At 39.4% G+C, this 72,089-nt stretch overlaps 1 protein-coding gene and 1 long non-coding RNA gene across 4 annotated transcripts; one reads left to right on the top strand and one right to left on the bottom strand.

Annotated features, from left to right (window-relative positions):
- Window positions 1–29,700: 29,700 nt before the first annotated feature.
- LOC116419192 lies at window positions 29,701–58,956 on the bottom strand. Its single transcript, XR_004229439.1, has 3 exons — window positions 58,615–58,956; window positions 43,980–44,272; window positions 29,701–30,087 (listed from the first exon to the last, which is right to left on the bottom strand). It is a non-coding gene; the product is annotated as an uncharacterized LOC116419192 (long non-coding RNA).
- A 48-nt stretch (window positions 58,957–59,004) lies between these two features.
- On the top strand, window positions 59,005–65,342 carry LOC100919090 (homeobox protein Hox-A1). Of its 3 annotated transcripts, none has more exons than XM_031937734.1 (3): window positions 59,005–59,509; window positions 62,847–63,204; window positions 64,913–65,342. In XM_031937734.1, the coding sequence occupies exons 1-2, from the start codon at window positions 59,095–59,097 to the stop codon at window positions 63,170–63,172; spliced, it is 741 nt and encodes a 246-aa protein (XP_031793594.1). In that variant the 5' UTR covers window positions 59,005–59,094; the 3' UTR covers window positions 63,173–63,204; window positions 64,913–65,342. The 3 variants fall into 3 exon arrangements, with proteins under 3 accessions (XP_031793594.1, XP_031793593.1, XP_023361159.1); XM_031937733.1 differs by having other exon boundaries at window positions 64,571–65,341; XM_023505391.2 differs by having other exon boundaries at window positions 62,847–65,341.
- The last annotated feature ends 6,747 nt before the right edge of the window (window positions 65,343–72,089 follow it).

Genomic DNA, 72,089 nt, shown 5'->3' with positions numbered 1-72,089 from the left:
AAAACAGGGACTTATGGGAAAAGGAATAGAATGAAGAACAAAAAGAATGTAAGAGGGAGATAAGAAGAGAGGAAAAGGAGATTAGACACAGAGGCAGATGGAAAAAGAAAAAGATGGAACATGAGAAGGAGTTGCAGAATCCGAATTTTAGTGCTGGGGGTGATTTTAGAGATTATTGAAATTAGTGCCTCTGTGGAATGAGCTTGGAGTCAGAGCAGATTGAGTCTGGCCCCTTGTAGCCATGTCACTTAATCTCTCTTCTCTCTAAGTTTCTCTATTTGTAAAATGGCAATAATAAAAATTTCACTACCCATCTCACAGACTTTGCAAACTCCAAAGTGCTCACTGTCAATTACTAAGGATCATTAATAATTATCTATTTCACAGATTTGGAAACTGAGGCTTCAAACTCACATAGCCAGTTAGTGGGAGACTAAAGAAGAAGGTCAAGGTCTCCTGACTTCTTATCCACTTTTCTATACTGTTTGAGAATGAAAAACAAATAACAGCTATTCAATATCAGAATCAAGATCTGCTATGTTCAAAAGCATATTCAAAATTTTCAATATTTTTTAATATACTCTTGGACACCGATCTCTTGGCCATTTGTTGAATAAATTTGCCTTATGAAGAAAACCTTGGCTTCCTGAAGATCATGGAAAATGAAGTATCTCCTTTCTTTCAAATGGTTAGGTCTCTGAAGGAACTAGATCACATTCTTGAAATTTATCCCACTTCAAAGAGTGCTTCACCTTTGTGAAATACATTAGACCTGGGTTTGAGGCTGCACAGTGCTCTTCCTACCATTCCTTAATCTTCTTTTTCTCTTCTAGAGGATAAAGACCAAAACTGAAATGGAGGAATAATAATTATTATAATGACTAGTTTTCATAAAATGTTTTAAGATTTGTAAAATGTTTTATATAAATCATCTTATTTGTTCCCCACAATCCTGGAATATAGGAGCTAACCTTATCCCCATTTTAGAGATTATAATAATAGTAATTATTATTATTCCTCATTTTGTGGGAGAGGAGACTGAGACTGAAAGAATTAGGTGACTTATCCAGGGTCACACAGTTATTACCAACTGTCAGAAGGTAAGATTTGAGCCCAGGTCTTCCTGATTCCAGATTTAATATTCTGCTACTGCAACTTGCTTTCTGTAGAAAATATTATCTTCCTGAATATGGGGAATGTGAGTATTTTGACTTCTCATTTTGTCTGAATGGTCAGATGTCTTCCTCTTTCTTTAGCTAACAAATATTAGCTATTGGATTTCATGGTCACAGAATCCTTAGGACTTACAAGGTTAATGATAAAGAAACCATTCCCTTGTCTCTGGGTAGGACTGCATCTAACTGGCTCCACCTAATTCTCAACAAAGAATTCTACAATTTTGTTTGATATCTTGCGACAGGATTTCATTTGTGAAAAGATTTCTTTGTCTCCAAACTCATTCCCATACCCATTTCTACCATGATACTCAAAATTCATTATCATAGTCAAAATGGTACATCACACGGGATCTCAAAGTTGGAAGGGACATCAGAGATTGTATGGTCCTAATATGATTTTAAGAATTCCTTCTACAGCATCCAGTTATGTGACCTTTCAGATTTTTCTTGAAGACCTCCAATTAGGGGGAAGCAGCCTATTCCTTTTTTGGACAAATATCATTGTTAGGAAATGTTTCCTTTCATCAAATCTAAATCTATTTCTCTGCAATGTTCATTCATTAACTCTGCTTCCAGATCAGGCAAGTTTAATTTCTGTCCTTCATTAGAACTTCACAAATACTTGAAGCTATCATGTATTCTTCATCCTAATCCACTCTTCTCAAGGCTAAATGTACCCAGTTCCTGAACTCAACCACACATGGCATAATCTCAAGGTCTTTCATTAATCTAGTTGTTCTGATGTGTTCTGCATTATTTTATATGTTATATAAGATGAAAGAAAGAATGAATAAACATTATTATGTGCATTTACTATGTACAAAGTATGGTGGTAAGTATAGGGGATAGAAATAGAAGTCAAACTACTGTGCCCTCATGAAGCTCACATTCTAATGGCAGAGACAATTCATATAGAAGATTTATAGCTGCAAGTCAAATGAAAAAGTCCAGTGTTCCTTTGTGCAGTGGCAAAGCAGATGATAATTTTTCTTTTATGTCATTTAAATTGATAAAAACATATCATTTTCTTTTATTTATTTATTAAAGTGTTTTATTTTCAAAACATATGCATGGATAATTTTTCAACATTATCCCTTGCAAAACCTTGGGTTCCAGTTTCCCCCCTTCTCTTACCCCCTCTCTTAGATGGCAAGTAATCCAAAATATGTTAAATATGATAGAAATATAAAACATATCATTTCCTAACATTTGACTACATCAAGGACTTGATGGAAAGAACTTTCTTTTCTGTTGAAGGAAATAAACAGAGTTAATCAAGATTGTATTAATTAGTCAGCTGTATTAGAAAGAATATTTATTAGCTATCCCAAGCAGCTGTTTGGGGAATGTTAGTTTAATAAAGAGTCCTCTCCATCAACCAAGTGTCTTGCCTTGACAAAATAACCAAAACTTGTATTTAGTTAGCAAGAATAATGAGTTAAAATGGAAGCTACTTACTCCTTCTTTTGGTAGTTTTCTCCTTAGCAATAGCCTTGGGGTGTCCTGAGGCCTATATGTTTTTCCAACATAAAATAATGTCCCAGTCTCTCTCTTCCTCTCTCCCCCCTTCTCTAAAATCTTGTGGCTTGAGATCTAAAATTCCACCTCCCCCTTTCCCTGCATTCTACTGAAATTTTTAAAAATTGAGTTGAAGGTGCACCTCCCCTTTTTTTGGTTCTTGCCCTGGGCACCAAAATTACCAGTTATAGCTCTGAAATTGTGGAGCATTTTTTCCACAAATGTGTTAGGTAACAGGGGTTTGGATTCAGGCACCCTGCTCAGGATATCTAAGGGATGATAGTGTCAGTGAGAGCAGAGGGAAAGTGAGGCATAGAAGAAAGAGTTTTGGAGAAGAAACTGCCACCCAAAAAAGGGTGTTATTGAGTCTGTTATTTATCTGGGAGATGCAACAAAGTATAATGGAAAGAAAGTATTCTTTCAAATATTATATTTGACTTGGAGACCTGAGTTCAGATCCTGCTATGATATTATCTATATGACCATAGGAAAGCTCTCTGTGCCAGTTTGCTAATCTGTGAAGTTGAGATGAAAATTCTTCTGTTACCCACCTCAGAAGGCTATTGCGAAAGAAGATTGGAAGAGAAATAGATGAAGAGTTATTAGGGTATGTGTCCAGCTCATAAAAATATACAAATGAAATGCAGAATTAGCTTATATTGAAGATTAGGTGAATATCTCCTTGGTGGGGAATGTAATCCTGAATTTGAGGATTGCTTTGGCTGTGCTGTGTGACATAAAACTAATTGCTCATCCTCTCTGGTCCAAAGACAAAATGATGTCTATCCTTTTCTCAAATCAGAGAAGATTAGCATAAGTATAAATCTAAATTGCCTAGCTCTGTATTATTGTGAATAATGATTCACAATGATATAGTACTTCAAGGAACTGTATGTCAGTCATATTAGCATGTTCAAATCCCATTGCTACAGCAGTAAATGTCTTCAATATATGCTGTCAGTGCATTTGGCGCCATAAAAAGAAGTCATTTAGGAGGAAAAGTTTTGAACCCAACTCTGTTATTTCTTCTTTTCCCTAATTTTTAAACATTTTTATTTAAAGTTTCTCTCTCTTTTCCTTCTCTCTCTTTACTCCTTGAGACAGTAAGGATTGTCTTAGATCACTATGTTGTTGAGAGTAGCTAAGTCACTCACTCACAGTTCTTCACTGAACTTTATTACTATTACTGTGCATAATGTTCCCCTAGTTCTGTTCACTTCCCTATATATCAGTTCATGTAAGTCTTTCCAGGTTTTTCTGAAATCATCCTCAAAGAAAATCATTTCTTATAGGACAAGAACATAAGAACCAAAGCCCACCATTCTATAACCATTTGCCCTAGTTTGGTTAGGAATTTCCCCCAATTGGATGTGGGAAAACTAGGACATTGATTCATTGCTGGTGGAGTTGTGAACGAATCCAACCATTTTGGAGAGTAGTTTGGAACTATGCTCAAAAAGTTATCAAACTGTGCATACCCTTTGATCCAGCAGTGTTACTACTGGGATTATATCCCAAAGAGATTATAAAGAAGGGAAAGGGACCTGTATGTGCACGAATGTTTGTGGCAGCCCTTTTTGTAGTGGCTAGAAACTGGAAACTGAATGGATGTCCATCAGTTGGAGAATGGCTGAATAAATTGTGGTATATGAAAATTATGGAATATTACTGTTCTGTAAGAAATGACCAACAGGATGATTTCAGAAAGGCCTGGAGAGACTTACACGAACTGATGCTGAGTGAAATGAGCAGGACCAGGAGATCATTATATACTTCAACTACAATACTAGATGATGACCAGTTCTGATGGATCAGGCCATCCTCAGCAACGAGATCAACCAAATCATTTCTAATGGAGCAGTAATGAACTGAACTAGCTATACCCAGAAAAAGAACTCTGGGAGATGACTAAAAACCATTACATTGAATTCCCAATCCCTATATTTATGCACACCTGCATTTTTGATTTCCTTCACAAGCTAATTGTACAATAATTCAGAGTCTGATTCTTTTTGTACAGCAAAATAACGTTTTGGTCATGTATACTTATTGTGTATCTAATTTATATTTTAATATATTTAACATCTACTGGTCATCCCTGCCATTTAGGGGAGGGGGTGGGGGGGTAAGAGGTGAAAAATTGGAACAAGAGGTTTGGCAATTGTTAATGCTGTAAAGTTACCCATGTATATATCCTGTAAATAAAAGGCTATTAAATAAAAAAAAATAAAAAAATAAAAAAAAAGGAATTTCCCCCAATTGATGGACACCCCTTTGATTTTCAATTCTTAGGTACCACAAAAAGAGCTGCTACAAGAATTTTAAACAAATAGGTCCTTTTGCTTTTTTTGGATGTCTTTGGGATAATGACTTAGCAGTGGTATTGCTGGATCAAAGGATATGAACAGTTTCATGGCAGATTTCCAAATTGAATCAATTCACAACTCCACCAACAGTACGATAATATACTAGTTTTCCCACATCCCCTTCAAAATCCAACATTACTATTTTTTGTCATATTAGTCACTCTGATAAGTGTGAGATGATATCTCAGAATTGTTTTAATTTGCATCTAACTGATCAATAGTGATTTAGAGCATTTTTTCATATTAACTATACATAGCTTTTATTTATTTGTCTGAAAACTGTCTGTTAATATTCTTTGATCATTTATCAACAGGGGAATGATTTATATTTTTGTCAAGTTGACTTGGTTCTCTACATATTTGAGAATGAGCCTTTTATCAGAGATACTTTTACAAGTATCAAATTTACAAGAATTTTTTACAAAATTCCTCCAATTTTCTGCTTTGCTTTTAATTATGGTTGCATTGGTTTTGCTTGTGTAAAAACTTTAAAATTTTATATAATTAAAATGATCTAGTTTACATTTTGTAATTCTCTCTTTATTTTCTTTAATTCTAAATTCTTCTCTTATCCACATATCTGTAAATTATTCCAACCTCTTTTAACTTGCTGCTTATGGTTATCATCCTTTCTGCATAAATCATGTAACATTTTGACCTTACCTTGATGTACATAATGAGATGTTGATTTATATCTCTTTTCTGCAACACTGTTTTCTATTTTTCCCAGTAGTTTTTATCAAATAACGAATTTTTGTTCCAAATGTTTGGAACTTTGGGTTTATCATATACTAAATTACTATGGTCATTTACTATAATATGATTTGTACCTAATCTATTCCACTGATCCACAACTCTGTTTCTTAGGGGTATGCACAGTTTGATAGCCCTTTGGGCATAGTTTCATATTGCTCTCCAAAACATTTGGATCAATTAAGAAAAAAGATTAAAAGAAAATCTATTGTTCAATTTTACACCTAAGATAGTTTTCCAAGAAATCAAAGCCCTGTTAAATACAAAGCTATGGTTGAATCTTCCAGCAGTTATTTCACTAGGAAGGATTTTTAATAGCTCTGAATGGTGTGAGCACATACCATGGAAATCTCGACAATAGGTAGTATGAAATCTGATGGTAATAGCATCTTTTTGCAACATGTTGTCCCTGTTCAACTCACTCCTGATCCAGTGGAGTTGTTCTGAGCCACAACAAGGAATGTGGTAATGGAGAGAAGGCCGAAAGGGTCTGCGATGAAATATTGTAAAGTAGAGCAGTAGTGAGCAGAACAGTTCAAATTCTGACTCTGACACATTGGGACTGTGTTACTTTAGACAAATGACTTGACTTCTCAGTGACAATAGGCAATTCTCTAAGACTATAAGTTGTATAGAGAGTCCCAATCTGAATAATAGATTTATTCTATTCTAAAAGGGCTTTCCTTGTCTGGGAGATCCCTTTGTCAATGACACCATAAGTCCAGTCTTTATCTTTAAAATATACATAGAACTTTTCTTACAACATCACTGCTAGGTAGTGCAAGAATGATTATCTTCAGGTAAAGAAAGAAGAAGCTTATGCTTTAAATTGCTTGTGTACTCTGTTCCATTGATCTACTTTCTATTTATTAATCAGTACCAGAGAATTTTGATAATTACTACCATATATTATAGTTTAAGATATATTGTTATATTTTCTTGCTTTACTTTTTATTAATTATTTTGATTTTCTTGATTTTTTTGTTCTTCCAAATGAATATCTTTTTTTCTAATTATATATATAAAATTCAGGTGGATGATATTGAATGCATAACTTAATTTAGGCTAATTGTAATTTTTATTATATTAGCCCTGTTTAGCCATGAAAAACTAAAAATTTTAAAATTATGTAAATCTGACTTTATTAATATTAAAAGTTATACATATATATAAAAAAAGAAGAAAGAAGCTTAAATAGATTAAGTAATCAACTGATATTCTAATAAAATGAAGTGATTTGCCCTGTCGTCATGAACTTAATAAGAGGCAGAAGAAGCATTCAAATTTGGAGCTCAAACCAGCACTGAATATTCCATTAGTGTTTTTAAATTCAACAGGTGATCAATAAATGTTTATTCCTAGGCTAACTTTGAGCAATTTTCTGAAGTCTTTCTATTAGAAATGTTACCTTTCTCTCATCTGTGTGTTTTTAAAGAGGCAAGATAAAGTGTGTTTATGCAAGATGCAGAGAGCAAAGATCAAACCATCCATGGGATACACTTCCTACACTGAATCAATACGTCAACCACTCCTTGACTGGAAAGAAAGAGTGTTGATATACCATGATTTCTTAAGATGGATCTAGGAAAGTAAGGTGTTTGAACAATCTCAGATTTGTCCTCCCCAACCCCAAGAGACAATCAGATCAGGAAGGCATTAAGAAGATATGTTCAAAACCTCAGGAGTTCAGAAAAGGTTCTAGATAAGAGGGAATGATGACAGGCAGAAGGCTGGAGACTTAGGGATGGGCACATTTCTCCCTCCCTGATCCAATGATGTCATCTGCATCCAAAGTGTGGAGTCTCTTGGGAGGTAAATATGACCTTTACACAGATCATAAGTGATACTGAGCTCATCCTAGTTTTCCCAACCCCATTTGATTGTGTCAAAGACTTCCAGAAGGGCTAGGAGAGCCTTGTCCAAACAGTTGTTCCATTATTGTGAAATTCTGATATCTCATTTCAATCCTTCCTTCTAAAAGGAAGTTTTTCATGGAAATATAACAGCCTCTTCAGAATAAGAACCCTCCGGGATCTTGTCTACTGTAGATTTGGTTTCAGAAGTAACTAGGTCACCCAGTAGATAGAATGATCTAATTGGAATCAGGAGGATCTGGGTTCAAATTGGGCTTCAGACACTTACTACCTGTGTTCCCCTGGGCTTTACTTCTGATACTCTCAGTTTCCTCAACTGTAAAATAGAGATTATAATAGCACTTAACTCCCAGGATTATTGTGAAGATCAAATGTAAAGTATCATGCAAACTTGGAATGCTACATATTATTTATGTAGCTATTATGATTATTTCCCCTCTCTTCCAAAATTCCTAATTCCAACTCTCATCCCCTGTCCTTTTTCTAGATTTATAGAAAAAGTCATTACTTTCTGCCAGTGACTCCTTGACATTATCCCTTACCTCCAAACTTCTCCCTAACTTTCCTCTCTTCACAACATTTGGAATAGGGCCAAATCCTGATAGTAATGTTATCCCAGCAGTCTTCTTGATCGTGTTGCTAATGGAAACCCTCAGCTGATAGGTGGGAGCAATAAATAATAATAAAGATAAATCATAATAAAAAGAAAGACTCTCTCTCCATGTATCTTTGAATAAGCTTAGCCCTTCTAGGTCCCCCTTCCAGGCTTCATTCCTCTATTCCAGATTTCTTATTTTCAGCAGTTTCCTAACATGGCCTCTATATATCTGTCAGCTTGAGCCCTACTGCACTAAACACCTGCTTAGAGTCTTTAGTAGTCATTGTATCAATCCCTTCCTCCCCATAATTCCAATTATCTTTATTTCCCATTTTCCACAAGGGAGGCCTCCTCTCACTAACAACCTCTTTGGCTCCAGGTTGTCACATTCTCCTGTACCCTTTTCTTTCACTTGTATATACTGACTTCTAACAACCAAAATATTTTCATATCATTTCTAGAGAGTATCTAGCTTTTCTTCCTCAGCAAAATGAGAGTTCTTGAAAGGCACAGATCCCCCCTACTCCCTCTTCCCTCTGGATTTTCTCTGTGAGCCCAAGACAGGGCCCTCAGTCAATGTTGACTGACTAGTAGATTGACAGATCGTGGAGCTCCTCAGACCTCCACGGTTGCTGCTGTCCCTGAGCCAGGAGGAAGCAGCTCCCCTTGCCAAAGAGATCTTGGTGGACAGTTATTGAAGCCTCTCAGCTGGGGACTCCTCTCTGGTCTTAATCTGAACTGCCCTTAAGGAAATCATAACTAGCTCTTAAAAACATGTTCTGACTCAAACCTGTGTGTGTTTGAACAGAGTTTCAGACATCTACTTAACACGAGGGGCCTCGGGGCTTTTGATTTCTACCTGCTGCTTTGCCCTCTCCCCCTGTCTGGCTGGTGTTTATCGCCCAATAAATTGTTTAAATCAGTGTCATTTCTTATAAACATTTCACTCTGAACACTACCCCCTACTCCAGAAGTTCATCCATCACCACTTGAGGGGTCTACTTGAGAAACCACGCTTTGGGGCAGGAGATATGGACCCCTTCATCTGTCCTTCCTTAAGCCAAGCCCTTCCCCCTCACCCCCACCTCCTGCCACTTTGGTCCTCTGCCTAAACTACCTTCTCAGATTTCACACCATAAGAGCTACCTCAGTGCAATGAAATGGGGCACTTAGGACTGGGGGTTATTTATAACAGGCACACTGGCAACAAGCAATGGGATAACAACCAAGAAGATGGACACTTTCTCTTTCAAAGCTCAATAAATACACATGGATTTCTTTTACTTCTTTGTGTTTCTGGCTCCTTTTTTTAATTTTCCATGCTAGCTACAGGATGAAGAGAACAGAAGGAATAGTAGGGGGTGGCTCGGATCACGATGACTTAGATGAGTCAGCTTGGGGTTGACTGTTTAGGGCTCCATCAATTTCATCTTGATATTGTACTTTCTCTCCTGTATCCCATTTTAAACCAGAAATTTCCTTTTTTGAATGAACTTTTCCCCTCTAAATTTTGTGCCCTTAGCTCTCAGCAGAGGAAAGACTCCTTTGCTATCCAGTTAAATGGAGAGCATCTTTCAGAAACAAGAATGGAAGACAAACTGAGCAGGAAAGAACTCTTGTGCTGATCAGGATTTCAGGAGAGAGTGAGATTTCAAGGAAATCTCTTTTTAAAAGAATTTTGAAAATTGATTGAGAAACACCCATTCCTTTTAGTAATTACATAATAGTGTGGAGACAAGGGAACAACTGACTTGACCTCTGAATCTGATCTAAGGCTAGCCAACATTTATATGGACTTCAAAGTTTGCAAAGAACTTTACAAATATCATTTCAATTGACCCCTCCCCCCCAGCATCTAGGAGTGTCATGGGAGGTAGGTGCTATTCTTATCCCCATTTTGCAGTTGAGGAAATTGAGGCAATCAGAGGTTAATTGTTTTCCCCAGAGTTATATAGCTAATTATTAAGGCTATATTTGAACTCAGGTCTTTCTGATTCCAGATTCAGAGCCCCATCCACTTTCCTTCCCCACTCCTCAAGGTCATCTTCATTAACCATTATTGATCAGACCAGTTTAAGGACTCTGCTGTCTTTGGGACACTGGAAGATCTCAAATTATTCAACTTTCCTACCCCTCTTTCCAGCTCCTCTAGTACTGCATAAAGGAAAAGGAATAACTAATCCCTCAGCCCATCCCAAATGTAGTGTGAAATCTAGCCACTTACACACTGGCACTGCTACCACTGACTAGTCCCATTGTATATAGTGCCCACTCCTTTAGATGGCTGGTGCATCAGAGAACCCAGGTTAGTAAGGAGGATGAGGCAGGGGATATGGTGGACCATGAGGAGAGGGATTCCTTGATCTTGAGGATCAATATTTCCTGACTTGAGCTAAAGGAGGAGAAAAAAGTTGCTAGGGGAGAATATGACTCCATAAAATAAAGGGAAATAATTGGGAGCGATATCTAATTTATCTATTGAATGCCTCCTACGTACTCTTTTATCACTTAGACGGACAGACTATAATTGGTGTGCTGAATGCCATCAATCTAAGGGCCTGGGCTTCCTGCTCATGCTACACCTATTACTGTCACATTATGACACTATAATACCAAGATCAATGACATTTTAAATGCACTCCAGTTATGGGCAATCGCTGACAATAAAAACAGTGACAAATTGATGAAATTCAGGCAGCAATGATCTGGTGTTGAAAATAAACCATAAATAATCCACTTTCCAAACTGGGAGAAGAGTTTGAGATACCAGCTTGGGGAATGGTGGGCTGGGAGAAAGGGAAGCCCCATCCTATTCCCATCACCTCAGTGGTCTTCTTCCTTGAACTTTTGGTCTTGCCCAGAAAATTCACCTTGACTTGGACCAGTTGACTTTTGCTGGAGAAAGATCGGAAATCAGAGATTGAGTTGCTCCATTATTCTCTCAGTTTAGTACTATGTGCGGCAGAGAGAATCTTTTCTTCAAAGATTCAATAAGAGAGGCCATCTTCTGGCCTATTGCTATTCAGGTAGGCTTCCTCATTGCCCATAGAGGAAGACCACTGGGGCACTGAAAAGTAGTCTGTTATCAGTATCCCAAAGAGATCATAAAAAAGGAAAAAGGACCCACATGTGCATAAATGTTTGTGGCAGCCCTTTTTGTAGTGGCAAGAAACTGGAAACTGAGTGAATGCCCATCAATTGGAGAATGGCTGAATAAGTTATGGTATATGAACGTAATAGAATGTTATTGTTTCATATGGAGTGTCAAGCAGGCTGATTTCAGAAAAGCCTGAGAAGACTTACATTAAAGGAAGCTTGTCTTATGTGGCATATTTACAGTTTTCGAGTGTGTGTGGGTGTGTGTGTGGGGATGATATCAGGGAATCTATTCTCCCAAAAGTGCCAGAGATTTCCCATTGGGTCACCTCACATGTCAGGCAGCCCAAACCTTATCCAAAAAGGAGGCAGAAAAAAACTAAACTACATACTGTGGGGAGTGGATCATATATGAGATGAGAGGGGCTAGATTAGGAGTGGACTAGAGATAATGTGAGACTAAGGCACAGATATAAAATTGGTAGAGGTAGTCCCATGCTCCATGGGCAAATTCCCTATTTAGCACCTTTCTCATCCTCTAATCATCCAGTACTCTTCCTGCTGGTCTCTGACTAGTAGGGCATACCTAGACTTGGTTTTTCTTTTTCTCTCTTCCCTTTTATCAATATGTGATTTCTCCACATCCAGCCACTCATCATAGAATTATAGGATCTAGAGCTTGATAAGATCTTAAAAGCCATGTAGACCAACTCTCTCCCTCTTTATTGATGAAGAGATGAGGACTCTGAAACATTAAACAGCTTGCCCAAGCTCATTAATGTAGTGAGCAGCAAAGCCAGGGTTTGACCTGAAGTCATCTAAATTTGAATCTATTTGGATTCAATTCTCTCCTACTGTCTTTGTTGTTCAGTTGTTTTTTAGTCATATCCAATTCTTGGTGACTCCATTTGGGGATTTTCTTGGCAATATCACTGAGTGATTTGATGTGAGGTTTACTTCTCCAGCTATTTTATAGATGAGGAAATTGAGACAAAGAGGGTTGTGACATGCCCAAGGTCACATAACCAGTAAATGTCTGAGCTTGGATTTGAACTCAATCTTCCTGGTTTTAGACACCATGCCATCTACCTCCCCTATGAATGGGTTACTGTGTTATTTCTTCAAGGTTTATGATAACATGCATGCTAGTGCATATTTCTTTCGGTGGACAATGACAACCCAGAGGAAGGATTTTCTGCTCTTTGGACCTTAGCCCAAAGAATGGGAATTTCAACTCTCAGGGTTCTGGATTAGATTTGGACAGAGGCCTGTGCTAGACTAATCTTGACTTGAACAGTCCATAGGATGATCTGACTCAGAGTGCATGGCCTGATGCTAAGTGGGTTGGTACTAACCTCCTCCCTGGTCCCTAGAAATCTTTTCTTTTGGACAATTTTCTATTTCCAGCCTCACCTGCTCTTTCAAGAAGAATGTGAAGAAGATAAGACATCTCTCAAGAAAATGAGGATTAGGGAGTAGCCAAGGTAGTCAATTTCCTAATCCCTATAACACATAACAGAAAGCTCTCTTGAAGGGCAGATGGAAGGCTCTGGAAGTCCTAAGGGTGAATAAATAATAGGGTGAATGCTAAGGCTCAGAAGTCCTTGGATTATGTAAATAGTTAAGATCACAGTGTTAGAGGAATACAGTGAAGGCAGAAAAGCTTGATTGTCTTCCATCTCCTCAGTCAGAATGGAGCTGTGGACTTCATCTCGTTCAAATGCTGTGGTGGTCCCCAGACAAGGGGAAAGTAAAGGGGATGGGATGTCAATTCCTCCTTCTGAGATGTACTAGGTTGATTTTTGGACAACCTAGGCTAGGTGAAAGGGAGAGGCAAAGGGAGTAGCTGGTCTAGATCTCAATTTCTTAAATTCCATATGGGTTCTCCTAACTGAATGTGTGTGTGTGTGTGTGTGGGTCACAAAATTTTGATTTATTATCAGTGAATGTTTGATTTGTATGCCTATTTTATATACCTTTATACCAAGGGTCATATAAACATTTTTCAGGTGAAAAGAAGTGGCAAGTAGAAAAAGTTTAAGTTATGGTATATTTGCCATATATATCATATATATATATCTCTAGGTATCAGTGTCTTCTTCCTCTAGCTAGCTGAGAGTTACAAGGGACAATTTTTAATATCACTTTTTTCTAAGTGCACAAATTCTTCACTTTCAGTGATGATTACATGTTTTACAATAAAGATTAAAAATCTCCAATGGAAAGTGACTTGTAAGGAGGGAGTAGGGGGGTGGGAGGGAAACACTTTTTAAATTAAAGGGAATTAAAAAAACAACAAACAAACAAATTAAGGGAATGCAATATTCAAATCTGGGCCAGATATATAAATGTCCCTGTCCAATAGTATTCAGACTAAGGCATAAATAGAGATAGAGATGTTTAGTTCCTCTTCCTATGCCCATACTTTCTCATCTTAAAAAAATAATGATCTTATTTTTTAATTAACAAAAATCTATTTTCCATTCTTCCCTCCTCTCCCTTTTGAAAAAAACGAGAAAACAAAACCCTTGTAATAAATAATAATAGCAAATAATAACTAGCACATATATTGATTTAAGATTTGAAAATTGTTTTGCAAAAATTCTCATTTAATCCTCACAACTCTATAAAGTAGATGCTATTATTATCTCTATTATAAAAACAAAGTAATTGCCACTGAGAGGTTATTTGCCACTGAGAGGTTATGTGACTTGCCCAGGATCATAGTGCATGAGATAGGATTTGAATTTGGGTCTTTCTGACTGAAAAGCCAGAATAATCAAAGCAATATATATTATCAGGCAAAACAAATATGCCTAGTCAAACAAAGTAAATGCCCTTATGGTCAATGTCCTCCAAAAATTTTGTCTCATTTTATATCTTGAGTCCATCATCTTTCTATCAGAACATGGGTTTTCCTTCTTTTCCTCCTGGTTTCACCATAAGATGATAGCCCCAAATTTCCATTCCAGAGGCGTTGGGGCACTTACATTGGGGTAGCTGATTGTCTTGGATCTGTTTGGGTTGGACATAGCAAATCAGTTGGCCAATAGGACCAGGTCTCAGGGTAGTGGTCAATATGTAACTCCTTTGGTTACACATCTTATATATCTGGGTGTCCTTCCTATCTTCTGGGTGTATTTGAGTTTGTGAGTTAACCCAGCACCCTATTTTGATAAACCTAAGAAAGTAACCTAGGAGTCATATTTAGTCTTGCTTCTCTGAACTCATATTCTGTGAAGGAATAGATCCTTTTGAGAAAAAGAAATTAGAAAGATTCACCACTTGCTTGGAGGACCTTCCTCCCCTTTTCTCTGGGAGTAGTAGAGAGTTGCAGAGTACTAGAGAGTCTCCTTCTGATGGAAAATGTGTTGTCATCATCAACATTATTATTATCATCACCTGGCTTGTCCTTATCTTTTTTTAAATAGGGGTCAGCTAGAAACCATTTAAGGATGTCATTCTATCATCAATGTCATCCTCCCCCTCCTCCTCCTCCTCCTCATTTTTAATGAGGTCTGTGATTGCATTGACTTAGGGAACTTTCAATGAGAAAACTTGCCCTTTCATTGCAGATTAAAGTTTGTTCTACAAATTATAGCCTTAGAGAGTTGTGTTGACCAACTAGTATGTGTCTTAAGTGCCCAGCTTAGTAAATATTTATGGATTATTTGTGAGATTTTCCTCAGGTATTCTTGACATCTAAGTCAGCTCTACAGCCACTATAAGATGGCTGTCAGATGATGACTACAGTAATAATTCACTATGCTTCAAAATATTTGTGATTGGTTGATATTTCTATGGATAGAACTTCTACCTCTTAGTAGATGGTATTTTGTGAGTCTTTGTGGTCAAAATAATCATCCCCTGATGACCAATCTTAAAATAAATTTTTTGAATAATGAGACTTGTGTCACCTCTATAACATTAGGAGCTGAAGAGTAGGACCATGATGAAGAATCATGTTGATTTTTCATAAGAATAACAATAATATTAGTAATGGAACATTTTGTGGATATGGGTATAGAGGATGTGTGTGTGTGTGTGTGTGTGTGTGTGTGTGTGTGTGTAGAATATTTTTTGTCTTTTTAAAACAAAAATCTCTCTCTGATCTCATACTTAATCTTTCTAAAACCGGGTGAGCTCTGAAGAGCATCTATTATTTGCTGCATTTTTCAGATGGAGAAATTGAAGTTCAGGGGACAGTAGTAATACATGATATAATGGAAAGATTATTATGAGGATAAAATAAGATACTATTTGTAAAAAGTGCTTAGTAGACATATAGTAGTTTGCAAATGTCTATTCGTCATAGCAATTTCAGGGTGTAAATGCTATTAAAGTCCCTATTTTATAGTTGAGGAAACTGAAGTAATCTTGTCCAGGGTCACATAGGTAGGTGTGACTCAGGTCTTCCCTCTCAATGCTGAAATGCTATTCTCTGCCTTGAACAGTAACTACTACTCTTTATTTGGATAGAAGAAATAGATGGAATCACCATTCCCTTAGATCTTGATTTTTAAATGTGGGACCCATGAACTTTAAAAAATAATATTTTGATATTTTTATTCTGAACCATGACACCAGAAATAATTAAGAACTCTTGTTTTAAATAAACCTGTGGGGTCCTGGTTAAATTTGAGGCTCCCTTATAAAGGGAAGCATTATTATTAATTACTATTTCATGTTTCAAATGATTGATGATTGTGTTAGTAGGAGTAGTGCTCCTGTTAGCAGCACTATCCTGGGTACAAGGAATAGACCAAAGGAAGGAGTTTATCCCAGGTATATGCCAGTCTGATGGGGAGAGAGGGAATGCTTATCTGGAATAGAGCTATCAACATCAGTGTTGCAGTAAAGAAAATAGGGTTCTGATGGTCAGGATAGGCTTCCTGTAGGAGTAGGAAAAACCTGGCTTAGGTAGAAATATGGGGGAAACAGAGGGATGAATTGTTCATTGGCTTGTACCTGAAAAAAAGATGAAGGGCAAGTCGTATGTAGGATTAGTGGAGGGTACTCAAGGACCCGAGCTGGGTTTGAAGTTGTAGTGAAATAATGGGTGAGGGTCACACTACGTGTATCTGAGATATGGGGAAACTTGGATAATATTTCAACATCCTTCTCAGAGTGGAGATGTGATTGGATTTGGTTGAGAATCAGTCCCTAAGATGCAATTTCGAGAGCCCCCCTCCCGTCCATCTTGTTGATGAATATGGAACTGAAGCAAAACTGGGGAGCGTGGGAGTCTGACGAGGTCTTTATGATCCTGGAATCACTTATTACATTCTCCTCCTCCTCTGCAGCAGTGGCTAATGGGCTGCGGGTGCCCACGGCACAGAGGGCAGGCAGACATGGACGAGTTGTTTGCCGGTAATGGGGAAACCCAGCAGGCCTAGCAGAAAGACAGCCAGCAAGCCTAAGAGAAACTACACAACAGGCTGAAAAGCACAAAAAAAGAGGACCAGCCAGGTATCTTTCCTGGCTATTGCCTGATAAGTTCAGTCTTTATGAACACTGAATTAAGGCCTTCTTATCTATCTGCTTGCTTCTAAGCAGGATTGTTCCTCATCTACCCCAATCTACTAGGGTTTCCTTCCCCCATCATTCTTCTAGATTCACAAAGGAAGATTCCACAGCTTCCCACATCTACCCATTCCTAGACACATTAGTCTCTCCTACTGCAGAGTGTACAATGATCCCTGTGGATCGACCAAGTAACAACTTCCCCAGAAAAAGCCTTTGCAGCCTTAAATACTATGGTTCCTGAAAAGTTTACCACCATCCCAAGCCCCACCCCACCACCCTAGTCCCCATCTTTCTCTCTTCCCTGTATCAAATAACCAAGTGCCAATTCTTCTTTCTCCCCCCTCTCCTGCTTTCCTCTCTCTTTCTCTTTTTTATCTCCCTCTTTCCTTCTTTCCCTTCTTCCATCTTTCCTTCCTACTTTCCTTCCTGTCTCTCCTCTCCTTCCCTCCCTTCCTCTCTCCTTTCTCCTTCCCTCCCCCTCTCCTTCCTCCTTCCCTTCTCTCTCCTCCCTCCCTTCCTCCCTTCCTCCCTCCCTCCCTCCTTCTCTCTCTCTCCTCTTTCTCTTTCTTTCTTTTTTCTTTCTTTCTTTCTTTCTTTCTTTCTTTCTTTCTTTCTTTCTTTCTTTCTTCCTTTCTTCCTTCCTTCCTTCCTTCCTTCCTTCCTTTCTTTCTTTCTTTCTTTCTTTCTTTCTTTCTTTCTTTCTTTCTTCCTTCCTTCCTTACTTCCTTCCTTCCTTCCTTTCTTCCTTTCTCTCTCTCTCTCTCTCTTTCTTTTTCCTGTCCTTTAAATCCTGGAATCACTGCATTATCTAGTTTGACTAGTGAAACAGAGGTGTTGTGGAGGGAATGAGGAAGGGGAGGAGGAAAAGGGGTAATTTTTTCTCCCTCTGGTTTTAATCCAACTGTAGCTGAAAAGACAGATCACCTGTTCCCTCTTATTCAAAACCTGGTTTGTCTCCAAACTATGACCCAGGGAGGTTTGGGGGAAGGGGAACAGGGAGGAGGAGGGGAAGAAACCTGAGTCAGACTGCAGAAATAGCCTCCTCACACAACATAACCCCTCTCTTCTAAGGCCACCAAGAAAGTTTAGAAACTTCCTTACTGCTCTCTGTGGCTATCTTAACTCTGCCTTCCCAATATTATAGAATCACTATTATTATAAAAGAATGGGAGTATATCCCTTGGTTAAAGTTGGGAGGCCTGCCTATTGGATGGATACTTCCACTTTGATTTTCCACAGGCATCTCAAACTTGAGAAGTCCAAAGCATCATCTTGTCTTCAAAACCCTGCCCCTCTTTCCATCAAGAGCACCAACATTCTTCCACTTACCTAGACTGCAACCTTGGAGTCATTCTCCATCCCTACTCTTCCTCACTCTGCATATCCATCAGCTACCACACTATCTTGTTCCTATATTCACCAGTATCTTTGGAATATCTTTCCTCTCTGCTAACCCATCCACCTTTGTTCCCCTCTCTCCAGCTATTGAAATAGCCTTCTAATAGGTCTCCTGCCTCAAGTCTTTTTAAGCCATCCATTTTCCCTATAGCCACCAAATTGATTTTCCTAAAGCACAGGTGTGACTCAAGTTACTCCACCATTCAACAAACCCCTGTGGCTCCCTACTATGTGTTGTCAGATAGAAACTATTTTGTTTGGCATTTCAAGTCCTTTATAAACTAGTTTCAAACTATTTTTGCAGTCTTCTTATACATTACAATGCATATATTTCAAACCAATTATAATATTGCTAACCCAAGACACACTCTGTCCTATCTTTGTACCACCTCACCTCTGCCTCTGAGAAGTATCCTAATTTCCTTCAAGGCTCAAGTACCATTTTCCACATGAAACATTTCCAGATCTCCCAGTTGTTTGTTAGTGCCTTCTTCCTCTCTTCCTCATATATACATACATAAATATATATATATATATATATATATATATATATATATATATATAAATGGATGTGTATACACACACGAGTACATACATACACACATATATAATATTCATATATATCCATATTGTGTTTCCTTGAGGTGAGAGGTTTTTGTTTACTTTTTTGTTTTGCTGTTCTTTACATTTTCTTGTCTTTCTTGTTATATTTTGTTATATTCCACTCCTCAACATAAATTCTAGGATGAGTTATTTTGGATATTTTTATCTTGGTAATCCCAGAGGCCAATACAGTGTCTTGCATAGGATAGACTCTTAATCATTGTTTGTTGAATTGAAAAACAGAACAAAACTAGCAGTAGTGGATAGAAACAGTCGATTCAAGTTTATTGGAAGAAGAGGAAGTAAGCAGTATTTATTATCTACTATGTAGCAGACATTGTGCTAAGTGCTTTACAAATATCTCCTTAGTATCTCACAACAATTCTGTGAGGTAGAGGATGTTATTTTCCTGACTTTATAGTTGAGGAAACTGAGGGTTTCTTGCCAAAGTCACACAGCTAGTAAGTCTGAGTTGTGCATTAAACTCAGTCCTCCTGATTAAATACTGTGCTTACCTAGCTGGGAAGATGTCCTCACAATTAGTGCTGTCCGAAAATGGAATGGGCCCAATTTATGGGTGATGGATTTCTCATCACTAGAATTCTTTAATCAAAAACTCTAAGACCACTTGTCAGGTAAGTTTAGAATAGGGTCAGGATTCTTTTTCATTTGGAGTCTGAACTAGATGACATTTGAAGTCCCTACTTCCCAATTGAATTTCTCTGTTTGGGTCATTCTGTGATTGTGAGCTACCATATACCCTTCCTTCCTAGGCACTGCATTATACCCCCAAGCCCTGGGCAATGTGAGAATGGGAGAATACAAAAAGCAATCTTAGTAACATGATAAAGATGGCTTGAGTCTGAATCAAGAGAACTGAGTTTAAATTCAATCTCTGGCTCATGTTCAATTAGCTGGCTTAACTGGCTATGTTCAATGCAATTCAATCAACATTTATTAAATGCCTATTATGTGCTAAGCTATATAAGTTTAAGTAAGTCACTTCCCCTTAGTATTTTCATCTCTAAAATGGGGATAATACTATTTTTATCACTTCTGTCATAGGTTGAATGAAGAAATGAAGAAAACATTGTAAGGGGTATTTAAATACTTCATTTTTATTTTGAATTTAACAAACACCAAATAGTCTTTTCTATATACATAGTAGAACAGAAAAAAGGATTGTATGTAAAATTGCAAATCTCAGTTATATACTGCTTGTTTTTCTCTCAAAATATATAATAAATTTAACTTGTAGCTTTCAAAGTTGTCCTAGTTGATTGTAACACTTTCTGGTTTTCTTCTGTTCTCTTTTGTGGATTCAAAATATATTTATATGACTTTAAATATTTTAAACTTATGTAATTTAAATTTTACATAAAATGTTTTATTTCATTTGTATTTAGAGATAGCTATATTTACAATGAGGACCTCAATGACCTCCCTTTCTTTCTTTCCTCTCTCCTTCTCTTCCTCCCTCCTTTCCTCTCCTTCCTTCCTTCCTTCCTTCCTTCCTTCCTTCCTTCTTTCCTTCTTTCCTTCCTTCCTTCCTTCCTTCCTTCCTTCCTTCCTCCCTTCCTTCTTTCTTTCTTCTCTTTTCTTCCTCCCTCTCCTTCATTACTCTATCCTTATGTCTATCTCTCTCTCCCTCCCATACCCCTACTGGAAAATCAAAAAAAGGAAGGAAAAACAAAGGCTTCATTTAGCATGGTTAAGCAGAACAGATCCCCACATTTATCTGGTCAGAAAATGTAGTATTTGGGGCATAATAGTAGGATAGAGCACCAGCCCTGAAGTCAGGAGGACCTGAGTTCAAATCTGATCTCAGACACTTAACACTTAACACTTCCAGCTTTGCAGGAGAACCTGACTTGCTATATGATATTAGGCAAGTCATTTAATCCCAACTGCCTAAATAAACAAATAAAAGACTTGGGTAATATGCTTCACCATTTTTTTTTTTGTGTGTGTGATTGTTTATTGCAGTGATCAGAGTTCTTGGATCTTGTAAAACTGCTTTTCTGTATAATTTTGTTGCCCTGTGCATTCTAAACTAAGATATTATGTGATTAAGCTAATATTAGCATCAATTTTTGGGTCCAGGTCACCTGGGTCATTTCCTGGCTTATATCTCATCCAGATCATGATTCTACCTAAATTTAAAGTTCCTGAAGAAAGAATATTCCATGCCCTCTCCTACTCATACAACCAATCATTTACCTTTGTCCTTTATTGACAACTATCTTTACATGTATTTGGAAAAATAAAATCCTATAAAAAAAACAACTTTGCCCTATATTCTTTCTGATGTCTACCTTTAATCCCCTTTGCTGCAATATGAACCCCATTTTTTTATTATCCTCGAAATATATAGAGACCAGTAATTACTCTCTTCTTTAGTTTAGAAAATCAACTTATTTCTCTCTCTTTCTCTCTGCTACCTTCTCTCATCTGGTATGATTAGTACCTTTCTATTATTTTCATATACCATTTCTCTTCTTCTCTTCTGACTCCTCATTTTCTTACTATAAGGTTCCAGGAATTCCGGGGCCAGAATGGGACTCATCCTCTGGATTATGGGGTCTATATCTCTTTATCTATCTATCTATCTAATGTATCTGTCTATGTCTATGTATCTGTATTTATGTATCTTTATATATCTATATTTGTATCTCTGTGTGACTATGTATCTATCTCTATCAACCTCACTATTCTCTTATCTGGAGATGAAAAGAGTGAATTAACCATGTTGTTATCTATGTAACTCTGCCCATGCTTCTTATCCTATTATATTTGGATATCTCAATATTGTCCTTGTTTGTCCTTCTGTTCCAAGAGGACCAAAATGACATCACAATATTGGGGTCAATGTACAGTGTGACTGTCTGTAGCTGAGTCTGGAAGGCCCTATTACAAGTTGGATACAAATTGTATCTTAGTACAACATTCTGAATTTTCTCGATTTGGAGGCGGGTACTCCCTGTTCTCCAACACGATATCTGTTCTTTCTTACTTCTGAACCTATATCAGAGACTGAATGCCCCTGCCTAGGAATTCTTTCTTTTCTCATCTGCCAACTCATATCTCTCCTCTCCTTCAAAATCTTCCTTTACAGGAAGTATTCCATCATTAAATCTGCAAGGTTCTGATCCTACTTCACAGTTCCTTTCATTTTGTTGTTGTTTAGTCATTTCAATTATTTGCAACCCTTCATGACCCCATTTGGAGTTTTCTTGGCAAAAATATGAAAGCCATTTGCCATTCCCTTCTCCAGCTCGTTTTACAAGTGAAGAAACTAAAGCTAGTCACACAGCTAGTTAGCATCTGAGGCCAGATTTGAACTCAGGAAGATGAGTCTTCCTGACTTCAAGCCTGGCCATCTATTTGATACACCACCTAGCTGCCCTGAAAATTCCTAGAGAATATTTAATTGGTATTTGTTGATAGAAATCACGGAAGAGAGTGGTGATGTTCTAATGTATTAGTTTTAGCTTTATCCGTTACTAGTAGTGTTGACTTATGATGCATTATTTAAGCTTTCCGGGTCTCAATTTCCTCATGTGTAAAATGAGACTGTTGGAGTCAAACATCTCTAAAATCTTTTTCAGTTTTCCATTCTGTAACTGTGTCCTATTTTCCCAAGTAGCTTGCATAATCCTGGGCTATTACCTCTGTGGGTCTTAGACAGCTCCCTATGATTTTTTCAGCAAAAGGTGAGTCATGAACTACTTGGATATTCTCCAGGCTCATAAAATCATATTTGTTAGATATGAGGAAAGAGACTTGAAAAATCCTTATTAATTAATATATTCAAATCTAAAGCTAGAACAAGATAACCAGCCTTGTAGTGAGCAGGAATCTGGATTCAGACACTTAAAAACATTAGCTGTGTGACTCTAGGAAAGTCATTTAACTGCTGTCTGCCTCAGTTTCCTCAATTGTAAAATGGAGACAATAGTACTCGGGGTTATTGTGAGGATCAAATGAGACAATATTTGTAAAGTGCTTAGCATAGTGTCTGGCTTATAGTATTATATAAATGTTTATTTCTTCCTCTCTCCTCATTTAAGGGGGATAGGGAAAGAATCTATGAATTCATTGGTACAGGAAATGTTGATATAAGGAAAGTCCCTCCAGTGTATCTCAGCACTTTCTTGCCAATTTATAGTCTTAGAGAATTGCCTAAAAGAAACCAATTTTTCTTTAACCTAGGATTCACCATAAGACATTTTAAAACAGCAGGACCCCTGGAGTGTCTAAGCTAGAATTCCATTTCCATTTGCTCTTTTGGGAGCACATAATTTAATGGAAACACCTCTAAGAAACCCCAAGACAAAGACCAAGGGTTATTTTTGGTTCTTGTAATTATTCTCTCAGTGCCATATACAGAACTTTGCAAACAGGCCCTTTAAAAAATTTTTTTTATCACTACCCCATTTCTTTTTATTTAAAATTTTGAATTCCAAATTCTATTCTTCTCTTCCTCATTGAGATGGCAAGCCATTAGATATAGGTTAAACATGCGCAATTATGTAAAACATTTTTGTATTAGTCATTTTTGTATAAGGAGACTTAAAAGAAACAAAATGAAAGAAAAACATGAAAATGGCACATTCCAGTCTGTATTCAATTAATATCAGTTCTTTCTCTGGAAGTGGATAGTATGCCTCATCATTAGTCCTTTGGGATTGTCTTAGATCACTGTATTGCTGAAAATTGCTGTGTACAATGTTATTCTGGTTCTATTCACTTCACTATGCATTAGTTCATGTAAGTCTTTCCAAAATTTTCTGAAATCATCTGCTTGACATTTCTTATAGCACAAAAATATTCTATTACAATACTATACCCCACCTTGTTTAGCCAACCCCTCCTTCACTGATAGGCATCCTTTTGATTTCCAGTTCTTAGTCACCACAAAAAGAAGTGCTATAAATATTTTTGTACAAATAGGTCTTTTTTTCCCCTTCTTTCTTCCTTTTTTGGATATCTTTGGGATATAGAACTAGAAGTCTTATCTGGAGATGAAAAGAGTGAGTTAACCATATTATGATCTCTGCCCATATTATGTAACTCTGCCCATGCATCCTATTTTATTTGGATATCTCAATAATTATTGTTGTTTGTCCTTCTGCTCCAAGAGGACCAAAATGACATCACAACATTGGGGTCAATGTATAGTGTGACTGACTGTAGCTGAGTTTGGAAGGCCCTTTTACAGGTTGGATACAAATTGTCAGTATAACATTCTGAATGTTGCTGGGTCAAAGGTTTGGTTGCCCTTTGGGCATAGTTCCAAATTGCTCTCCTGAATGGTGGAATCAGTTCACAAGTCCATCAACACTGCATCAGTGTCCTAGTTTTCTCACACCCCCTCCAACATCCAACATTTTCCTTTTGGGAGGGGAGTCATATTATCCAATCTGATAGGTGTGAAGTGGTACCTCAGAGTTATTTTAATTTGCATTTCTCTGATTAACAGTGATTTGGAGCATTTTTTCATATGACTATGGTAGCTTTGGTTTCTTTGTCTGAAAACTGCTTCAAACTGCCCCTTCTTTAATCCAGCATTAATTGACTGACTTGGGTTCAGCTAGAGACTGACTGGGGTAAGGAGTTTTGGATGGGGTCTCTTCTGGAAGGCCTATCTCACGAGAGAGGGAAACAAGAGTTAACTAGAGGACCTTAGAAACACAAACTCCTAATTTGATAGATGAGAAAACGGGGCTCAGAAAGTGGAAGAACCTTGCCCGGGATCACAGAATCAGTTGGTGGCAGTGCTAGTAGTTGAACTCAGGTCTCCTGTCTTCTTCCTTGTTCAGTATCCTTTGCAGCTGGTGCCATGTTGGCAGCTGGGGGTGGAGGAATCAGGGAGAGTGAGGAAAGGGAGGGGAACAAGGAGGCTGGGCCTGGGCCAGCGGTTGCTCCCAAGGGAGTCCTCAGCACAAGCTGCCGGACGTTGATCCGTCCTTCCCGCCTGACTGATGAGTCTGCCCGGCTTGCACAAGCTGTCAAGCCAGGAGCTTTGCCAAGGCAGAAACAGTGAAGCTACTGTGTGTGTGTACCCTCGGCTTCCAGCCTGGGAGTCGCCGGCCAGGGCCAGGAGAGGCAGGAGGGGGTGATGGAGAAAGCAGACGCAGTCTCGGGACCCCAAACCACAGAAGCTGGGGCCACGGGAAGAGCTTGAGTTCCCACCCCCCTCTCTTCCTCCCCAGTGGCCATAGAAATGGCAACAGACGTTGATAGTGATGGAGGAGGGGACAGATGGGAATGGGTACGCGTTGAAGGACGGTTTGGGGGTGAGTTCCATAACGTACCCCCCCACCAATTCGGCATTGCATCTCATTTGCATTCATTCATTTGCATGATGTTGGTTTAATGGTCAGATGAACGGACCACCCTCCCCGCCCCCACCCTAGCCCCTGAGTCCAGGCTTAGGAACAACCCTGTCTGCCAAAAAAGCCGGCTAGAGCTCAAAATCAGCCTCGGAATGCTTTGTGGACCCAGAAGCCGACCCAGGCCTGGCCTGGAGGCTTCCCCGAGCCGGGATCTACGTGGAAAAGGCCGATTGGGGCTGCTCTCGGGCTCCTGTCCGGTCGCCAGATCATTCCAGCCTGGTTCGGACCCTCCCCGCAGCCGCAGTCGCTTCCCCCTCAGCTTTAATTAAAACCTGCGAGATGGAGAGCCTGGCGCGGGCGGCCCCGTTTTATTTGCAGCATCTTTCATGCTGCTGACGATCGTAAAGGGCTTTAATATTGAAATATGGGCCATTTTCCCAGCTCCAGCCCTTGCCGCGAGCTCCCCACACCCCCACACCCAGCCACCTCGGGCTTGATGAAGGAGCCCCGGCAAATCCATTAATAGGAGATAATTGAAAACTCCGGGGTAATATTTAAGACAGCGGGCCCTCGCTGGTGGCGGAGGGGTTTGTCTGCATTAGGCGCGGGCACCCCAGACTCAGCTGATTCCGCCTTGCCCGCAGCTCCATCCATCATCCGGTGCTCGTGACGCCGCCGCTGCCGCCTAGGCCGGAGGCTCCAGCTCAGCTACAGCCTTCTGTCCATCAAGGGACAGCTCCTTCCCTTCGCCCTCTTCGGCTTCGGCAATCTTGGCCCTCCTATCCCTTCCACGCAAAGGCCCCGTAGGGCTGTTTCCTGCGATTCCGTAGAGGATGGGTCATCTTTTCTCAACTGAAGTGGGACGGCCTGAAGTTAGACAGTGAGCAGGACTTCCAGATACAATTCTATGGAAGTTATAGTGTCCATGTTCCTAAAAGGAATTCCCAAAGTAATTTAGATATAATCTAGGGAAGAACTGGAATGAATGAGCTGGAGTGACATTGGAGAAGAGAGCCAGGGGCTAAAATCACAGGGGAAAGAGGGGCAAGAACTTTGAGGAGACAGAGAATAAGGACCTGGAGCCTGGAGAACACTGGGAAAGAGTTTAAAAGATGTTGAGAAAACCCTGTAGGGAAAAGGGGAAAGTGGAGAATGTCTGTTTCTACCTCCAAGAAGTCACCTCTCTCCAGGACTACAGTAATAACCTCCCTCCTAATTGGTCTCTCTTACTCTTCTTCCCTCCTATCTATCCTACACAGCTGCCAAAGTGATTTTCCTGAGGCAGCGGCCTGATCATGTCTCTCCCCTGCTTAATAAACTCTAGAGGCTCCCTATTATGTCTAGGACAAATTCCTGTTTGCTTTTTGAATCTCCTCACAACCTGGCTAGCAACCTACCTTTGCAGACTGATTATACATTATTCCCTTTACACACACTTAGGGCTGAGCCAAAATGGCCTCCTTGCTGCTCCTCACCAGACATACACTGTCTGCTTTCAGTACCTTTCCCAGATTGTTTCCACACCTGGAATGCATTTCCTTCTTACCTCCACTTCCTACAACCCTTAAATTTTTTTGAAAGCTTTGCTCAAATTTTACCTTTTACATGAGGCCTTTCTTCATTCTTGCTCATCTAAGAGCTGATGCTTCCTTTCTTTCCCCTAAATGATCTTTTTAATGCATATATCCATAAATATGTTTCCTGATAGCATGTAAACTTCTGGAGAGTAGATACTGTTTCTTTTTTGCTTCTATATCCCCAACACCTCATACAGTACCTGGCACATAGTAGGCACTTAAAAAGTGACATATGAGTTGGTTTACAGAGGATTGGAGAATTTGTGTGTATTTTCCCAGAAACTGATATGTATGAATATAAAAGAGCTACTAACATACAAATGATCTATATTAAACTCCCAGATTAGAGATCCCTCTATCTCTCTTGTCTCTGTGTCTGTCTCTTCTTTCCCCCTCCAAATCTTGTATCACTTCTCTGCTTACTTCCCAGCTCTCCCTCCCAACTATCATTATTTGGTTCTGATGAGCTTAGTCTTAGTATTTGTTGTTCTTAACTCTTAGAAACTTTAGCCTGAAGCGCTGTCTGGATCTTACAAAAGGTACAGCTCAAGTATTTTGTTTAATTTTGTGGTTTTGCTTCAGATTGGGATTTCTACTATTAAGTCACTATTTGTCCCTGGCTTCCATGGAATTAAGTAACAGATATAGCAGCTGGGGAAACCTTTGACTCAAGATTTAAATTAATTTGACTCAGGAATACCTAGGTACAACTCTGAGCAAAGCAGCACTTTAGTTCCTTCCCCTTTGTCATAGAAACACTCTGGACATGAGTGACTCCATCTTGAATTTGTAACAAGCATTTTCACTTCAAGCAAGTCTATGTAAATAATTTGGGTGTAAAATCTGATAACCAGATTCTTGTGATGAGTATGCCTTCTTACCTTGACCATATGATTGTATTTTGTCAGGAAGGCCAAATCTGTTTGTCATGAATCATCTTGGAGTATGACATCAATATTTTAGGATGTTGGCATAAATGACTGGCCAATAGTTCTATCAGCTAAAAGCTGATTGATTAAATTCCCCTTAAAAGAAAGCCCAAGTTACCATTCCTGTGTTATGATAGGATGGCCTGTTGTTGTAGTGGGGACCAAGTCTGAACAGGAGTCAGGAAAGCATAACGAGGCAGTGGCCGAAGATTTGAGAAGATATCACATCATGAACACCCAGCTTTCTGGAGTCCACTGGGGATAAGCTGCATCCTGAGCAAAGATTGGACCATTTGGAATTCTTCCCATACCCACTCAGGGTGGCTGCTCATACCATCTTCATTTCCAGCTTCTTAGAGATGATAAGATTATTTGGGATGGCTTTAATGAAATGTTGTTATGGGAATTGTACATCTCAGGGAACTTGGTTGATTTCCACCAGTGATGTGGGAATCACAGTATTTTCCCCTTCTCTATTAAGTAATTGAATGAAGTAACTAACAGATTGCTTATATTTATTGAAATAAATAAAAACAATTTGACCAAAATCATTCAGTATCTTGCTTTTCCTTAGAGGGTACATTTTACATTTTGGCTGCTCTTTTTTACATAATATTTTCAGGAATTTATACTCGAGAAGAAAATAAAATAATCCCAAAATAAGATGCTTCTATCTTCCACCCTCATCAACTCCAAAAAAATTTGGCTGGTATTCTCTATCCTGGGCTATCTTTGAGCAAGGAAAGATGGGAATTTGGAGGATGTTTTCTCTAAAATTAAGGACACTTCTCTGATTTCTTCCCATCACTTTTCTTAGTCCACTGAACTGTTCAGGCTTTGAGATTTGTCAGTTGTTGGGGCTAGGGATTGGGAGGACAGAGTTTTGTGAAAAGATGCTATCTTCACTTCTCATCAGGCCAGTTATAGAAGCTGGGCATTTAGATGTGGCAGGCTTTGGGCACTTCTCTGCTCTTTTTTCAAAAAATCAAATGTCACCGCTTTTATGAAAACTTCTCTCACTACCCTCAGTAAGAAGTGATCAGAAGTGATCCATCATTGCCTTGAACGCAATTCAATAAAAACTAACATATATTAAGCACTTACTAAGTGTAGTTCACTGTGTAGAATCTGATCTTAAGGAGTTTATAATCTTATTGGGGGGGTCAAATGGTTGGGAGGAGGAAGAAGTAAAGACAAACAGGTACCTACAGACAGCTTGGTGCTTAAAGTCCTCTACAATTTTACTTCTATCTTTCTAGTCATTTTCATATTACTCTCCTTCACAAATTCTCCTGTAACAATGGACACTACTGCTGAGTCCAAGGCTTTCTTTTTCTGTCACCACCTCTATGGGACCCATGATTGTGGTCCTAGTAAGTTTAGTTTTAATTAGAGACTCCCTTTAAACTTTTTTTTTTAATTAAAGCTTTTTATTTTCAAAATATATACATGGATAATTTTTAACATTCACCCTAACAAAACCTTATGTTCTAAATTTTTCCCTCCCTTCCCTTCACCCCCTCCCCTAGATGGTAAGTGATCCAATATATGTTAAACATATGCAATTCTTCTATACATATTTCCACAAATATGCTGCACAAAAAAAATCATATAAAAAAGGAAAAAATGAGAAAGAAAACAAAATGCAAGCAAACAACAACAAAAAAAGAGTGAAAATACTATATTGTGGTCCACATTCCATTTCCGAGTCCTCTCTCTGGTGCAGATGGCTTTCTTCATCACAAGACAATTGGAAATGGCCTGAATATCTCATTGTTGATGAAAGCCATGCCTTTCAGAACTGATTAACATATAAGCCCTTAAACTCTTTCTAGCTCATTGGCATAAATTATTTAAATATTGGGTGTGGACTCATGCTTAGGTCTTTTTTTTTTATCATGCTTAGGTCTAAATAGATATAAAGATATTAAAAAAAATAATGTGACTAAGATGTGGAAGTAGTATTTATTTTCTACACACAAAAGAAATGTTAAACATATAGTACCAAAAAGTATGTATTTGAAAAAAAAATTAAAACAGAATTCAATAGCTTAACTTATATCTACTATTACATTCTCCTAGGAAGCTGGTTCTTATACCTAATCTGAATGTGAAATAAATCACAGGATTGTAAATTGTGCAGTTTCCATTTCACCTTGACTCTGTGCTATCTCTTTGAAGTCTTCTGATAAGGCAGGCTAGAAGCTTGGAGTTCCTCCTCTTGAATTGGTTGACTTTTTTCATCTAGAACTTCCCCTGCCATCACAGCAGTTTCACTCTTTGGATTTGGAACCTCTTGAATTCACAATCATCTCTGAGCTCAGACACCTATTCTGGAAAAGAAACATAAAATAGAAAACACATTTGGAACCCTGGTACAAGTTCAATTTGATTACATGATTCAAATGGGAATTTGAAGTTTACCTCCTCACTTTAGATAGTATAGTGGATAGATAGAGACCAGGCCTGAGGAGCAGGAAGACAAATATTCCTCAATTAAAATCTGGCTTCAGACACTGGCTGTGTGAACTTGGGCAAGTCATTTAACTCTTAGTTTCTTCATTGGTAAAATAAGTGGAGAAAGAAGTGACAAACCATTCCATTATCTTTGCCAAGAAAACCCCAAGTGAGTTCACGAAAAGTCAGACATGGCTGAAAACAACTGAACTGCAACAATTCTCACTTTGGAATTCAATGTTAGAGAGCAGGACTTGCCACATAGAAGAGTCTAATCAGGACTGGAAGCCATCTCTTTAACTGAAGCAGCATCCCACCCAACTGGTATGGGGGTGGAGGCTTAAGGGACTTTTCAGGGTTCACCACATCTTATCAAAACACCAGTTTAATGGCTGTCAAAAAGCAATCCTGGAATTCTATACGGAACTTTTGTCATCTCTGACTCATCCAGTGAAGAGTCACCCACTTTGTTGGCACGGAGCAGGAAAGGCAAATTTTGTGCATGTTCCATGGAATGGCCCTTAATATACTATGTATACTATTGTTTCATCCTCTCTGATTTCAAAGAAGTATTTCTCCATGCCTGGAATGTACTCCTCTTCTCTGCCTTCTCACTATCCTCAAAGCACAGCTTGGATGATACCTTCTATACCAAGCCTTCCATCTCCCCTTTTCTGATCCCTACCTCATTATTAACCCACTTTCCTTATCAAAATAACTTTCTATTTATTGATCTATGTACATGTTACAACTCCCCCTATCCCTTTCTCCCACTCTCATTCCTCTAAACAGAGCTCTGAAATCCCTGAGGGATCAGAATGGTTTCATTTTTACCTTTCTATCATCAGCACTGTGAACATATGAGTAGCAAATATGTGTTGCATTGATACAAGGTAGAGGAAGGTAATTGCAGAAAAGAGATAAAAGAAAAGTATTATGGGAAATCTGAGGAGGGAGAGGTCACTTTTATCTGCCAGCTCGAGGAGAACTTCACAAAGGAGTTTGGCCTTTTATGGTGTTGGGAAAAAACTACTGGATTTAAAGGCAGAGGAACTGAATTCAGATCTTGGCTCTTCTACTAATTATTTGTGTGAGCTTAAGCAAGTGGCTCTTTTCCTGAGGTCTCAATTTACAGAATGAGGGGACTTTCTAGTTATCAATATATTGTCTGATAGGGCAAGAAGAAGTATAGATGCCTCTGTATGTAATATCACCCTCATCTTTGAATCTCTCATAGATGGATTTGTTATTTAAAATTTATATACACCTTGGAAACTAAGGTTTCAGGGTCCAGACTGATCCTGCCACTGGACTTTACGTTCTGCAGTATCAGGACTATAAACCATATGATTGATAGTAGGGATATTTGGCCTCAAAAGCACTCACTACCACCCACATCATCTACTGTTTGACTAGGGAATCCCCTTTCAAAGAGAAACACCTCCCCCACACCCTCCCTCTTACCTATTGTCATCCATGAGCTCTTGAATCTGTCCAGCTCCCCAAAAGTCTGCCCTTTTTACCCCATTTACCTCAATATGGCAGTAATCTGGGCCTGCCCGCCCACCCTGCTGAGGTCTGCACTGTGTCCCAACTCCTGCCATGAGATGCCAAATAGCTTCCAGATGGATGACTCCTCCAGGGTGGAGGCTATGAGAAACTGTAGGATCAACCATCAGAAGAATGAGGAGAGGGCCAGCACATTCTCTTTTCCTCAACCAACTCTGGGGTGCCTATCTGGGATACAGGATCTCTAAATAATGAGTGGGCTGGGATAGATGTGGGCAATATAAAAGTAATGAGTCATGGTAGGTTGATTCCCAGCTGCTCCCAAGTCATAGAATCCTAGGTTTTCAAGCTAAGAAACTTAAAGAGATTATCTTGTCCCATACCATCACTTTACAAACGATGAAATCAATCAATTAATAACTCACTAATAAAGTCATTTTTTCTCTCCCTCTCTTGGGATTCTTTTCCTGAAACTGGAGGTTCTCAAAAGAGTTTTTTGTCTTTTCCTTTTTTTCTAATACTAAAACTTTTCCTCCCTTGACTGTGCTGAGGTTTAGTGTATGTCTGAAAATAACTCAATATAATAGAGCTCAGAGAGCTGTGCCAATTAAAATTTAACAAACTCTTATTAAACATTATCTTCTTCCCGTAGGCAAGACATTGTTAGGCGCTGTGCTGGGGATGTAAAGTTGACCAAGACCTGGTCTCTGCTCTCAAAGAGCCAACTAGGGAAGGCAATTACACAATATTTATAATGTAAATTGTAAAATAAGTGCTTGGGATAATAATGTCACAGGGTTTTTATAGGAGAAGTAGAACCTGAGCAGGCCTCTAAGCATGGATAACTGGGATGGGAAGAGGTCAATCCAAGCAGAAGGAACAGTGTGAGAAAGGTTCCCAAAGGCGGAAAGTTTGGAGCATGTACAGGGAAAGCAAGCAGTCCATGATGACTGGTATATAGAGTACATGGAGAAGAAAAATGTGAAATAAGACTGGTGCCAGACTAATAGTAATAGCAGACTTTATTGAACGCTTTATGGTTTGCAAAGTGGTTTCTTTACAACAACCTTGTGAAGTAGGTAGTATTCATAGGATCCCTGTGGATTTAAAAAAACAAAAGTCGTTTTTTTGTCAGGAGGAAGGTAGTTGGTTTGTTTATTTGTACTGACGAATTCATAGATATTCCATATATGAATGAACCTTTGCAAGTTGGAACTTTTTAGAATTATCTGGAGCATTGAGAGTTTTAGTGACTATATGACAGGGTCACACAGCAAGTATAAGTCAGAGGTAAGAGGGAAGTCAGTTTTTCTGACTCCCACAGCTGGCTCTTATCTGCTGCAAAGAGAATGAGTTGCAAGTGGTCCAACAGGCAACACATGGTCAGCACAAGTAGATATATTTCCATTGATAATCTACATTCAAGAAGTGGGGTAATCAATATCACTTAGGGCATATGTGATGTGAAAAGGAGGCAGTCTGGTCATGTGGCAAGTGCTAGGGATAAAGATGGAAAAATAGTCTAAGAGCTGGACTGGTATACATGAAATAAATGAGAAAGACTCTGGCCTGCTGGATAGTTTGTTTTTAAAAAATCTACAGGAAAACATGGGAAAAGGTGGCACAGGATGAAAAATTAAAGATAGGCTGTGATCTGCACTAATGGAAAGAATGTCTATATCATCATGGAGCCAGTTAAGCATTGAAACATACAGTTGAGATAACAGGGTTGAGAAAAAAGAACTTGTCAATGGTCATTTCCATCAAAGCTCTTATACTATGGGTCAAGATTCCATCTGGGGTTGTGTAACCAAATGTGGGGTCACAAAATTATGATTTATTATCAGTAAATGTTTGATTTGTCTACATATTTCATATATTTATATACTTGGGGCTGCATAAAAATTTCTTGAGCAAAATAGAACTAAGAGTGGAAAAATTTTGAGAAGCCCTGCTATGTTACTATCAGACACCTTAGAGGGTGGCCTATTCAGTACAGTTTAAACTCCTTAGCCTGATGTCCTCTAACACTCTTGGCTTTATTTCACAAGGCTATCTCGGTGTATTCCGCTCTTCTTAAACCAGATCATTCATTGCCACCCATAAGGTCATCTACTTGCCTATCTTTACTTATACTGTCTTTTAAGCCAGAATGTCTCCATCAAAGCCTGCATGTTGAGAAGCTACTGATAATTTCATCTGTCTTCTGGCCTCAATCCATACTTGTCCCTTTAGGTTCTGTCCAGAGCCTCCTTCTCTTCCCTAAATACTTTCTCTCTTGATGATCTCATCAGTTCTCATGGTTCAGTTTTAGGATCCCCAAATCTTTGTGCCTGGCCCTAATAACAAGTTAAACAAGAATGTCCACATACAGAGCTTTAAGGTTGACATAACTTTGCTTTCAATATCTGTGACATAGATAATAGAGGTATTATTATCTTCATTTTATAGATGAACATGAAAGAGAAAGGTGAGAAAGGTTTAGCACAGTTAAATGACTTATTCCAGGTCACAAAGTTAGTAAATTCTGCAACAAGGTGTAGTAATCATTTGTCACTTTTTAAAAATGAGGAGAAAAGCCTATGAGGATAACTTTTCCTCTCTTCTCCCTCACTTCCCCTAGACTTGGGCTGAACTCTCCCTTTCTTCTCTCTTACCCTCCTTCCTCAGGATTTATGCACAGGAAATTTGTAGACATTAAATGACACAGCAAGCAAATGTTCTTCATAATAAAGCCCTGCCATTGCCAAGTCTCTATGCCCGCTTCTCTATTCCTGCAGACAGACTGCAAGTCCCTCAGTCATAAATCCAGAGGTCACAGCTCATAACCATTAGCCAGTGATTGTGCTCATCAGGACGTCTTTATGAGACTCGGGTCACATAAATTGATTGTTCGAGGTCAGAAACATGGATCTATTCTCTGCATCAGTATTCCTGCTACCCCTGAACCTGGCAAAACCCAGTTTGCTGCCCCCATCCCCAAGCACTGATGAAAGGGGCAATTCAGTGAGGGCAATGTAGAGTTTCTCATTATGCACTTCAATAAAGAAAGAAAGAATCAGTCAATCTATCAAAGCATATATAATACTTACAGAGTACTTCTTATACAGGGAGTATTAAGTACAGTGCCAGGTACTGTGCCAAGAACTATGAATGCAAATATAAACAAAAAGAATGCCTGTCTTCAAGGAGCTTGCATTTCAATGGGGGACAATAACATATAACAGAGAATTAGAAAGCAGGAGATAGAAAATGGGAAGAGGATGGGAAGAAAGGAGCAGATACCAACAAAGCAAAAATGGCAATTAAATCCAGGAAGTCAGAGAAGAGTCTGGAGAGGAATGAAGGACTGTTGGCTCAAAATGGAGGTTCAGAAAGGAACTCACTAATGAAAGAACAAGGGTTTAGGGACAGAGGGTTCTTCCAGGGTGAGAAGCTTTCTGAAGCCTGCCAACAAAGTAAAAACAACATAGCTTCACCTCCCCCACCCAAACTTGCTTCACCTTACTTTCTCAATAGTTTGGTTGGTGGTACCACTATCTTCCAGTTCCCCAAACTTGAAATATCATGTGATCTGTGACTCTTCCCTCTCCACACCACCTATATTCTATCATTTGCCTTCTTCCACACCCTAGATCATGCCTTTAACTTGAACTATTATAAATACCTTTCTGACCAATCTCTAGTTCAAGTCTTTATTTTCTCCAATTTATTCCCCACACAGTTGCTAAACTCATTTTCCTAAAGCTTTATCATATGATCATATCATTTCTTTTCTCAGCTCCCTGTGGTCATGTTATTATTCATAGAATGGAATAGAAAAGCATTTATTAAGTGCTTACTATGAGCCAAGCATTGGGAATAGGAAGGAAAAAAAGAGACAGCTCATGTTTTCAAGGACCTCCCACTCTAGTGGAAACATCACTTATAGAAAGGTTTAGCTGCTTTTTTTGTAGTGACAAAGAATTGAAAAATGATTGGATGTAATCAATTGGGGAATAGCTGAATAAATTATGGTAAATGAAAGTAATGGAATATTATTGTACTATAAAAAATGATAAACAAAATGATTTTCAAAAGGCCTGGAAAGATTTACATGAATTGATGCTGAGGGAAACAAGCAGAACCAGGAAAACGTTGTACCCAGTAACAACAAGATTGTATGATGATCAGCTATGATAGATTGAGAAGAACCAATAAACTTTGGATGGAAAACGATTATGGAGAGTGAATATGGATCAATGCATGCTATTTTTACCTCTCGTTTTCCTTTTTTTTCTTGCAGTTTTCCTTTTTGTTCTGATTTCTCTCTCCCAACATGACTCATATGGAAATATATAAAAATAAAAATGAATGTATAGCAGCACCTGAGGATCTCCAGGGCACTGTGGAAGGACATTTGATAAAGCCTAAAAATCTTTATAGTTCAGGATAAGGGGAGATGGGAAAGCCTAGTGATGTTCCATCTTACTGGAATGTTAATAATATGATTAACCATGTTTTTTCTTTGGACAGGGGCCTTGAAGGGAGATGCACTACCACTGATCCTCAGTACTTAGTACCCTATTAATAATATAATATATGGCATCTAGTCTTAAGCTACTAAAGCTAAAGATTATGCTAAGACTTTTTGGGATACCCCATATAAAGCCTTAAACTTTACAATATAATTTCCAAAACATTCTAAGTTAAATCTCATAGCATATTCATTAAGTAGGTGTGAGAAGTATCATATACTATTTTGTGGATAAGGAAATGGATTTAGAAAGGATAAGACTGTCTCTAGTTATACAAAGTGAGAGATAAGAGGTTCAAATTCAAATGCTTCTTGGTTCTACTCTTATTTAAGGGGATTGACCTGGGAATACCTGATAGAAGAATTGAATTTCCTAAACAATCTGATAATATCATAGGGTGTAGGCCACTGGAGGAATGCAATTGATGAACACCAGATATAACTGTGACTGAAGGCCTTGCCTTCATGTGGCTAATAGAAGTGAGCTGGACCTAATCTCTTGGATAGTAATTAAGGCCTGCATCTTCCTTTTCCAACATGCAGGGATGAAAAGACATTCCTCAATCTACTGCTTGAACTGTTGTCATATTTAATATTATCTTCTCAAGTTTTAGGGTTATCTAAGAGTATATTTGTCTAATGCCTCACTAAATAATAAAATTTCAACTTATTTATCTGTCAACTAAGTTCAGAGTCTCCAATCAGTTTATCAAATATTATTGATGTAATAAGCTGGAGAAATCAACCAATTTATAAAATTCCTTAATCTCCTAGAATAACATAAATACTAAAGTTCCTAACATGAAATTTCATAACAATGAAATAAATAACATAGGAAGGAAAGAAACTTATTTACAATATTTTAACTGAGAAGAATCACAATGCCTCAAACCCTAATTATAATAGCAGATGACTTTTCTCCACTTCTGAGAATGTGGTACTACATTAGTTCATATTAAATACAATAAATAAATCTTCTTTGTAAATATTATTTTCTTCTTTATAAGAGAAAGATTAGAAGAGTTACATTAAGAAAGGAGATCTGTCCTTCCTCTTTCTCTGTCTTCTCCATCTTCTCTCTAGCTACAACAGGAAACTGCCTTCCTTTAACTTCTCTCAAGCCATCACTCTTAACATTCTCACTAAACCAAAGAGTTAAAATTGCCTTTCCACAATATTTCTTTTGACTCTTAAAGATACAGTAACAATATCTAGTAATATATACATATATATATACATATAAAATACATAGACTTTACCATAGTAACATACTAAAGATATAGTATCAACAACAACAGTTACTATGGGAGAGTTGTGTGAAACAGGAATAACAACTGCAAGAGCAAAGAAAATTTTTCTTTTCCTTCCCCAAATCAGCAATTTTGTCTTGTAACAGAATTACATGGGTAGCAAATAGAAATGGATATATCTAGTCTTAGTTGTCTCATGTTTCAAGAGCTCCTCATATTGAATTGAAGTACTAGACTTTCTAGAGTGAGATGATTTCCTCATCACCCTCTTATTGTAGAAAAAAGATCATTCCCATGGCTTGTATAACATCCTACCTGGAAAGTAAATTTAGCAAATTAGTCAATACAACTTAGTTTCTTGTTTAGCAAACACCAAATCATGTTTGCTTCTGGGGGAAGTGGTAAATCTTGGGAAAACTGTATACATGGGATTTTAGAAAAAAGGAACTCACTGGAAAAAATAGAGGGTTGCAAGTTCAAATCCTTCTGGGGGGATATCTTATAGGTTATTTTATTTTATTTTATTTTATTATAGGTTATTTTAATGCTTTATTTTTGTACTTGTGTAATGAACTCCAAGTTTTCTTTTTTTTTTTTTTTTTTTTTTTTTTTTTTTTTTTTTTTTTTTTTTTTTTTTTTTTTTTTTTTTTTTTTTTTTTTTTTTAATTTAATAGCCTTTTATTTACAGGATATATACATGGGTAACTTTACAGCATTAACAATTGCCAAACCTCTTGTTCCAATTTTTCACCTCTTACCCCCCCACCCCCTCCCCTAAATGGCAGGATGACCAGTAGATTGAACTCCAAGTTTTCAGCATTTTATGCATTTTCTGTAGGGCAAAATAAAGACTATCTTATATTCAGCAGCTATATTGTATAATTGAGTGCCTTCACAGAATTTGGGAATCCTGCCACTGATATTTGGGAAACCCTAAACATGTGATGAATTTAACTTTTGAAAATTTTTCTTATATTAATTCAAGTAGGGGCAATGAGGCAAAGGAAGAAAGATTGACCCAAGAGGTCAAGCCCCCAGGATGAAACCTATATATATGTATCCAGAGTCCTTGGTGGGGCGCCAAGCCATGGATTATATTTGTTTAATTAAATCAAATCGATTCAATGGCAATCCAAAACCACTGGGGTTTGAGATACAAAAATATATATTATTAGGTACAAACATACACAGAAGCAATAGACTCATTCATACCTCACTCTCCCTCATCAGGGAAAAAACAGATTTCTAGGCCCAACCAGTTTTATCTTAGAAATTAAATTTCTTATGGCTTCTTGAAGACTCTTCAGGCAAGCTAATCTATTCCCTGTCTGCAGTAAGTAGCTTGCTCATTTCTGCCTCCAAACTATCAGTTAGAGAAAAATGATACCATGGAAGCTAAATTCATCGGTGTGGAAGAGACAGAGCAAAGTAGCCACCAGGAAAATCCTGGCCATGGGAAAAGAATCTGGAAGGATTTCTGGTAGGAGGAGTTATAAGGAAAAGAAAGGTTTGATTTAATAGACAGGAAAGAAGGAGAAAAGAAATGCCCTATGGACAAGTTCAAGGTCTGAAAGAACACTGGAGGCAAAATTATTTTCAGATCTAAGCTCACAACGAAGTGTTCACTTTCTCTTTTTCATAGTGTCTTCCCTTTCGTGGTGCCTTTCTTATTACTCTAGCTAACTCTGGTTAGGCTAACCTGCCAGCCAATGGCTTACTCCCACCTCACAGAGTATTTCCTTTCTTCTAGTTAACTGTGAGCCCCCCTGGGAAAGTTGTCTTTTCCTTGCCATCTATATGCTCTTTCAACTTTATTTCATATTTGCACTCATGCCTATTTTACTCTTATTTTTGTCTGTAACCTCTTCCCCTAAATAATCTGCCTTTTGCCAAAACAACACCACTGGATTTGGAGGCAGCAGGATTTCCCACTGTGTGATCTTCTGGCCCTCAGATTCCTTCTATCTAAAATGAAGGAACTGGCTGAAGTAGTCTCTGAGGCCCTTCCATCTCTAAATCTACAATCATGTGATTCTAATATGTTTGCTAGCAATGAAACAACATCTTTTCCAAGGAAAAGCTTTGTGGAGACTTCCTGAACCCTGAGACTCACACACAGTCCTCTGTTTGGTGACTCTAGCACAGTCATCTGTAAAATATGTGCACTGTACAACACCCATGGACCTCCTACCTCTGCCAAAGGATCCCTTTCACATCGTGACTTTCCCCATCTTGGTTTTGATATGTCAGATTGGCATAAGAAGTTATATGGGAATTTGGAGATAGTTTTGCAGAAATTGAAGATGACACATGAAGGGCAGCAAGCAACACAGAAAAAGTTTAGAAATGCATAAAATATATGTATAGTATTGTATAATAGCAACCAATTTTTGCAAGGTACTGAAAATACCCCATAAAAGAAAAAAATTTCAGACTTCTTTTCTGGTACAAAGAGAAGGTGAAAATTTTTTACTATGATTTCCCCCATCCCCTCACCTTCTGAGATGTGGAAAGGATTATTGTACTGATAAATGTAAACCCTTCAAGGGGAGGAAATGATTCATCCTTTGGCAGATGTGGGAGTTCCATGGATGTTGTATAGTGCATATATTTTCAGCTTTCTTTGATGTACTAATCAGTTATATTGATTTTCTCCCCTCTTTCTTTCTTAGCTTAAAAAATATTATTTGTATGTATATATGTATTTAACATATATTTTAACACATTTAATATGTATTAGACTACCTGCCATCTAGAGGAGGGGAAAAGTTGGAACAGAAGGTTTTGCAAGGGTCATTGTTGAAAAATTACACATGCATATGTTTTGTAAATAAAAAGCTGTAATAAAAAATAAAAATATTATTTGTTATATGGGATGGCTCTCTGGAAGGAGAAAAGGAGGGATTCAGAGGGAAATTATAGTGATGTAAAAAACAAAAACCAAATAATTTTTAAAAATACACAATTTTTCTTCAACCTATCTTTTTCAGTCGTATTATACATTATTCCCCTTCCCACATGCTGCTGTCTACCAATCCAACTTTCTTACTGTTCCTCACACAATGAAGTCCACTCTCCCATTTTTGAGCCTTTTTACTGACTGTCCCACAAGCCCAGAATGCACTTCTTCCTCACTTCCACCTTTTAAAATCCCTTATTTTCCTCAAAACTCAATTTAAATGCCATTTCTATAGGAAGCATTTTCTGATTCCCCCTCCTCTCCAATCCAGAAGCTAATTTTCTTGTACAATTACCTTATATTTTGTATAAATGATAACCTGTGTACATATCCTTAATGGAAGGTAAGGCTCATCCAAGGAAATTCAGCTCTCTCCAGTAATTTCCAGGTTTGGATGGAATCTTTGAATGAAAGATTCAGAATATAATAAGGTCTGCAAAGTGGGAGTGGCAGAGTGTTTCCCCAATGGCTAGGGGAACCTACAGCAATGGGTCTCCCTCCTTATTCCTCAACTGTATGACTTCAGGTGCATTATTTCTTTAAGAGATACTCTTCTCTAGGAAAAGAACTGCCTGGCTCTTGCTCCTGCCAAGATTAGGTGACCATAAATCAAAGCTGGCACTCCCTTGGCATTAGCCTTGCTTTGAGCAGCCCAGATGGCAGGCACAACTTGCAGGGGCAGCCAAGAGTACTGGAGGGGAGAGATGGGCAAGAAGGAAACACCTGGGGGAAGAATGGGCACAGCCTATCTCTATATTAAATAACCAAGTGCCCCCAGGATTCCAGTGCCCAAGAAAATGCTAAGATAACCCCATCTCTATTTCATATAGAAGATATGTTCTGACCCTGATCAAAATTATAGGTTGAAAGGGACATTGAAAGGTCATCTTGCCTCTAGCTTCTTTGCCATTCTTAATAACCTCCTCTCCAGTACTACTATTTTAGGGAGGATTTTAGTCATTCTTTTCTCACAAGTAGATCCTCTCCTGATTCCTCCTCTTCCTTATCTGCCACATAGACCACTAATATGCCCTATTAGAAGGCAAGCTTACTTGTATTTGGATCCCTACAGCACAGCATAATGCTTGGCACACAGTGGGTACTTAATAAGTGCTTTCTATTGTCAAAATAGACAGGACCTCTATTTTGGCAAAGATAACCTTTGGGTATTTAGAACCAAACAAAGTAGGTTAGACAAAGGAGAATGAAGATTTAACAGGAGGTTAATTTCAAAGTGAAGGAAACGGCTTCCAAGCAAGGACTGGTGCTGGAGCCCGGCCCGGGTAGGGGGCCCCGCTTAGGGTGGGGATATCTCCGTACTCATACCTATAGCTATGCAGTGACAGCAACAATGAGACAAGTTTGATTCAAAGCAGGTTTTTATGACCAGAAACAATGCTGGGATTTTGATGTGGCTGAGATCATCTGGAGGGTAAGCGCAAAGGATTAATGTTATGCTAAGCTTGGGATACAGCCTGCTTGTAACCATCCCCCTGGAAAACGAGGTGTCTCCCAGTATCTTGATTGCTACCTATCTTCCTGATTTCCATCATTTGTGAGTCCCTGGATAAGCATTTTCCCTTCCTTAGGCCTTATCTTCCCCATCTATAAAATAAGGGGGATGGTCTAGATGGCCTCCAATGTCTCTTCCAGCTCTAAATTTATAACCAGTAATCTCCATATAGCTATGTGGTGCAGTAGGTAGAATACTGAGCCTGGAGTCAGAAAGAACTGAGTTTAAATCTATCCTCAGATAATTGCTTAGTTGTGTGACCCTGGGCAAGTCAGTTTACTTTTATTGCCTCCAAGAAACAAAAACAAAAATAACCTCTATACTAGAGTGTATATTGCTGGTTTGACAGCCCTTCTTTTTCCACAGTCCACTGCTGATCTAAGACAAAAAATTTTTCCTGTTTTTAACACCCATCTCTTTTATTCTGTCTCCTTGGATTCACTCAATTCTGGTCTTCAGGGAGAAGAATGAATTTTTCCCTTTCTCCTAAGAAAATCCCATTGTAGGGTTATGATGAAGTCACCCTATCTAGAGCTCCAAAGTACCTTGGCGATCATCTAAACCAACCCTGCATTTTACCTCTAAGGAGAATGAGCTTCAGGTGCAGTGACTTTCCCAAGTCACTCAGTGAGTGGTTGACAAGGGTGGGATTTTACACATATTCTCCAATTCCCAATCTATTGCTACTTCCTTGATCTCCTACAGCCTCTACCTTTGCTTGTGTCTGGAAGGGAAATAAGAGGATAGGTGAACATTATTTCTCCAGGTGAGTTCAGGTGAATTTACTTAGAGCCACTTCCCAGCCTTCTCAGTCACTTGCCTGTGGAGACAACTAATTATGTCAAGGCAAGGAGCTGGGATGAATTTTCAGACCTAAGAGGAACCTTGGTGGCCCTGTGGTCCAATCTATATGTGAAAGGAACCCCTCCTATAACATGTCAGACAAACTGTCACCCACCTTGTTACTTCCCCTAGACACACCTCCACTCTAACCAGGATGGCAATGAAGAAAGCTGCATCAGTGCTTCAAATTATGTGTTCAGGGCTCCAGGATGGAAGCCAAATAGGGGACATCCTTCAAAAGAATCCTGGAGGGAATTTTGTGCTTTGTCCCACTTCAAATAACCAGTAATAGCACCTTAAAATACTTGTTTTGTTTTGAACTAGACTTGTGCTCGGTATAGGAAACTCCCAGGGAGGAAATTCTTGTTCTGCAACTTACTTGATGCTTTTTGTACTTGTCAGCTGCAACTCTTTGTAACTCAATGGACCATATTGTCCATTGGGTTTTCTTGCCAAAGATACTGGAATGGTTTGTCATTTCCTGCTCCAGGAAATTAAATGATTTGCCAGGATCACACAGCTAGTTAGTGTCTAAGACTGGATTTGAACTCAGTTCTTTGTGACTCCACTTCCAGGCTTTTATTCATTCTATAATTTTTAACTTTAGACAACTGCTTTAAACAAGCAAGTTAGAGATAAAATAACTTACCTAAGATCACACAGCAAATACACATCAGAGGCAGGATCTGAATATATGTTCCTGACTGTAATGCAGTCTCTACCCATTGTGCCATGCTGACTCTCAAAGTATTTTGTTAACAAGAGGTTTTATACAAATGAGTTATTGCTTGTTATGATTAATAATCATATTATTAATTATTAATTATTTGCCTGACCCACATTCTTTCTTCCTCTGCTACTCTATGAATACATTGGTTTGGCACATTTTGGGGTTGATAAGAAGAAATAATGTTATGAATAATTAGGATCGTTAAGGCTTTATTTAGGAAGGTGGCTTAAAATGAGATGCCACAATGGATGGAAGTGGGAGGTAGCTGATAGTGGGTTGGCACCGGGGTCATCAGTGGGACTGAGTTTGAGTGGGGTTAGGGCCAAAACCAACAGCGGAATAGAATCGGGGAATTGTGCTGAATCTGAGGCCAACTGTGTGGGAGGGTTTGAGGTCAGAGTCTTGGGACTCTGATTTATTTCTGGATGCTAAGCAATATCCCTCTTACCTAAACATTATTCATTTCACATGATCATCTACCCAGAACTCAGGGTCAGGCTCAGGTTGGAACAGGTGACCGGCAAGGTTCAGCATTTTCAGTATTCTTGGATTTTCTAATAAATAGCACAGATGTAGCTAGGGAGAGGCAGCCAGGTCTTTGTTCCAGGTGCTGACATCTGTGGAGAGCAGAGCAAGCTTTTTTCTTAGAGTGATCCAGACTCTCTCTTCCTCAAGCTGTGAAGTCTTTCACTTGATTGTACTCTTAGGGGTTGGAAGAGAAGGTGGATTCCAGAAGAGGCTCTAAGGCAGAGGTCAGGGGAGGAGAAGGAAGGAATGGGTTATTCTCTCTCCTAGCATTATTGCCCCAGGGGTAGAGCTATCTCTTCTGGAGCTTGAGTAAGATGTCTTTCCCAGCCCTTCTTCCCTACTCTATCTCCTTCTAACCAATCAAGTTTGTCCCAAGTATCCAGATTCATAGTGACTATTCTAAAAGGGTATTATATCCCCTGATCCCGAAATTCACCCATAGAAAGGGACTGTCTACTCCAGCGGTTCAAAATCTTTTCTTTGATATGACAGCCCCCTTTAGTCAGAGCCTAACTGGGTTGGGCCTATTAATTTCTTCTCAGAATAATGTTTTAAAATGCATGGAATACAATACATAGAATTTTTTAAATGGAAATTGATTTTGAAATAGACTTATCAAAATATTATAAAATGAGTTCATGGACCCGGAATTAAGAACTCTGGCTCTAGACTGTTCTCTTAATTACAGTAGATTGAAGATGTAAAAGCATAGGATGATGATCCTAACACTTTGCCCAATCTAACACAATAAGCATCATCAGAAACTTGCCACCTACTTACCCCTGACTTCCTCCCACTGTATCACATGGCCTCCAGAATAGCTACCCATCCACCACCCAAAAGGGGACATATGGCTCCAAGGACAACAAGATGTTTTCATATTAGATAGCAAGGTACCAAAATGGACTCCAAAGATGGTTTTTTAATCCATTTTTCTAGAGAACAATGGAGAAAAAGATCTGTGGCCTTTGAGGCAGAAAAAGAGAGACCTATCAACTCCTTGGTTGGCTACCAAGGAGTCAGGACACACGGGCATCGGAACTCCTAGGTTTTGCTGAGAATGGGATGTTTTGAGGTTTTTTTTCCCACTGAAAATCTCTAGTCCTGGCCCCAGTATAGGTCACTTAATTTTCCTGAACTGAAATATAAGCTCTACCCTTGCTAATTTTCTGGGTTCTGTTCCTTGCTGCCCCTCTCCCACTCTTTCCAGCTTATGTTGTTGTCAAAATCATTTGTCTCCCATAATTTATGTTTATATTTGTTTCCTCAAACAGAGGCTTAATTAATGTGCCATTACTCAGCATTCCCTGGTTGGGGCTGGGGGGGTGGGGTGGGGAGGAAAATGGTTTTTAGATACTAAATGTGCTGTTTTTAAATACTAGATACTTAGGACCTGACAGTGGTTTATCACCTCTGGTCCTTAGTTTTACTAATCATAAATTAGGAAACAATCCTCTGGTCTATGTCAGGGCTACCAAGTGAATGAGATTAGTATTTTTTTTGAAGACCAAAAAGTCAAGGCACCTCTAATTTTGCTCCCCCTTATTCCAATCTTGGGATGTGTGTGTGTGTGTGGGGGGGTATTCACTCTAGCTCTATATTTATGTGGACAATTCACTCAGCTAGGTGAATGTCCTTTCTAGTTCTAATATAGTTGTTTGGGGAACATTGTGAAAATGGACCTTTAAGGAATATGGATAATGGAGTATGCTCCAGAGCCCCACATCTCTAAGAGCTGTCACAGGTATACTCCATGGGATGGCCCTTATGGCTCATTCTTACTCACGGAACAACCTCCACGACACTGAAATCTTGGAAGGTCTCTTTTCAAACTTGTCATGTCTCTGTGGCTCCTAGAACTCCAAACTACCATCTCAAGGACTGAGCAAAGACTCATCTGATTCACTCCTTCAGGCTTACCCCCACCCTATCCAAAGATCTACCCCTTCTCAGCCCAGATGCCTCTGAGGTACAAATAATATCAAATCTTTCACCTATCCCAAGACCTGACCTCTTCAAGAATCTAGCTTGTCTGAGATAACCCACAATCACCTGTTCTCGGTTGACATCGTTACCACCTCCTTTTCAGGAACTAAAAGGGAAGCTTTGAGGTTCTGTCCTTTGAAACCAAACCACATCATTCCCTCTCAAGCTCACAGGGGAAGCTGAGAGGAGAAAGCTCTGCCAAGGCTGGTATTTTTCATGTAGTTGAGAAATCATGCCATTCATTCCCAGCATGGAAAGGGGAAAGGGTAGATATTGAGCCACAGAGTACATATGAAAACTGGATGACTTTCATCACCTGACAAAATACTTTCATCTCACCTTTATATAATGTTTTGGAAGATTTACAAAATACTTTTCTCCTAACTATCCCTATGAGACAGCACAGATATTATGTATGGCAGCAACAGCTGACACATAATAACTGATATACAATAAGCACTTTAATGCTTGCTGTTTGACCTGGCACATAGAAGGCACTTAAAAATGCATGCTATTTGATTGATTAGGATTTGACACATAATAAGCATTTAATAGGCAGCTAGGTAGTACAGTGCATAAAATGGGCTTGGAATAAGGAAGACAGTTATTCATGAATTTAAATTTAACCTCAAATAGTTATTAGCTGTGTGATCCTAAGCAAGTCACTTAACTCTATTTGATTCATTTCTTCATCCATAAAATGGAGAAAGAAATGGCTGATTACTCCAGTATCTTTGTCAAGAAAACCCCATGTGGAATCAGAGTCAGATAAAAATAAACCATAAGAGCCACTTGTTTGATATAGAACACTAATTTACATAAATTATCTGATCCTATCACAACCCTGTGGCTTAAATACCAAACAATGATTTCCATTCAACAGATAAGGAAATGGAAATTTAGAAAGGATAAGAAACCAGTCTTTTAAAGACAATGCTGCCATCTGTTAGAAGCAAACTTCAACTCCAAGTTCTTCCTGACTCCATTTCCAGATCTCCTCTTGCTCTATCACATGGGTGGACTATAAATTCTCAACTCATTGGATGCTATCAGCCAGCAGTTCATGGATAGTTTTGGTATCTCTACACACTCTCCTCCCTGCCAGGAGCCTAACACTGGGACCTAGAATCATGTTCACTGTAACACTGAATGCAGTGGCACTGAAGAAAGTCCTTCCTGCAGCCTCATTTGGATTCTCCAGGCCAGGGATCCTGCTAATTACCAATCCCTTAATCTCTTCTTAATGCTTTCCCTAGGCTTTCATCATAGAAATTCAGTTTTAGGGCCATGAGTCTGGGCTCTTTGAGGTCAAAGTCAGTGGTGAGAAATATGAGAGGAGAGAAAAGAAGAGAGAGAGAGAGAGAGAGAGAGAGAGAGAGAGAGAGAGAGAGAGATACAATGTCAGAGAGAAAGAAAGAGACAGAAACAGTCATACCAGGGAGAGATCTGGAAGATTGCATGGCAGTCCTAGAAACTTTACTTCTCAATTGCTCTTTCCACTGGGCCATAAAATTAAAGGAAGCCTGGGAAAAGATGCTAAGAGCATAACCCTCAAGATATGTGCTCCATTTACCTCTGGAGATAGTAGGAGAGGTGAAAGGAACTGATTAGTGTCAGCTTTCTTCCCCCTCACCCCAAGTTTGAGACATCGGGAAATTATAGCATAATGAACAGAACCCTGAATATAAAGTTCAAGAACCTGTATTATATGTCGACCTTGAGCAAATAGTATCTATCTCTCTAGGTCTCAATTCCTAATTTATATAAAATGGAGAATTAAAGAAAAGTATTTATGGAAGAGGGAATGAAGGGAGAAGTAGCCAAGAGAATAAACAACAATTATGTAAAGACCCAAGAGGAAGATAATTTTGATTACATGAAATTAAAAAGGTTTTACACACATACACACATATATATTGAAGCCAAAATTAAAAGGTAAAGAGGAAACTAGTGGAGGAGGGGAAATTTTTATAGTAAGTTTCTCTGATATGACTCATCATCCCTCAATTGATAAGGCAGTTTTCAGAAGAAGACATCAAAGACATCAATAATCACATAAAAATGCTCTAAATCAGTAGTGATTAGAGAAATGCAAATTTAAACATACACCTACCAGATTAGCTTACTTGACAAAAAAGGAAAATGGCAAATGCTGGAGGAAATGTAGAAAAAATAGGCCTACTAATGTACTCTTGCTGAAATTGTGAACCAGTCCAACCATTCTAGAGAAGAATTTGGAATCATGCCCAAAGAACCAGAAAACTGTGTAAAACTATTTATGCTTCAACCCAGCAATATCACTTCTCTCTATACTCTCAAAGAAGTAAAAGAAAAAGGAAAAGAATCCATTTTAACAAATTATAGGAGCAATTTTTTGTGCGTGGTGGCAAAGAATTGAACATTGAGATGGCCATCAACTGGGGAATGATTGAACAAGTTGTAGTAGCAGATTGTGATAGAATACTATTGGGCATAAGAAATGATGAATAGGATGGATTTAGAAAAATCTGGAAAGACATATATGAACTGATGCAAAGTGAAATGAACAGCATTAGAACACCATATATTGTAACAGCAATATTGTAACAATGGTCAACTGTGAAAGATTTAGCTACTCTTAACAACATGATAAGATAAAGGATACACAAAGAAAAATACTATCTATATCCAGAGAGAGAACTGATGAACTCTGAATGTAGATTAAAGCATACTTATTTTTCCACTTACTTTATTTTTCTTGCCCTCCCCTTCTGCAATGTGGCTAATATGGAAATATGCTTTGCATGACTTCAAATGTATAATTGATACAATATTCCTTGCCATCTCAATGGGCAAAAAAGGGAAAGAAAGAATTGGGAACTTAAAAATCAATAAAGTATAATTACTTTTAAAAAAGACCCAAGAGAAATCAAGCACCGTGAAATATAGTAGAAAGAATTTGAAATTAGAAGTCAGGAGGCAAACTCAGGGCTGTCCTAGGCCCAGAGCATCATTTAACCTCTGTGCATTTGCTTTCTCATCAGTGAAATAAGAATTATTACCCCCAAAAGCTACTTTTCAGGGATGTCATGAGTAGCCAATGGATAGTGGTTGTGAAAGTGCTTTGAAAAAGCTACAGTGCTATCCAAAGAATGATTATTATTCCTATAAATCAGTCATCACACCGAATGAAAACCAGGCAGTGGAGGTAAAGGAATTTTGACAGGTAATTCAACAGAAAATCAAGAGTATCTAACCCAACTCCTACTCTCCTATAGATGAGAAAAATGAGGTATGGAGGAAAATTGACAGAAAAGTCCTTTACTCAAGGTCACCAAAGTAGTAAGTGGTAAAGACCTGGGTTCAAGTGCTGATGCTACTTCGTGTAGGAAGTTATACAATTATTATTTTTAACCTCATTTTAGGGAGGGAAAGGATCTAAGGTTCTGAGAAATATGAATTTTATTTAGCTTTCATTCATTTATCTATTTGGCTTATGGTAATTATGCCACTTCTTTCCCTCTTGGTTTGTTGAATTCATTAAAGACTATTCAAATGATCCCTCTTCCAGGAAATCCTATCAACTTATATCTAGGAGTATGCTGGAATCAGCTGGAACTGACTCTCACATTACCACTTGTCTTCTGAAATGTTTGAAAGCCAATGTCCCAAAGTCACTTCAAATTCAACATGTCTAAAACAGAACTCATTATCTCCCCTAAAACTCAGCCCTCTTCCAAATGTCTCCATTTCTGTCAAAGGTCCTACAATTCCTTCAGTCTCCCATTGTTATCCTTCCCTTTATCCATGTCTAATAATTGCCATATTTTACTGTTTTCACTTTCACCACATGTCTTCCATTAGATCGCTTTTCTGTTCTCACACAGCTACCATTTGAGTTCAAGTCCTCATTCTCTCTCACTTCAATTACTTCAATGGCCTTCTACCTGCTTTCTCTGCTTCAAATTTTTCCTCACTCCAAGCCATTCTCCATATTGCTATCAAAGTGCAGATGTGACCTTATTATACTCCTCCTCAATCAACTTCAGTAGCTCCCTATTACCTCTAGAATCTGCTAGATTTGGTTGTCGGGTTTTTCCGCTGGTTTTTTTTTTTAATTTTAATAGTATTTTGTTTTTCCAAATACATGCAAAGATAGTTTTCAACATTCATCTTTGCAAAATCTTGTGTTCCAAATTATTCTCCCTTTCCTCCCCCCCCCCAAGATAGCAAGAAATTTGATATAGATTAAACATGTGCAATTCTTTTAAACATATTTCCATAATCATCAGGCTGTGCAAAAAAAGAAAAAAATCAAGATCTGCTTAGTTTTCAAAACCTTTTCCCTCACCAATCTTTCCAGCTTTTTTGTATTCCCTTCCCTTGCTCTGAAATCCAGCCAAACAAGTCTTCTCTCTTCTTTATACAGAGCATTCCATGTTAAAACTCTTTTCCTTTGAACTGGCTATCCTATATATCTGAAATTCATTTCCTCCTTTCCTCCCCCTCACAAAGGTTCTCTCTTTCTTCAAGACACAGTTTAGGTACTATTTTTTATATAAAACCTGTCCTGACCCTGCTTCAACAAATGTTAGTACCTCTACTCCCTAACCGCTTTCTAGATTACCTTTATTTGAACTTATTTTCTTTTACTTATTTATTATACATTTTCCCCTTTTGAGAGTAGAAATTATCTCACTATGTTCCTTTTGTTATATAGTGTGGCACATAGTGGGTGCTTAATGCTTCTTGATTGATTTCCACAGATAATTAAAAGTAGACGGTATGATTCAATGTATCTGTTGTGGTTTGAAAGACAGAATCTGTAATAGAGGAAGATGCTGAAGTTATGACTTGGGTTCATATTTATCTTCACCCAATGCTTTATTTCTGCCAACAGTTTTTTTTTGTTGTTGTTCAGTTGGTTTAATTTTTTTGTTTTTGTTTTTGTTTTTGTTTTTTGCAAAGCTGTATGGGTGAGAAGATGGAGAGACAGAATACTTGAGGCAGTTCACTTAAAGGAGGAGAGCTCAGAGCTTTTACCTTGGATCCTGGTGCCTTAATTAACTGCCATTTCACTTTGCATTTTCCTAAGATCAGACATGCTTATGCTCCAGCACTTACTTGCTGTGTGACCTTGGACAAATGATATAACCTCTCTGAGCTATTTCTTTAGCTATAAAATGAGGATGAAAAATACTTGCAACCATTACCTTGAAGAGTTGCTTCAGGGAAAGCATCTTGTAAACCTTAAAGCACTACAGAAATATTATTATTATTTATTATTTCTTGGTTTCCTTAGCTTAGCTACTCATTGAATCTGGAGTCTCAATAACCCTATAAAAAAGGCCTTCTTTCCCCTCCCCCAGCAGAATAGTGAGTGACTGAAATAACAATAAAGATTAAAAAAAAACAACCAAGGAATCAATAGAGAGAGAGAAGAGAAAGCAGCTTCACCTCAAAGCATATTTTAAAGCCACAATAAGTATAAGAGGGGGGAAAATCCAGTCACAGACATGTTATGGATACTGAAGAGCACAAATCAATAGATCATTTTTTCATGGATATGGGGTATTGCTGTATATAAGGCATATCCACTCTTCCTCATAGGGCTCACAGGACCCTGATACAAAGAAGAAATGGAATGGGTTGGCAGATGTGGGATAGAAGAGGAAGAAGGTTCTCAGTGCCATATTCATAATGTTCTTTAACTCTGGCAGGCCCCTATGCCAAAGATTTGCATCTTGTATACACAACATTATGGTAGCTTCCAAGCAGTGTCTCTAGAAGATAAATTGGCCCCAGAAGGGACAGGGCTGGGTCCTTTCTCCACGACAGCTCCCTCTCTGAGTATTTACTGGCTCAAGAAACAACCTATCTCCTTATATAAATAAGGAAAATTTACGATAGTTTTCCTTTTTCTTTCTATGGGCTGCTGTAAGGAGGGCATTATAGAGAGAAGGCCCTTGGATTCCTGAAATGGATGTGGTGGAGCAGGAGGGGTGAGAATCTGTTTTCATGCATAGCATCTACTCTGGCCTATTTTTTCCTTTCCTTCTGTACTCTGAAGAGTCTCAGAGAAAGAGCAGTTATGACTTGAGAGGTAAAGAGGGGAGGATTAGGTTGGTTAGGTTCTGATGACTCATTAGAGGACATGGAGAAACCATCACCTGAGCATCCCCAAATACCTGTCTCTGTATCCTGTAGATATAAGGGGAGAACAAGACAGAACACTGTTATATTCCTATAGATAAAATCTAGAACCCAAGGTGTCAGACAAAATCAACACAACTCCCTCAGCAGAATTTCCCCAGAGTATGATATTCGAAAGTAACTGGGTTCTAAAATTTATTGAAATCCTCTCCTTGCCCATCCCACCCCCCAAAACAGTTATCAAAACCAGTATTATGGGTCCTGCTTTTATTTCCTTCTTCTTCTTCCCTCATTTTCTCCCCTCTGTCCCTTCCCACATAACAATAGATCATCCCATCTCAACCTCTCCTGCAGCATGGAAAACCCCAGAAAACCCCTTTCTTTCACAGGACTAAGAGGATAACCCCACTGGGATCTATCATCTCTCTCAGAACTGAGATTTTCTCTGCTTCCCAATTTATAGACTTAAGCAGCCCCTGATTCTGCTAGTTCCTAGCTGGGCAACCTCAAGTAAATCTTTTCGTCTCTGGGCGTAGCTTCCATATCTGGAAAGTGAAGAGCTAGAAATGATGACCTCTTATGTCCCTCCAACTTTGACATTCTTTGATCAGAGTTGTTGAATGATGATCAATAAATGTTCATGGATTGTGATCGAATCATGCTGATGCCACTAAAATGGAAAAACTGAGGTAAGGAGAGTTCTTTAGCCAAGTCTCTCCCCATCTCCTAGTCCCCTTCTCTTTCTCCCTCATGGGAGGGAGGACAGAGTTATCAGCAACCTTCCTAGTCCTGGAAAATCACACACACACACACACAGAGAGAGAGAGAGAGAGAGAGACAGAGAGACAGAGAGACAGAGACAGAAAGATAGAGAGACAGAGATAGAGACAGACAGACACAGAAACAGAGAGACAGACAGAGAGACAGAAGGTAGTTGTTACCTGAACTTCAAATATGATTCTGGAAAAGAATGAGATAGTTGAAAGAATGCTAGGTTTGACTCTATTTAGCTCTTTTAATTTTTACTCACATAACATTGAGGAATTAGTTTCACCTCTATGGGCCTTCAGGTATGTGTGTGTATGTGTGTATGCATATGTATGTATGTGTGTGTTTAATCAACAAATTGAGGGGACTGCATTAGATAATCTTTTAAGGTTTTTTCCAACTCTAAATGCTAAGATGTCAAAGCCTAGTGGTTTACAGTCTTTGCAAGTTTGATTCTTGACCCAGAGGGCCTCCCTCCAGATAATAACAATTGACATTTTTATAACGCCTTAAAGTTTGCAAAGTACTTTATATTCATGACCTAATTTTAATATTAGGACAACTTTGAAAAAAACTACTAGTATCACAATCCTCATGAAGAAATTGAGGTTCAGAGAGGTCATCCAGATACTATATGTCTGAGAGGAGATTCCAACCTGGATCTTCCTGACACCAAGTCTTGTATGCCCGGCTTTCTCTCAACAGCTCCTGTTCCTATAACTTCTTATTCAGACTAATACCTACCATTATGAAGATTCCCACCCCAAACCATATCCTAAATTATACCCCCACATTCCTTATATTCTTCCAGCCTTCTTTACTGAAATATGGGTATAGCTCCCAAATTTCATTTTGTACCTTATCCTTCTACTGCATTCACCTCTTTCCCCCACATTTCCTACAGCCTTTCTCCACTTTAGTCCCCTCATCTTTCCACTAGCCTGATTCCATTGACAGAGAGTCTAGAATTACTTGAAATGGGAATAGAAGTCAAACTGAGTGATCAGTAAAATATGTTTCTTATTTACACTCCCTCACTTCTGCCTTTCCTACCTCTCACACTTCTCTGAGGTCACTTTGATCATCTGAAATCTTCCTCTTCTCTCCACCGGCATAGCAACCCCAGGTTCTAACAAGAGGAACCAAGAGGTTCCTATAACCCTGAGCCACAGATTTCTACTTGGTAGTTTCCCTGAAAGTCCTTCCATCCCACCTTTCCCCAAACCTTTCAATGACTCCAACCTCTTCTTGTTTCTTTGTCATTTAAGAATTTAATTCTATTCAGATATTAAACTGGGAGCTCCCAATGTGACTCCTCTTCCCTCTGGGCCCTTCTGTCCAGTATTCAGGATAAAATTTCTGGGTTGTCATTCTACCTCTACTGAAGAAAAAGATGCTGCACTAAGGGAGCTTAGCACACTGCCTGGCTCATAGTAGCATTTGGTAAATGCTTCTTGATCGACTGAATGATTAAGAAAATTACATTCAGATTATCATGGATCATTGAGCAGGGATGATATTGCCCTCACTTATGTTGGTCCCCTTCAATCCCAGACTTCCTCAAGATGAAAGGAGACAGGAAGGTGATTCCCTTTGTTGAGATCACTGAGAAAGAAACAACTCTATGAAAGTCATACAGCAAAAGTTTAAATCCAGCCTCAGACACTAATTGTGTGACTCTAGTCCCTTAGCATAGGATATATGTCATATGTGTGTGTATACATACATACATACACACACACACATACATATATATATATATATATATATATAGAGAGAGAGAGAGAGAGAGAGAGAGAGAGAGAGAGAACCCCTTAACATATGCCTCTGTTTCAGGTGCTCAACACTAAAATAGAGATATATTAGAGACCTACCTCCTAAAGCTGCTCAAATGATAAAATGAGATAATACTCGAAATATGCTTGACACAATTCTTGGCACACAATAGGCACTTAATAAATGCTTGTTTCCTATTTTCCTTCCAAAAGAAGGAATATAGGCATTCCACTACCAGATCACAAGGTCACTCTCTCCCTATTTTTACCTTTTTTTCTTTCCTCATGGAGGCCAAACTTTTAGTCTTGGAAAAGGAATTTTGTTGAAAAAATTGACTCCAAGAACAAAAATTGTGTTGTCAGTAGTCAGGACTGTGAGCCTGCCTATGTGACTACTTGGAATTCCCAAATTGCCTGGGTCATTTCATTCTTGCCTCTACCTCCTACCAAAAAGATCAAGAGGGGTCTCTTCTTGTCTATAAGAAAAATTGTAACCCACTTTGGGTCACTCACCATCCATCATATCCCAACAGGAACCAGGGAATTATTTCTGGTGTCTAACCTCTAACTTTCCTGATGTAGCTTCTAATTGCTGTTCCCCTCTGAAGTCCTTAACATGTACAATAATGGATCACATAGTGGTTGAGTCATGCAAAGGCAGTTTAAAGATATGATCTCACTTGATTCTCACAACAGACCTATGAAGGCAAGAACCATGGATGTTATCTCCATTTCCCAGGTTAGGATATTGAAGCTGGAAAAGATTAAGTTTTTCTCCTACTCACATACTGAGTAAATGTCAAAACTCAGACTTGAACCTAGATATCTTCTCACTTCAAGTGCTATTCTTTCCATTCCATCAAACTTGAGAGGAAAGCTGGTGGTAGTCTTTCCTTGTGGATCATAACCATGTGGATGAAAACTGGCCACTCCTTAGATACCCCCAGCTCCACACTGATCCCATCTGTGTCCAGTTATGGGTTGATGAACAAAAGAAGCCCTTAGTGAAGAAGCTCTGAAAGGATGAACCAAAGCTCCCCCAGCTTTCCCCTATAGGAAGTCAACATATGAGTAAACCCTTCTTCACAGCCCAAGAGCCAGATGTCTTCACCCTAATGAACCACCCTTCTAAAATGGGTCTCCTCAAAATAAAGGGCACTAAAGTTCATGAAAAACTGTAATCTCAAACCTGCAAGTGCCCTGCCTTAGATAGGAATATAGCCTATAAGGAGATACCACCATTCTCCTAAATAATGCAATTTAATAAGTTAAATCTCCCAGATTAGAAATTGTTCCTTAATTTTAATCAATTCCCTCTTTTTCTCTTGTAGATAGTCTCTTTCTATTTGGCAGTCAAGGGAAGAGGGGGACCAGCAAGTTTCCCTTTTCTGTAGAAAAATAACTTTCTAGTTCCCATTCTCTCCTCCCAATCTTCTCTTTCTCTACATGAATCCCAGCTCTTTCCAATTTTTTCATCCCCATATTTTCTAATCCTTCTTTTCCTTAGTTGAACTCTGTTCCTCCCCACAGTAACCCCTACAATCTCTGTCCCTCTCTTCTTCGCTTCTTCCTTTAGTCTCATTTCTTGCTTTATATCTTGATAACCAAGGATCCCTCGTCACTGCCTTGATACCCCCTTGATATCTGCTTCAATTCTTCATGCCCCTTATATTATCAGAGATCGTGCAACTTGCCTCATAGTTCTGCCTGAAACTTGCTTCTCTCTCCCTAAATTCCTGATGGACAGCTCCTCCCTCCCTCCCCTCAAGTCTCCAACCCTTTCCCATCATCTGCTCTTCTGCTCTCAGGGCTAGCATGGAAAAACAATGAGTTGGGCCCTCCACTTTGGCCCCCATCTTTAGCCTCAGTCCAACTCTCTTCTCCACCCCCACGCTCAGCCTTGTTCTCTAGCAGAGCTAATGGAGTCTGGCCGTGAGGGTCAGAAAAAAATCCTGTACTCTATTCTTTTCCCAACCAGCTTCTTCCCCTTTCCCTCATGGCTCATCAGGAAAGAATGGGAGAAACGAACTAAAGTACAGTGTGCTCATTTAATATTAACAAATTGAAATGAATTCTTTTAATGCCAATTAATTTGGAACAGTCCCTTTTAATAGTAATTTAAATTCATATTTCAGAGACGTAGAACATGGAGCTGGCTGAATGTGATCAGAATGTCAATGTGAGAGACAGGCGGGAGGGCAGAGAGAGAGGGAAAATTAGTTTCACTTGGACAGAGTTTGAAAGCTTTGGGTAAGAGTCTCTATGGCGGTTACCCAAACTCTAAGGTTTGGGTAAGAGTCACAACAAAGTCATCTTTTGAAACTTTATTGTGGTCAACATGAACGACGCTGTATTTTTATGCTTAGGGTTCATTTTAGTACACCAATTTAATATACCATATTAATACAATTTAAAACATATTTTTTAACCATAACCATCACAATACCCAGAATTACTGCTTCTTGAGAAGCAGATTTTGTTTGAAAGTAAAATGTGTCGAGGTTTTGAAGGAGTTTAAACACAATAATCTGTTCTCAACCCTTTTCTTTTATTGGTTCAAACTGGAAGTAGCAAGGGTAAGAGAAGAAAAATTTTAAGTCAAAAGTAAACAGAGTTCCTCAATTATCAAAGGTAAGAGACACATATGACAGTGACAAGGAGATCAGGACAGAGAAAAAAATTACACAACAGTGTCTGACATTTTGAAAGAAGGTTGATCGAGTCCTTAGAACTTATCAGAGATCCATTGGGATGGATTTCAGCACATCTTATTACAATCTCGGAGTTTGGGAGGAGGTGAAAGTGAGATGTTATCTTCTAAGAGGGAGTCTCTCTTTCTCCCTCTTTCCTTCTCCTCTCCCTCCCCTCTCCCACAAATATACATCTTTAACAATTTAATTCTGAGGGTGAAAAGGAGTGAAGAGTAAAATTACGTTTGAAAGGATCAGTAACACTAGGCAAAGATTGCAAGAAAGGACAGGAGAAAGAAGAGGTTGAGGGAAAAAGATGTTTACTAAAATAAATCTCTACCGAACATGAAATTGATCAAAACACAATAATATGACCCCTTTCCCAGAAGTCAGATTCGTAAAAGAAATGAAACCAAAGAAAAGCAGGATTAATAACAATGAAAGACAAGGGAAAGGCTGGGGAAGGAGGGGGAGGTGAAATTTACAAAAGAGAGAAAAACACAAGCATCTTTCAAAAAGGCTTGAAATTACCGAGAAGAGGGCAGTTTTAGTTAACCAGTTCCCGAATCTTCTCCCCAAAAGAGTGATATTTCCTATCCAAAGTATAAATTAAAACACAAAAACAAAACACAAAAGCTAAAGTGTCTCACACACACGCAAATGACAAAGGAGGTAACATGTGCCAAAGCTTGAAACTTGGGGTTAGGGGAAAGAAGAAGAAAGAAGTGAACGTGGAAACTTCCCCAAATATTATTTTTTCAAATAACCGAAGAGATCAACGGGGAAAGACTGGAGAAAGAAAGAGGATGAACTTGATATCTCTAAAGAAAGAAAACTTAGAAAACTAAAATGAAACCGATATCTGAAAAAGTAAAGAAAAACTTCGATTAAGAAACAAACTATTCCTCCGCAAGAGGGGTGAAATGAAATTAATCGAAAGAAAGTTACCTTCAAAAGGAAAGAAGAAATAGAAATAAGTAAAATGTTTACAAACATTATCCCCAGCCCAGAACGAAATTGAATGCATCAAAGGAGATGGTTTCCACCTCTACTCTCTCCTCCACCCCACCCCCCCGCCCCCCTGGAAACTTAGAAACTCGGGAGTGAAAGGTATTAATGGGAGATGAAGTAGTTTGCAGGTGTTCTGGGAGGGACCCCAGAGCCAAAGTGAGAGGTAGTGAGAGGGAGGGGGTACATAGCTTACCTTGCCCCGGAGCCGATGTATCCTGAGAAGGGGAGTTACTAAGGGAAATATAGAGGGGTAAGGGGGGAGGGGGTGGGGGAGAGAAGGCAGGTTAGGAGTAAGGAAGCGAGGTGTCCAGGGACTTGGTGTGTAGGGAGGAGAAACAGGGATGGGGGGCGGGGTACAAAGTCTCTCCCCGACTCTTTGCCCACCTCCCACCCTCCAGTTCCCAGGCCGAGAGAGCCACTGAAAGTTACAAATTGCTTCCATTATTAGCTCATCCCAGGCGGCCTGGTCATTGGTCAGAACTGGATCACGTGATCCCCAGTACCAATCGATCGAATTTCTTGTTGCAATTCTCTGTCCCCTGACTCCTGGGAGGGAAGGGGGCGGGTGTTCGTATTTCTGGGACTGGGCGGGGGGGGGGGGGGGGGGAGGAATGAGGAAGCAAGGAGGGGGTCCCTTAGCCCCTTCACCCTCCCTTTCTACCATGCCGGGATCATGAGCGCCGCCCCAGAAGGGGTAGAAGGAATGCTCTGGGCTGGGGCATATCCCGGAGGGCCAAAACGGAAGAGGCAGAGAGACATCGCTAGGGACCCAGACTCCATTCGGTCCAGCCCTCCTGGTGCCACTGACCCGGTTCGTCACACCCCGTACAACGCCCTTTCTACTCCAAGCTGTCCCCGGGAGACCTATCTGCCTCCTGGTCTTACTGACTTTGGCCGCTCCTCTCCCGGGTACCTTGCTGCACCTCCTTATATGCGCGAGGATGTGGAGCTGTGCTCATCCTATACCTTAGGAGGCTGTGCCCCCAGGGAGACCGGCCAGGGACCGAGTGAGCGAAATCCCTTGGACCTTTGGGGAGATGGCCAAACTTTTGAATGGATGAAAACCAAGAGGAGTCCGTCCAAAGCAGGTGAGCTGGGGGTTGGTACGGCATTACAAAGAGAGGACACGTTTAAATACTATTTTCACTCCTCAACTCTCACTCTTCTATTGGGATGCAAAAAACAAAACAAAACAAAACAAAACACCGATCCGGTCAGCACTGTATTGGCTAGGGAGGTAATGGGGAGGAAGATCGGCATGTGTCTGCATTACGTGGGAGAAAGTAGCAACTTTAAAGTTTTAATTTTAAGGGGCAGGGAATGATCATACGATGGGGGGGAAAAGGTGGACGGTTTTACAAATGGAGAAAAGAGAAGAAAAGTATGGGAGAAAGAGGGATGGAGGGAAAAAGGAGTCAACACGGTTCTCTCTAATATCCTGCCAGGAACTTGAGGAAACTTCTGGAGGGACTGGAACTTATTCGTTGCTTTTAAAGTTTAAAGTGGAAGGAGGAAGTGGGGGGGGCCTTATTGGGCTGTTACTCAATGTTTTTTTCAGACACTTAAGGATTTTACTTTATGTTGGTCCTGGCCTGTTAGCTTTTTAAATGACTTCTCATTTTCTTTGACAAATATTCCATTAGTAGAAGAGTTGCCTCCAGGTCTATCCCTAAAGGTCTATTGAGATCTCTGGTAGGGGGTCCAGTGTATTGGGGAGGAGGAAGGTGTCGGGATGGGGAGTTGAAAGACTAACCATAGTAAATAGTCTGGGGCCGAGTTCCTCGGCTCAGCCCAATTGAAAATAAAGTTCACTACCCAGAGGCTCCTAGAGAAAAGCTTCACGACTCCCAGAGCCTTCTCTGCTGGGTCTTGCAGTGAACTAGGGAGAAATTCCTTTGGGGCAAGAGCAATGTCAGTCAAGTTGGGACAGTTTGGGTGAGTGCTAAATTGACCAACCCCTCTGGAGGAAAAAGACGCTTTGGAGTTCAAAACATAGTGTAAACGGAAGGATCAACATTTCCAAGCTTAGTTCGGGAGTAATGACTTTGTCCCCTTCCTTCCTTCCACACCTCTTCCCCGATTCTTCTTCCCTACCCTTTTAATACCCCCCCCCAATATGGGGGGGAGGTTCATATTCTTCTCTTGGAGAAAAAAATGACGGAAATCTATCGGGATAGATCGGGAAACCAAAGTCAGGAGTGAACTGAGACTGGAGATGGGTGTCAAGGGAACCTCGAATCAGACAAGTTTGGAGTCTGGGGCTCGAGGTTAGCCAAACACCTTGTCTTTTTTCCAGTGTCTCGGAAGCTAAAATGTCCCTGAACTTTACATGGCGCGGAGAAGAATTCCGCTTACGGCTGAGATGACTGAATGGGAAGCCCCTAGCCCCAGTTTGGATTTGGGGAGGACGGGGGAGATTGACAGCTCACACCCAAACGGAAGGGAAATTTTTGCCTACTTCCCCATGAGGACTCATGCCTCAAAAGGCTTTTGACATTCTAAAGCGGATGAGTGGATGGATGGATAGACAGATGGAAGGACATATGGATGAAAAAGGAAAAAAAAAGATTGAAGAGAAGAGAGAAAGAGGGTGAGAGAGAGGAAGGAAGATAAAAGGATGGAAGAAAGGAGAGAAAGAGGATCAGAGACAAAAGGAAAAAAAGTGAAACTAAGAAAAGAGGAGGAGGGGGAGACTACCCCTCGATCTCTCTATTCCTGGAGATTATTCCAGGGCCATTACCTGCAGCCAGCCTCTGTGCTTTGTTTTTCTGGGTTTGTTGTTGTTGTTGTTGTTGTTGTTGTTTTGGGTTTTTTTGTGAGGGGTTTTGGTTTTTTATTTTTGGTTTTTATTTTTTATTTTTTTTCCGGTTTCTTTTCGGATTCAGACTCAATACGGGACTGAAGGAGGCTGATGTTGATACCCATCCTCCGGAGTATTTGAAAGTTCGCCTCTAGCAAAATAAACGGTTACAGCGAACATTGTTATTGTTTTAAGGATACTTAAACATTTTGAACGCGAACCTTCTGGCTTTCCATAAATAAACAAAAGAATTCAGGCAACTGTGGAAACGGGGATCAGGGGAGGAGAACCTATAGAAAGCTAATGAGGCTGTGGCCCGGGCCCACAGGTTTGTGAAAATTTTTTTCTATTGACTCGGGAAAACATGGATATGAGAATTGGTCTCAATACTTAGGGTCTTTGTATAGCCACAACATTTCTTGTGAGACTAACTCCAGACTTCAGATTCAAACAAATAAACATAAATAGAGGATTTTTGTACCCTCTTTTATGAAGTCAAGAATTCATCACTCTCTGCAGCCCCGCTTGGTCACATGATCCAAGACCCCATTACTGTGTAGTAGAATGATTAGTCCCCTCCCTGAATCCCGTGGCTAATGTAGACTTCGGAGAGGAGGCAGCTGTCTTCAAGGATGAATGATGAGGCAGGGTCTACTAATAGGTTCGGAGAAAGGCACTGAGATTCCCCCCTCCGTGCCAGCCCCCCTGGTCCCCACTTCTAACCATTTCCTATAGTTGTCCATTTGCACTTGGCCCTTCTCCCCCTTCAAACCTCTTAGAAGCACTAAGTTTTCTCTCATGGTTTTTACTGGGATTTAAGCTGGATGGCATCGGCTCGCTTCCCCCTAAGAAGTCCTTAGTGATGGTAATAGTGACCTAAACCTGCAATGGGGGGAGGGGAGCACAAAGTCTGGGGTGCAAGAACAAAGAGTCTAAGATTCTTTGAGACTTAAGAACCTAGGCAAAGGATGGATGGCAAGATGGAGCGCTAAGGGTAGGAGTATCTTGTGAGGGCAGAGAACCTAAAAAAGGAGAGGGTCTCGAAGTATTGAATTGAAAAAACTGCGACTAAGACACGAAGGAAGACAGGGAAAGGAAATTTTAAAGGGTAGATAAAATGACAAAATATTACTAGAAAGAAAAACTAGAGATATAGGTCAAATTGAGAGAAAGAAAGAAAACAAGAGATGAGGAGCAGGAGGAGGAGAAGAGAATGAAGAGACGTAAGAGGAGAAAGAAAGGGAAAGAGAGAAGGAAGAAAATTAGTGTGAAAGGAAAACAAGAGAAAGAAAATTATATAGCTATATAATACATAATAGATATATCATGTATAATATACATACATAAAATGTAATGCATCCAGCCATAATATTTTTTATATAATACATAATTTTTTAAGACAGAGAGGAAGAAGGAGTAAAGAGAAGGAAAGAGAAACTGGTAAAAAAAAAAAAAAGGAGGGAGATGGGGAGAGAGGAGTGAGAAAAGAGAAAGAGAGGAGAGAGATTTAGTGTAAGCGGGGAGGGTTGCTGGTGGTTACTGGGATTCTGTGGGCTGCCTGCTCCCAGGGGCCCCCAGTGGCTGGGTGATCTCAGGCTCTAACTCTTTTCCTCCTCTGTGCCCAGCGAAGCCTGGAGGGGACAGCTCTTCTGGGGAGCCCGAGGCGGCAGCGGCAACAGCGATGGGCAGTCCCCGGACCAGCTTCTCCACCAAACAGCTGACTGAGCTGGAGAAGGAGTTTCACCTGCAGCATTACCTGCCCAGGGCCCGCCGGGCAGAGATGGCATCGGCACTTCAGATTAGCGAGACTCAGGTCAAGATCTGGTTCCAGAACCGGAGGATGAAGCAAAAGAAGAGGGAGAAGGAGGGGCTGGGTGGGGGTTGGATTCCCTCCAATGCCTCTTCCCTGGTTTACTCAGCCAACACAGTGCCCCTCAATCCCACACTCTAACCTTCCTATCCTGCCCCCAAAGAATTGCTAAGGCAAGTAGCATGTGTATATATGTGCAGAATAGGGATCTCTGGGCTTCAATGGACTGGGAAGCCTGTATTGCCCTAGTTTCTGGTCTTAAAATCTCACCAAGAGTGTTTGGGAGTTAAGAATATACTAGCCAGGTTGATGAAATTCATATATCCCAGAAATATATAGTCCTTCCTCCTTCCTGAGACCAAATCCTTCAAAATCAAGGACTCTAACCCCATAGTATCAAATAATTGTATATTTGGCTCTGATGGAGCTTTTTAAAATCCTGAAGAATACAGGAATGTGTGTATGCAGTGGGGGTGAGGGATAGAGATGGGGAGTAACAGTGAGAACCTTATAGTTAATTCAGGAAAGGAATTCAGGAATAACATAATTATAGTTAAATCTCTAATTTAGGAACTGGAGCCTAGGTATATATCTATCTTCCACTGAACACAGTTATTTGCAACATGGCTTCTCCAGATGTATGGATACTTATATAATATTTATACAATACAAAATTATTCAATATTACAATACTGTACAATACAAAATTATTCAATATTTTCTGGTTATCCAATCATCTCCCCATAGAATATATTTTCTTTAGTATATCCACCCTTTTCCTAGATTCCTTAAATCAATTTGGCTCTGATTGGTTACTTTCCAACTAAATCCTCAGGTCCTAGCCTAGGTCTCTTCGTCAAAGCAAATCACTTCCCTGGGACCATGAGTCTTCAGGGTACTGTGACCTAGATCCTATGAGACCCCACTAGGACGCTGAACCTATACTCAGGCTTATTATGATGCATGATTTATCAGAAGCCCTGTCTCAGATACCTTCATGCTTACCTTCTGCATTCCCAGAGCTATCCAGGTTCCAGCACTTCCTTTCCACACCACTCTAGCTACCTTAGCTACCTAACCTTTCTAAGAACTTTTTCACTCCCTCATAAATAATTTTATTACCCAGCCCCAAACATGTTTCAAGAGGCTTTTCTATGTGGCCTCTGGGCAGGATGAAACAGACGCTGCCTATTAACAATTAATTACACAGACTGGAACTATTGGGATTGAAGAGAGCTAAGTGAAAGAATTGGAAAGCTGTGGTAATCAGGAGCAGGGTGAATAGGACTGTTTGTTGTAATCACTGTCATTATACTTGCTTCTGTGTCACCTTTTTATTCCATCTCTGCTCTACAACTTAGCTCAGAAAATAACTTCTGCATCATAATCTAGCCAATGTAGGCTATTACACACATGGCCCTTCCACATTAGTACCCATAGTGCTATGTGTGGTACAGTTGGGACACGGTACTATATCTAAGGCTCAACAGGGACTTGAAGACAGACAGCCATACCAGTGAACTTATTTCCACATTTCAGATGCATTTCATGGACTCCTTTTCCTGAAAATGGACAGACAAATCATATTCGGCACTTTGCAAACCATTCCCAAGAAAATATATGTAACAGGGAATATGGTTATCCACAGGCCTGAAAAAGAGACTCAACATCCCAATATCCATGCTACTCTGTTAGAGTTCTCTCCCTGTTCCTATTTGTAGACCTGGAAACCTGCCTAAAAATTCCCTGCTGAGGAACCCAAATCAAGGGAATGCTGCTAATTTGGAACAGGCAGTTTCATCTTTGATCTCTGAGATAGAGATGTAGTATTGTTTACTCCTCACCCTTAACTGAATCCCTGTCTCTTGGTGCTACTAATAGAATGGAATGGTGATTTCCCAACTCTGGAAGACCCGACCAGGAACAAATTCAAATCTACAAGAAAAAGGACAAAAGTTCTTGCATTCCAATCTGCTCATTTATCTGTTTTGAAAGATCTTAAGAATTAAAGTTGTAACCATAATTTCTTAGTTGGTCAAAAATAGTTATTTCATGTTTGGGCCAGGTTTCTCACAGTGGAAGGTGAAGAGAAATGCTTCAAAAAGATTTCTCCCCCTCCTTATCCAGGGTCAAATCAGTAGATTTGAGAATTTAAGACAAGGGTTTTTCAAAATGTAGAAAGCATATCCCTACCTCTGTTTTTTATGACTATCAAAAAGATTTTTACAGGTTTGGGGAAGAGGGAGGGAGAAAAGGTCCAAACGTGATGTGGAATAAAATAAAATAAAATAAAACCCTAAGACTTAAAGTTTTGTTTGAATTTAGGTAGTGGGGGATTGAAAAATTTTGCTGCCCTTACCAACAACGTTGGATTTCTTTGTTCTGAACAAATTCTATTGGTTGGAAAATAGAAAAGATTTTTTTTTTCTAGGGCTGGTTTAATGAGAATAGGACTAACAATCCCTTTTTTCTGTTATCTGGGATTAACTGGATAAAAAGGAAAGACTTCATAGTGAGAGGATTGGGCTCATATTTGGGAATTTGAGACAGAAGGTAGAAAAGCCTTGGAATGAGGGAGAAATGTCTCTTCACCTTTGGATTTATAAGGTGTGTATGTGTGTGGTGGGGTAGTGCAGGGAAGATAATGGTGTATTTATATGGGAATAATCTATATAAATATTCTTGCACCTGTAAATGTATATATGAAGGTAACAAGGAGGGGATGAGGTCAGGTTTGAGATCTCGTGAGGAAGTGCCCCTAAATAGAATGTGTGTACTTGTGTCAGAGAATTTAGGGGTGTGGTTGTATTTATGTGTGTGTGTGTGTGTTTCACTATTATTTCTTGAGTGTGTGCTGCTGTGTGTATGCATCAGGATACTTCTCTGCATCTCTGTGTGAGGAACAGCTGAATGATTATAAAATTACAACACTCCTTACAGAAAATCCATATCAGCCTCTGCCTTTCACCCCCGACCTCCTGACCTCCGATGTGCCCGAGGACAGAGCTGACCCGGTCACTGCCTCCCCCCAGTCAATGAGTCTCTAGCCATTAGCATAAAACATGAATCTGTTGGCAGCTTGACAAATTATAACTTCCAGCCTGAGTTTTGCCAACTGGCTTGCTCGGCTGCTGTCTATTTATCACTGGAAATGGTAAATCATAAGAATCCAGATGACTTAATTATTCAAATCTAGGATGGAGAGAAGCTGCAATTGAGTCAATCTCAAGCCCTGGGCTTTGGGGATAGGGATAGAAAAACAACAGCAATGTTGTGCTCTTATGGGATGTGAGAGGCAGGCAGGCAGTGAGAAGCAAGACAGTCCTATTGTATCTGGCCCAATCAATGTCCCCGCCTCCTCTTCTGCCTCCTTCCTTCCCTACTTCTCCCCCTTGTCATTCTCTGTTCAGTCTTTTTCTTTAATATTTCTTTCTCACCATTTTAGATTTTGACTTTTCTATGGTATCCTTTCTGACCTCTTGGAAATCCTCATGTTCTTCCCTTGTGGCTACTGGAGTCAGTTTTGACTTTTCATTATTGCTGTTTCAACTCTCTGTCTCTCTGTCTGTCTGTGTGTCTGTCTCTCTTTTTCTCTCTTTACACACACACACACACACACACACACACACACACACACACACATCTTTTTCTCCTTGTATGTCTGGTTCTCCACATTCCATTGCTCTCCTTTCTTTGTGCCAGTGAGTCAGCAATTTGTATTTGTACCTATCTGCAAATATTTGCATGTGCATATTAATATTTCTGTGTGCCTGTATTCCTATTATATATGTGCAAATCTCCCTGATAAGTCTTTGTCTTTCAGCAAATGACAATGTCCCCACCAGTAGGACATTTGGTGAAACACCCCTCATGATATTATCAAGTCCATCCTCTTGCCTATAAACATTGAGATCACAGACTACAAACATTTTTCTTGCATTATAAAGGAACAGAGTTCCCTTCTTTCAGAGACTGTATCAGTGCCTCCCAAGACCCACTTTTTTCCTTTACATCAGTGATTTCTGGAAACATTCTTCCTCTACTCTCCCAAAAAGTGGCTCACACCCTCCCAATAGAAAAGAAAAATGGTGAAATGAAAACACTATATAGTAATCATAGTAGATAATATATCCAATATTTTTCCTTAATAGTTCCCTGCCTTTCTACAGAGAAGAAAGTATGGATGCTTCATATTTATTCTTTAGAACCTTTATTGGTTTTCTAATTATTTAGAGTTCAGTTTCTTTCTTTTCTGGCCATCTTCTCATTTACATTATTGTAGCCATTGTTTATTTTGTTATTTTGGTTCTCCTTATTTCACTCAGCATCAACTGGCATAAATCTCCCAGACCTAATTTCTGGACTCTAACCTTCAACTGCTTTTTGAATAACCAGTGCTTAGCATAGTGCCTAGCAAGAGACATTTAGTGTTTATTGATTGAAACTTCCCATCTTTTCTTCTCTTCCCTTCAGAAGTTGGATAGAGATATGTCTAGACAAGAGATCTTGCTTATCTTTGGTGGCTATTGGTTATCCTTATCCTCATTTCTATCTCCATCATGTCCCACTCTACCTCTGTTCTTTTGCTATGCTCTCTGAAATTTTTATTTGTCATCAAATTTCTCGGTTTTTCATCTTTTCTGTTCAAAGTCCTCCTATCTTCTGGAAGCCATCAGAACTATGCGCACCTCAGATGACAGTACATCTGAGGATATCCTTTCCAGTACTGGTTCTGCATGTTCTTTCATCTCCGATTCAATGGTCCTAGAAAGGAGCAGGAATACTTCTTGCCTCTCCCCATACACACTGCCACTTCAGAATTCCCTGCATATTACCATTAATTAGTAACTCTTTATTTTCATTGGATCCAAATGTACCACCCAGTCCAGATCCTGGTGATTGTATGAACTGATTCCCAAGACAGTCTTACTCCTTATTCAACACATTCAGTGCCTGGCTCAGTCCTTCAACTTCAACTCCTGTCCTCTCACTAGGGGACTTCCACATAGATGGTATCCATTCAAACATATCAACTTTCCAGTGCCTTATTTACACAATCTCTGTGACCTATTCCTCCAATACACCTGAGCTACACAAAGGGATAATAACACCATTGATCACCCACAGAGGTCCTGCTTCTATGGTCAAAAACTCAACTTCCCTTTTCTGTCTCTAATCTATCAATACATCTTTATGTGATACTCTTTCTAAACCTATTATTCATCCTCACTGTGACCCCCAGTTCCTCTATACACACAATCTTTTCCAAGCCAACCCATCCCCATCTCCATTCTGGCTAAATTCATTGTCTTTTCCAGTCTTGAAGCCTTGGCGAACCAGTTTTACTCTCCTCTCAAAAAGCTTGCCCTAAGATGTACAAGGCTTTGCTCTGCAAAGTCCCAACCTTAGGTTAAACCCACTTTTTTCCTCCTCTGCTCCTATATACATTATACTGGATGGAGCTGCAGGAAACCACATAACTGTTGAGCCTGGGTTCACCACAAATTTCTTTTATTTAATTTCATTTGAATCCTCACTACAGCAAAGAAACCCTTCCACTCCTCCTTAGTCGGCATCCTACTGACTATAGTGGCTTCACCAGACCTCCTTTTCTCTCTCCTTAAGCACTCAATAGCACCCCTTTTCTCCACCCTCCAGGTCTAGAGCTTTGCCTCATTCTTCATAGAAAAAAAATTAAGACCATTTCTTATAAGGTCCTTTTTTTCTCCCCAGTTTACAAAACCTTGACATCTTTCCCTGATATTTGCTCCTTTGTTCTATCTCTGATAAAAAGGTAGCTCTTCATTTTACCAAGGTCAACCCTCTTAAACGTAGGCTTGATACCATCCTTTCCAATTTCCCCTAGCAGATTGTCCCCACTATTCTCTCTCTCATCTTTAATCTTTCCTTATTGGTTCCTTCCTTGCTGTATATAAACCTACTCATCCATAACCAACCATTAGTATCTCTCAGTTATTTACAATGATATTTACAATGAATCACTACTACACTTGTGGAAAACATAAATAGAGTGCTAAATACAATGAATTTTAAGACTCAATTACAGTCAATTCTACTAGACACAAGCCAAAGTATATACAGAAAGGATCTACAAAGACAAATGAATATGTTAAAACTTATATTTTCAAATCAGAGGATGAAATTTCACTCACAGCTTTTGCTCAACAAGTAGATGGTTTCAATCAGAGCCAAAGAAAAGGACTTAGTTGTAGGCAACCACAAGAAGGCCTCCCTTTTAGCTATTCACATCCTGGGACTGAGCTCACTCTGCTTTGATGCAGCTAACACATCCACAACTACAAATAAACAAAGAAGACCTCCCTAGATCTGGCCATCCATATTAATTATCATTCTATCTCTTTCCCCTTTTCTTCAGCTAAAATCCAAGACAGACACCTATATGGTACTGTCATTTCCTTTTCTCTTTCTTCTTACCTCTATGGAGATAGTTTCCAGACCCTTCATTCACTTGAAACTGCTCTCTTCAAAGTTGCCAGTGATCTTTTTTTAGTCCTCATTTTGATTGACTTACCTGTGATTCTTGATACTGCTGACCTCAATTTGCATTTTGTACTTTTGGAATAGTATTATTATTTTTACCCCTCTAAATGCTCCTCAGTTTCCTTTGCTGGGTCAAAACTCTCCTAGAACCATTTCTCTCTTTATACTCTCACACATATTGACCTTATGCACACCCATGGATTCAATCGTCAGCACTATGAAAATAACTCCTGGATTAATGTATTTAGCTTGAGTTTCTCTCCTGATTCCAGACCTGAATCACTAAATTGGCTATAAGATACATTTGGTACTCGATTTTCCATTGGCATTTCAACAAATCTAATGATAATAGTAATAATTAGTAACATTTATAGAGTGCTTTAAAATTTCCAAAGCATGTTACATATTTATCATTTTTATCATTACAACCACCTTTTGAGGTGAGTGCTATATTATCCTCCTTTTACAGATGAGGAGATCAAGGCTTTTACAATTTAAGTAGACAGAATTCATTTTATTTCTTCCAAAATGCACCCTTCTTCTGAACTTCCCTATTATTGTTTAGACCATTATTATCCTTTCAGTCACCAGGTTCAAAATTGGTGTCATTCTCAACATCACTCCAAATATTTAATAAATTGCCAAACCTTATTTCTATCATTTTAATCCCTCTCAGATATGCTCCTTTCTCTCCATTCAGTGCTATCTTAGTACAAAACCCTAATGACCTTTACCATGAACTATTGGGTTAGCTTTTTATTTAATGTCTATTATATCTTTCTCCATCTTCTGCATTCCTGTCAATGTTATTTTCTTAAAATGCTGGCCTGATCATGTCACACTCTTACTCTATAAACTCCAGTGGCTCCCCATTACCACTAGGATCAAATCATTTGCCATTTAAAACTTCACCACCAGGTGTACTACTTACCCGCCCCCCGCCCCCCATGCCAACATAGTTGTTCCTCATATATGAATCTCCATTTCTCATACTTTTGTTTTTGCCCCAGATGTCCCCCATGCCCTCGTGGAATGCTTTTTCCTCACCTGTAATTTCAAATTTCCTTCAATACTCGGCTGTAGCGCCATCTGCTGATGAAGGCTCTCACATCGAGCTTTTTACCCGCCCCCCCCCTCCACTAACCCCTCCTTTCCTGTTACCTTGTATTTAATTTGTAGACATCTTGTGTATTCAGAAGTATGTAGTGCTGTGTGTAGGAGGGAGACAGAGTTTCCCTTTTGTCCTTGTATCTGATACATAGTAGGTATTTAACAAGTCTAGTTAACTGCAGTTACTAAGTATCTTGTTGACAAACATTGCTAAACATCCCCTGGTCTTAGTTTAAGAGGGAAAACAGCATGAAATACATTAATAAAAGAAGAGAGGAGTTATGTACACAATAGCATGGAGATAATCTTGGAGAAAAGGGGGATCAAGAAAGGTTTCTTACAGAAGGTGGGTCTTTAGTTGGAATCTATAGGAAATCAGCAAAACCAGAATACAGAGATGAGGAAAGAATGTCATGACATGGGGGACAGCCGGTGAAAATTCATGGAGGGTCTTGTTGTATGAAGATGGGGGAAACTCTGCTTGTTGATTGATGGAGCCCTCTTCCCCCAGCATGAGACCTGTGGGGTGCGTTTTGCTAAGGCTGGATGGGACCTGGGAATAAATTCACTGCAAATGTTTCCCCCCCTTTCCCTAAGCCCAGAAACTGGATTGATTTACAGAATTGGGGGTGTAGAGAGGACGGATCAAGAATCAAAAGCCTCTCTGAGTGGTTGGCAGTCAGAGATCAATAAGAAGAGATAGATTGGAGACAGATTTTTCTCACTTTCTCTTTGCTGGTGCAGGCACTCAGCCTCTCTACTCCCCTCCTGTCCTCCTTTTCCCCTCCTCTCCCCCCACCCCAGCTCCCAAGAGCAGGTGGGATCCAGGACAGAAAGCTGTGGCCTCTCTCTGCCCTTCTAACTCAAACAGGCTTCTAATCCCTGGGCAGAGGGTAAACAGCCTTCAAGCACGGCCAGGATTAACCACAGAAATACCACTAATGTATTCTGATGCACTTTCCTCAGGCCTCACTGCCACCCTGTGTTACTAATTAGCCAGCTGGCTTGAGGGGGGTGAAGGGGAGTCATTGATATTATCTTTGTGGGGTTCCCAGAAGCCCAGGTATCACCTGGGGGTGACACACACAGCTCTATTGCTCCATACTGGTTGGACAGTCTACAGAGACTTACCCTAGTCTGGCCTCTTTCAGAAATCCCCCTCCCCATTACCCTCCAGAGTCAGTTCAAAGGCATTGGAGATTATTTTCTCCCTACCCTCCCTGGGTCCCTTTTCCTCTTCTTGGTTCTTCACAGCTGGGAGACAGGTGGGAAGAAGGAGAGGGAGGGAAAGGGAGGAAGAGAGGGAAGGAGGAGGAGAGGAGAGGGAGAGAAAAATTCGCTCAGGAAATCAAACAACCAATAAAAAATTAATTGTCTAATTAAAACCACCAGGAAGCCTCTTGCCAGAGTTTGGCTCTGAGTCATT

Source organism: Sarcophilus harrisii, chromosome 5 (assembly GCF_902635505.1).
Source record: "Sarcophilus harrisii chromosome 5, mSarHar1.11, whole genome shotgun sequence".
NCBI classification, from domain to species: domain Eukaryota; kingdom Metazoa; phylum Chordata; class Mammalia; order Dasyuromorphia; family Dasyuridae; genus Sarcophilus; species Sarcophilus harrisii.
This window is presented reverse-complemented; position numbering and strand designations above follow the sequence as displayed.

What these genes read in the sequence shown, in the direction of transcription:
- LOC100919090 (XM_031937734.1), top strand. Translation starts at nt 59,095, where the DNA reads ATGAGCGCCGCCCCAGAAGGGGTAGAAGGAATGCTCTGGGCTGGGGCA. An exon ending in GAGGAGTCCGTCCAAAGCAG is followed by an intron (nt 59,510 to 62,846) that starts GTGAGCTGGGGG and finishes CTCTGTGCCCAG; the next exon opens with CGAAGCCTGGAGGGGACAGC.